Source organism: Astatotilapia calliptera, unplaced genomic scaffold, assembly GCF_900246225.1.
Source record: "Astatotilapia calliptera unplaced genomic scaffold, fAstCal1.2 U_scaffold_1, whole genome shotgun sequence".
Lineage (NCBI taxonomy): Eukaryota > Metazoa > Chordata > Actinopteri > Cichliformes > Cichlidae > Astatotilapia > Astatotilapia calliptera.
Window position 1 is genome coordinate 514457 of NW_020535618.1, and position 72089 is coordinate 586545.

General features: G+C 41.0%; 3 protein-coding genes and 1 pseudogene across 3 annotated transcripts in view; 2 read left to right on the forward strand and 2 right to left on the reverse strand.

The window, feature by feature from the left end:
* The first annotated feature begins 1857 nt into the window (after positions 1–1857).
* Positions 1858–34578, forward strand: LOC113017280 (zinc finger protein 658B-like; annotated as a pseudogene).
* Positions 34579–39679: 5101 nt separating this feature from the next.
* On the reverse strand, positions 39680–45665 carry LOC113017240 (zinc finger protein 135-like). Its single transcript, XM_026160398.1, has 3 exons — positions 45457–45665; positions 41942–42362; positions 39680–40312 (listed from the first exon to the last, which is right to left on the reverse strand). The coding sequence occupies exons 2-3, from the start codon at positions 42012–42014 to the stop codon at positions 39705–39707; spliced, it is 681 nt and encodes a 226-aa protein (XP_026016183.1). The 5' UTR covers positions 42015–42362; positions 45457–45665; the 3' UTR covers positions 39680–39704.
* A 7042-nt stretch (positions 45666–52707) lies between these two features.
* Positions 52708–54941, forward strand: LOC113017237 (tripartite motif-containing protein 16-like). The gene has a single exon (XM_026160394.1). The coding sequence runs from the start codon at positions 52800–52802 to the stop codon at positions 54492–54494; it is 1695 nt and encodes a 564-aa protein (XP_026016179.1). The 5' UTR covers positions 52708–52799; the 3' UTR covers positions 54495–54941.
* A 13801-nt stretch (positions 54942–68742) lies between these two features.
* LOC113017282 (zinc finger protein 583-like) overlaps positions 68743–72089 on the reverse strand; it is a 5230-nt gene continuing 1883 nt past the window's right edge. Inside the window, exons 2-4 of the mRNA XM_026160456.1 lie at positions 71007–71429; positions 70660–70907; positions 68743–68910 (exon numbers count right to left, since the gene is read on the reverse strand). Of these exons, the coding sequence (XP_026016241.1) occupies positions 68743–68910; positions 70660–70907; positions 71007–71429 (839 nt within the window). The remainder of the gene's footprint in view (positions 68911–70659; positions 70908–71006; positions 71430–72089) is intronic.

Consider the following 72089-nt stretch of genomic DNA (forward strand, 5'->3'; position numbering starts at 1 on the left):
ACTTAACGACGTAGCAATCTCTTCTCCAAATCTTTGTCGCTGGCATTATCGGATAAGGGCGAGCTCAACTTCCAGAAGATCTTCTGTGGATAGACCACACATTTGTGTTATCGTTACCTTTTCTTTTGTACATCTTTTACAGGTACGATTATTTGACTTAGGATGACCGTTTCCTTTTTTTTTTTTTTTACATCCTATTCCACAAAGGATTGTTTTCATTTTAAGGAACCAAGCAACAGCAACCTCGAGCCTCTTCCACTCTGAGAAGTACGCTATCAATCAACACATAGCATCAGAAAAGGCTTGTACTTTAGTAACATTTACTGTGGACTCACCTTTGACTTCAGGGTCATCTGGTTCTAAGGAGCTTTCCATTACATTGGTAGGCCAATCAGTTTTTGGCTTCTGAAGGATCTTTGGTCCTTCGATTCAGTGACTGTTATGATAAACGTTCCTGGCCTTGAACCCTCTTGTAGCATCATTTGCTGGATTTTCCGTTGAGCCAACAACTAAACAGTCACAATGGACACAATAAATGAGGCTATTTGCCACAAAGGTAAGGAAATGTTTATCTTTATTCATTATATATTTGAGTAAATTCCCAATACGTGTCCTTACATCTGCAGCAAAAGCAAGAAAACAATCACAATCAAAGCTCTGTCTCCCTTAGTTCTCAGCCTAGTATGCTGTATAACAAGTAGGCCCTGATCACATGACCTCAGGGACCAGCTAGGGATAGAAGGTCAATGATATAAAATGATGCTTGTGCATTAACAGCTTTAAAAGTCAGAACTAGAATCTTAAAATGGACTCTGAATTCAATGTAGCTGTATTAGCAATGGTGTCACATGCAAGTACTTAGAAGATTTGGTCAGGGGCCTTGCTGCAGCGTTTGAAACCACCCGCAGACATTTAGGCAAAGTTTTTGAAATCTACGAAAGCCACACTGAAACGACAAACATCAAGAATGCTTCATTTGTCCAAAGCTGTTGTGAGCTGCTTAGCCACAACCAGGGTTGGACTGGCCATCATTTTTCGTTTTTATAGGCCGATGGGGTTTAATTTCTTTTCTTTTTTTAACGGTATAAATGAATGGTGGTGGATTGGGCAGTTGGTCATGATCGATTCTGGGCTGGACCAATTACAGCCAAGGAGGTCGAACTGAGGTTTTTTTTTGCTGCTGTTTACATAAAAATGCAGCCAAGGCATTTTTTTAAATAAACATTTCAAACTATTTACAGAACAATCAGCTGTTATGCATCAAATTTGATGCCACAAAAATTATTTGTGCCACTGCAAAAAAAAAAAAAGATTCTGTCCACTATAAGATAAAGGAGAACAGCCTGATACCTGCAGGCCTGACAACAGCACATGTATCACTCCTGTAACATTCAGCAGTCGCCTCATTGTTCTGACACACACAACAAAACTATTGGCTACACTACACACTGACTACACAAGATTTGCGCTAAACGTCGCAAATCTGTCACATCTCAAAACACTGTCACCCCTAACCCCGCCCCTCACGTCCCCCTTCCTAAACAACTTAATGTCATGTTGCCATATCATTTTTTTGACTGGTCGACATTGTACATACAAAAAACCCCACCCTTCGGAAAGGGTGGGGTTTTTTGGGGTTTTGCTCACAGGCTTTCGAGCGTTTTCCTTATAAGACGCTGTTTTTCCCGTTTCTTCCCACAGTAAATATAAACAACAATAGTATTCAGGATGAAAACCAAACATTGCATATATTTTCTATCATAACTCTGGTTTTACGTGGCCTATCAACACAATTTAAAAACTGGTATAAAGTCCACACTTTTTCCGTCAGTTGTTCCGTGTCTTTCAACATGTTGCACATCTGATGCACATTTAGATGTTAACGCTGTCTCTGTGCGATATAAAATAGTTTAGAGAAATAAAATACAGAAATAGTTTTAGAGTAGACAAAGAAACTTAGCTCTTCCAAGTGACCACAGTAGAGCTGAAGTGGAGGGGGCGGGGCCGACCAGGGTTTGGCCAGCTGGTTGTGAATGGGCAGGAGAGAAGTGACGTATCAGGAAGTGAAATGCGAACAGAAGTAGATGGCGGGAGAGCGGAAATACGTTAAAACAGGCGAAAAACGACAAGCAGAGTGAAAGTAAACCTGTAAGGTGGAGGAAACGGACAGTGAGCGCAGTGTAACCGTGACAACGAGACACGAGGACGGATTTAAAGTGATCATAAAATCGTCTCCAGACGGTCGTCGATCGGTGAGTGGAACCGGATTCAGCTACAACAGCGATAAATACGCCTGTAGGGAGATGAAGAGTGCTAAAATACTGAGAAACGGCTCTCTGATGAGTGTTTGTAGGGATGTGGTTCAGCAAGATAAAGACACACGACTCAGTCAAATAAGCGTTAATGAACTCCACAGTCTGCTGCCTGACAACAAAAGAGCGTCTGTGGGGGTATGGGGAGTACCTGAAATAGAAAAAAGAAAAGAAAACAGGGAAAATAGTGCTGGTTTAAAACGCATATTACAGGGAGAAATGTAATGGCAACGGTTTGGCTGCTGTTATTAAGTTTTATGAGCAAAGTAAGATGTACAGTGGATAAATTAGCTATGAGGTTAGACCTCCCCACCACGGAGATGGTTTTGTTCTGAGATGCTGTAAGTATCAAAGCAGCTCAGATTACTTGTTTCTGTTTTATTGGATTAAATAAGAATGACAAAAGTTTCACTGTGAGGACGTGATTTAAAGATGACAGAAAATATACATTGCACATATATCACATCATATCATGAGTGAAGCACTGTGATTTTTTTATCTTGGATGCAGTAATTTGCTAGAATTGGAAGAATTTGTCAGGGAGAGCCACACAGGAAGTGTGTACCTGATTTCCCTGCTTTACTCCTGTCTGCACAGGTGACGATAATGGATCTGTTTGCCAAATGCCATTAAGCTGTGAAGAACGAGAGGTGCTGTGGGTGTGTGGCCATGGCTGCTGTTTGATGAAGTGGACTAAACTTAAAGGAGAGACACAAATTAAAGTACTGATCCCGTCACATTAGTGCGGATTTGGTACCAATACCACTGTCGGTATCGCTTCTATCAATGCTTGTATCGATCCGCCCAGCCTGAGTTGAAGCAGCAATGAGTTCAGTTCAGTATCTGAGAGAGTTCATCAAGCAGAGACTAACTGCTGTTTGTGAAGAAATCTTCTCAGAGGTTCAAAAAACCATCGTCCAGTATGAGGAGGAGATACACCGTCAGCACAGACTGCTGGATATCAGCCGGAAACCCGACAGAAACTCACACATCATAGGTATGGACATGTTTTTAACTCTGTGCTGCTCAAGCTCAGATTCTTCAGCGTGACTGATTTTACTAGAAGAAGTTAAAGTGGGTATTTAGCAGTGCTGTGGGTCAGTGTCCAGTGACGGGCTATGTTGGACTGGTGCGGGTCCATGGTCACTGCTACATCCACCAATAAGAGACATCACTGTTTCTGTTTAGGGTAGGCTGGTTCTTTTCTATGATAATCATTAATAAAAGGCTTTAAAAAGTAAAATGAAATGAAATAAAACAAGCTTAATATCAGATTCAAGATCACTTTATTTGTCACGTACATAGTTGTACCAGTTTAACACACAGTGAAATGTGACCTGATACGCTCCTCAACTGTGCAAAATAGAGAGACAAAAAACAATATATACAGTAAGTAAGTAGATATATACAAAGAGGACATTACGTGTGATAAGTGAGTGAATTATGTACATTAAGTTAGAATAAAACAATCTGGAAATTTACAGTTCAAAATTTGGGAATGTACATTGTGTGAGTGGGGTGTTAAAGTGGCTTGTGCCGCAATGAAGTCAGAAGGATCAGGCATGAAATGGGAATATGTGAGTCCTTTCTCAGTTCGTTATGGTTGATTGGGGGGGGGCTGAGTTAACACACAGATGGCCTGAGGGTAGAAGCTCCTCTTGAGCCTCTCTGTTCTTGTCCGCATGGTGCAGAACCTTCTGCCTGATTGCAGAAGCTGGAACAGTTTATTGCTGGAGCGGAACGACTCCTTCAGTATTTGAGCTGCTCTAGTCCTGCAGGGAGGGGAGAGCAGTCCTGCAGCAGCGTTCTGCTGTACGGATCACTCTCTGAAGAGCTTTTTGGTCCTTAACCTTCCTGCCTTCTTGGGACCTTTTTGTGCCACTGCTATGTGTTAAATGGCTGCCATTTCCACTGTGTTCAGTGGAATATAACCAAACTTGCCACAGGATAGTTTTTACCTGTCAATGTTAATATTCCAGTGTGAATTCCTTAAATCAGCCTAAAATGGCTGAGCAGCAGAAATCCCCACACCCATCACCCTGGGGACCATTTTCTGCCCATTGACTTCCATTATAAACGCTATTTTTCAACCCCAAATTATCATCATATGATTTTATTTTTTCTTCTTTTCTTGGACGTCAATGAAGACTCAGGGCCTTGAAGTTTTAATTTTTAAATTGCAAAAAATGCAAAAAAATAATGGCAGGTCAAAATGTATGTTGGTGCCAATCTTTGGTCCATCTAAAGGCCTACTTATAATGACAATCACATATTACTTCAACTGGTTTTTTGTGGAAATATTTAGTTTCGTTTTTTGGTTTTTGGGGCTAATAACACAGGGCGCTCATGTAATAACACTGGGATTTGAAGGGTTAAAACAACGAAAATATAATTAAAACTTTACATGAATATTTCAGGGAGAAGTAGTTTTACAAGGTTGGCTAATTTAAAGTGGAATAAAATATGGATATATGGTCTTTTTATGGCGTGGCTGAGAATGGTCCCTAGGGTGATGGGTGTGAGTTTTTTTAAAGGATGGCAGGAGGGTTAATACAGCTGTTCCCATTACCATGATGTGATGTTCTGTGTGAGGATGCTCTACGCAGCGCCTGTATAGAAAGTCCTGAGGAGCCCCGGAGAGACCCCGAACTTCCTCAGTTGTCGTAGGTGGTACAGGCGCTGCCTAGCCTTTTTGGACTTGTGATTTTTGTAGACTGTAAGTAGAGCAGGGTGATATGACCAAAAACATTTATCACGATATACATTTGAAAATTTGCGATAACGATATAACTGACGATATAATTGACACTAGACAAAATACTTTACAACTCCACAACTTTATTAGTGCAAAAAAACCCATCAATGTATTTTCACTTAAACAAGCAGCTGTTTTTATGTGCATTAAAGTTATATAAAAACGTAACAGTGGAAATGCAAATTCCTTGCTGACAGTTTAACCAAAAGGCATTTCCAGTGAAATGGGCTGACATATTATGACCATAACCATGTATAATATCCACAAAACTTAAAAAGAGGTTACACACACACACACACACACACACACACACACACACAATGCAGCACAGTACATATCACTCCGCGAGGCTCCTGCCTACGATAGCCGTAATATTCCAACAATCCATCAAGTGGTGCGGCTTCGTAGCTTAGCAAAGTCGCACTAAAACATTTGACAGATTTTCGAGTGCCGTGTACATAAAATCATTTCGAGGTCAGTAAACACAACCAGAATTCATACATAAGGCACACGGGATTATAAGGGGCACTGTCGATTTTTAGAAAAATCAAAGGATTGATTTTAAGTGTGCTGTATTTTCCAAACAACATGGTAATAACGACGGCCCGCTAGCACGCTCTACCAAAAATAGTGGTTTGTTGTGTGTCTGACGGACGAAAGCTAAACCAGTTCCACACCAGTGAAGTTGCAGCATTTTTACAAACCAGTTCTGGTTCATCCGTTTCATTCAACGATCCGCTTTCGCTCTTCTCATTTTCTTCTCATTCTGCATCGCCACCATGTACGTATGTAAACAAAGGCACTGCGCGTGCGCGTTTTACCATATTCTATCGCGATATGTCATTTTCCTATCGTTGCCCAAAATTACACCGGTATTACCGTGAACGGTATGATATAGCCCAGCCCTAACTGTAAGCATATTGTGCTCTAAAAATTTACACCAGATCATTTCAAATGTGGAAAACATTCCTGCAAAAAGCTGCAGTGCATCAAGGCATGTGAGGGTGCCACCAGGGAGCGCCTCAGCTGATGAAAATATTTTATATTTATGTAGTTTATTTAACACGATCAACATCTCACTGTGACACCAGTCACGCCACAATCTGAGCTCACTGTCTCTAAAACATTTGTGTGTAAATGATCACCATTTATTCAGGTTTTGATTCATGCTTTTGTAAAATAGTGTTGTGTGTGTGTTTTTTTTTTTGTATCAACACCTTCTCGATTATTGTTCCTGTGTTTCTTTGTTTTCTCAAGGCCTCCCACAACAGCATGACTGTGAGGAAGAGGAGGGTCTGGATGAGGAGCAGGTCTGTAACCAGCAGAGGAACTCCAGTCTGGACCAGGAGGACCCAGAGCCTCCACAGATTAAAGAGGGACAGGAGGAGCTCTGCAGCAGTCAGGAGGGAGAGCAGCTTGGACTGAAGCAGACTGAAGGCATTATCGTCTGGACTGATGAAGAGCAGCTCAGACTGCTGGGGACCATCTGGAAACCTGAGATAAACTTGCACAGAAAGGGTATGTAAAACTGTGATGGGCTTAATGACAATGAATATGACTCACGTAGGATCCTAATCAGAGCTTAAAGTTATTTTTTTTGTCTTTTTAGAGGCACAGGAAGAATTGAAGGTCCAACTGTAATAAGCAACATGAAGTCATACTACTGCTTGCTCATCATCACCTCTCTCCTTAACCTAACTTCTGCTAACGTTTCGCATGTCTGGCTTATTAACTGTAGTTACTACAACCCTGCACGCGGCCCTTGTTCCTGAAATAAATACCAGTCGATTTCTCGTTTCTACAGAAAAGCAAAGGGGCCAGTAGGAAAATAAGGAATGGGGGAGTCACATCCCTATATTTAACAATGATAATAACAAAACTTATTTGTATAGCGCCTTTCAAGAAACCCAGGGGCACGGTACAAAGGAGTTTAAATAAATCAATTTATAAACATACAAAAATGCTAGAGTTTGAAAGGCTTTGTTGAAGAGGTCAGTTTTACGTTTCTTAAGAGTCCAGTGATGAGGTTTTGCAAAACTAAGATGGGAGAGCGTTTCAGAGGGTCGGGGCTGCCACACAGAAGGCTCTGTCACTAGAGGTTAACGCGAGGGACAGAACGCAGATGCAAGGCAGAGCACCATAGTGTCTGAGACTGTGCGTTTGGCTTCAGCAGGTCGCACAGGTATTGAGGGTCGGGGCAGTGAAGGATTTTTGAGTGAGACTTTGGGGGCCACAAACAGGAGCACTGTTTTATTACTGTTTATATTGGGGGGGGTTAGATGGCACGTGATTGTGAGGGTAAGTTGTGTATCTTCAGCATAGAAATGGAAGCAGAGACCATGGTGGTGGGAAATCTGAGCAGGGGGTACATATAAGCCCCTTTTCCATTAATGCCTATTCAAATCGACTCTGCACGATACGCCACGACTCAACTCAAATTGATCGATTTTCCATTATAACCAAGTATGCGTGTGTGGTGAACCGTGCCAAGTCCAGCTGAGTAGGTGGTAATGAAGAAAGGGCATAGATGGTGAAAAGAAGAGGTCCATGCACAGACTCTTGAGGCGTGACAACTACAGCAGAGGTGGAGCAGACATCTTCCATGGTGACAAACTGTGTTGGTTTGCAGAGATGACACTGAAAGTAAAGTACCAGTGAGGTCAAGATAAGGTTAGCCTGTACTCTAACCTTCATGTTCCTGCCTTTTCTTCTCTAACAATGCCTCACCCACTCCTCTTCCTTTGTCTTTAACCAAGACACAGGCCTAAGAGTTAAGAGCAGAAGGTTACTGAGATTTAAAATGACACAGAAGTGACTACTATCAAGAGACAACGGCTCAAATCAGAATATGTTCCTCAGATGTTTGGGTTGTTGTTGTTTTTTTTCTATCATTTCTCCCAATTTGTCTCTTCAGACCTCCGACACCAACACATTTGTGAGAAGGAAGTTCTCACAGACCAGCAGGTCTGTAACCAGGAGAAGAACTCCAGTCTGGACCAGGAGGATCCAGCGCCTTCACATATTAAAGAAGAACAGGAGGAACTCCGCAGCAGTCAGGAGGGAGAGCAGGTTGAACTGAAGCAAGAGACTGATATCTTCATGGTGACTCGATCTTATGAGGAAAGTGACCACAGTGAACCAGAGTCAAACAAAGAGCAGCTCCTTTTTCACAGCTCTCCTGAAGCAGAGAGCCAAGATCATGAAGACAAGCATGTGGACTCAGAATCAAGTAAAAATGCAGAGCTGAAGAAGAGGAAACACAGTCAGAGCTTGGACAACACCACTGTGTCAGAGAGTCAAAGTAAATCTGACAAAGTGAAAAAGTATGTACAATGTGAAATCTGTGGGAAAACCTTACATACATCTAATCTGACTGCACATTTAAGAGTTCATACAGGTGAGAAACCACATTGTTGCACCACTTGTGGCAAAGGATTCATTCAGAAATCAAATTTGAAGCGTCATTTGAGAACACACACAGGTGAGAAGCCATTTACTTGTAGCACCTGTGGGAAAAGTTTCGGTCTGAAACCAGAGTTGCAACGCCATCTAAGAATTCACACAGGTGAAAGGCCACATTGTTGTAACACTTGTGGGAAAAGATTTACTGACCTGTCAGGGATCATAGCTCACAGGAGAGTCCACACAGGTGAGAAGCGGTATTCTTGTAGTACTTGTGGGAAAAGATTCATTCAGAAATCAGGAATGAAAACGCATGTAAGAAGTCACACAGGTGAGAAGCCGTATTCGTGTAGCACGTGTGGGAGAAAATTTAGTCATAAATCAACACTGCAAACTCACGTAAAACTTCACACGGGAGAGAAACCACATTCTTGTAGCATCTGTGGCAAAAGCTTTGTTCAAAAGCCACACTTAAGTAGGCACATGAAAATTCATACTACTTGAAGTTTCGTGCTTAGATAAGATAGCTGTGAGTAGTAGTAGTAGTCTGTTGGTCATAAAGCTCACACTGACCAGAAGTTTAATGACTGCAACACTTGAGTGAAGAAGTCAGTATTTTTTGTGTAGAGCAGAGCAGTAAAAATAAATGTTTTTTATTTAAGGATGATACATTAAGATTTCTGCATTTCAAAGCCTATCACAGCTGACGTAGGCTGATATGGGTATGCCCTGGACAGGTCAGCTCCTGAGCTAAAACATAGATGGTCAATTATTCACACCTATGGGCAATTTGGCAAGTAACTAATGCACCAGTTAATATAAAAAAGTATAAAATCAAACCCTTAAAAAACAGCAATAACAACAATATTCATAATAAAACAATCAGGTGTCACAATAAGATGCCTCTACAAAAACAGTTCCTGTCCACCACAAGACAGAGGGGCACATCACAGTCCTGATATTTCCGGGGTGTGTCACTCCTCTTGCTGTCCACCTCGAGACGGTGTATAAATAAGCGTTTGCCTTTAGTGCCTTTTTGGACGGCATCGTTGTCTGTGACAATGGGAACACAATCTTCTCAGCTCTTCTGCTGTGAGGAATGCCTGTCTCCATGCTGACACACCAGCTCCGCCACAAATTCTTTGTGTGCCATGGGCAGCACCTGCATGGCACTGATCGCCTCACGGTGCAAGATGAATGCTTTTCTTGTCTCAATCTCCAGGAAGTGTAAGAGCACAGTCCCGTACCTGCAGCAGTCTTGCTGTGGGTGGACTAATACTGAATGAACTGGTCTAGTATGTCAGCCCCTCTCACAGCCCAGTGTCCATCTGCATCCTCCACCTTTCTCTTCACCCTGGACATACAGGTGGATGGTGGTGCACACAGGCACCTCCCACGTGTCCATCCACTTCACAATATCAAGTGGGTCATCTCTGATCCATCTCACAGATCCTAATTCGCATTTTTTTGTTGAGAGTATTTTCCCTCCCTCCCAGGCATTCCCTGTGTAGATACTACATGCACCACATCTTGTGCTGGTCAGATCCAGGAACATTTGGGACTGGTACAAAACAACTGTCCATGTAAACATGGCATCCTGTGCTAAGCAACAGCTGAAAAAGGTTCATCACCACATCATAAGACATAAGACAGCATCACTTGCTTTTAAAGTCTTAACAGTGTATGTGATGAATCTAAAGGTTGATTCAGCCAATGTAAAACCTTTCATCCCTCATTTAGTTGGTTTGTCCGTCATGTATTGTGTCATGCCAGGCTTTGCTTTAGGTGCCACCATCCTTTCATCAACTGCCAGTTCCCTCCTCGGGTGTTAATAAGCTGGCTGCCACAGAGGATTTCATAATTTTTTACCACCTACTCAGGATCAGTGAGGTGGATGTTCCAAAATATGGCTCTGGACCTGTCTCTTGTCTATATGTCATTGATGGAAGGGGCACAGACAAGGCATGATTGTGTCTCCATGATTGTGTAGTCTTAGTCTTGGCAGCGATATGTAAATCCAGAGACCAAAAAGCTGATAGACATCTTCTGTTTCTACATCAGTCCATTTGTGTTCTTTGGCTAAAAACTGATTTTTTTTTCTATTTTTTGCAGCATTTTGGTTTGTGTCAGCACAGCTTGTGCTGAGTGTGTCAGTGGCGAAAAACAATAAAAACGGGTCTTTTAGACTACAGCATTCTCTCAGTTGTCACAGGAGTTACGTCCCGGGACCCCCGCAATAGGGGAAAAGTAGGAAATTGTGTCTTTATAGCAAAAATAATTAGAATTATAATCTAAAAAAAAAAAAGAGAGAGAATACCAGATCACAGGTTTCGGCGGCATAAAGATACTTTTTATTTTATTTTTTTAGAATAATTATTGTATATTCAAAAATGTATTAATTATTTATAATTTGCAATAATTATTATTGTTGATTAATTATTATGTTTTAATTAATTTATCGGGTTTCTGCGCCCTCATTACAGAGGCCCTCGTTCTCTCAAAAAATTAGATTTGAGTAAGAGTACAAACTCATTCTGATTTAAAAGCCAAGGAATAAAAATGGGTTTTTAGACGAGCTTTGAAAGTGTCCAATGTTGAGGAGGTCCTGATGTGGTGAATTGTTCAACCAATACTTTGTTTTTTTGCCCCCGATCACAAGGGCATGCGCCGTGCTTAGAAAACCCTCCCTATCAACACAATGTTAAAACTGGTAGTTTTTAGTCTTCACTGTCAACTCAAATTGAGACGGATTCAGTGAGACTGCATCTTGCTACTTCATAATTTTAATTCCGCGAGCTTGTTTGGAGGCACTGGTGTGTCTGTCGACTAAAGACATAACTTTACCTTTGCATTTAAAATTTAGTGACTAATATTTTTATTTTTCAGTGGCAAAGTATTCAAAATCTGTGGGTCTTTAACTCTAGCAGAGAGCAGACCAAATGTGTCTACATTTTGGTAACCTACAATTATTAATAACTCTCCTTGTGTTTACACCTTTACTGCTGAATTTCCAAATCATGTAACTGATTTAAGGCCAAGGCCATTTACACATCTAAAGTACAGTTTTAATAAGGAAAAATGTATTTAAAAAAAGCATATTATATTATATCCTTCCTAAATTTTACAGTAATGCCACTGTACTGGCTGATTCGGTTGCCACAGTGTGAAAGATATGGAAAAAGAATCATAGCATTAAATTTAACTGGGCAGCCTTTACAGGCAGATGATAATTGTACAAGTCAAACAGTTCAATCTTTGTACAATCTCTTGTTTCGGGCATTTTTCTAAAATGGGCTTCAAATTATAATTGATGAGTCCGTATTACTTCCCAGCATGTTAATTAATTAACATGTATTTTTTTCTGATCAATAATTATGGAAAAACTATCACATAATTGTCTTATGATTGATTGAGAAACACGTTGACAGTTTTTAATTTTTTTTAATTGTTCAAAGACAGGAAATTATTTTGGAGTCACTGTGAGACACGAATCATGTGCCTGTTCAGTAAACCTTCAACCTTTTGAGTTTTTGCTGTTTTTAAATGATAATAGCAAACAATCAACTTGAACACTGCTGCTAAGAATGCAGATATGACTTAAAGCAGTTATATCCTCTCAGTATTGTTTATTCAGTTTATATTATTTATTTTATTATTGTATCAGGAAAATCCTGATCCTAGATTTGATGAAGGTTAAAGTTGTTTTGCTCTGATGGTTCATTGTTTAGTTCTGTTGTTTATTAGTGTTTATGTTGTCTTAAAGTTTAAATAAAAACTTGATTCAAACATCTTTTGAGTATTTTTTTTTTCTGAGATGAAACCTCTAATATGAACGCAGCACATCTTTCTTATTTAACATAAGTTTGTTTCTGATGTTTAATATAAATATAGAAAGTGATGTTTTGACTCTTTGAATAATCATGTCTCGGGGCATTGTACTTGGTATAAGCAGCACTGACTAACCAGGAATCCAGTGGTGGGAAGGGTCAATTAAAAGCCTGGAATGAGGTTTGCTCTATTTCTAAGTAACTCCCAAGTAACTGGTATCCTGATTAAATTACCTGGAAGAAATCGACTGGATGGCTGAACCACGGAAAATAGTGGAGGCTCTCTGATGATGGTTTCACTCATGTTTACAGCGCAGCTAATTAGAACACTAGATTTAGACTTTCTGAAGAAATTTTTGTTATTTTGCAATAAGAAAGTTGCACCAATCTGAAATTATATGCAAATAACTTGGAGTGATTTAAAAGCTTTTCTTCTTTGGGAATGCGCTTGGACTCTAGAACAGGGGTGTCAAGCTCCAGTCCTCGAGGGCCGGGTTGCAGCAAGGGACAGATATAAGTTTCATGACACTGGCTTGTGCTTTCAGGTGCATGATGGATATAGGCATATCATATGGAGCTGCTATGAGCTGAAATGGTGTTTGCCCCCTTGCTGTTTTTTTTTTTCTTTTAATTTTGTCACACTTAAATGTTTCAGATCATCAACTACATTTAAATAATAAAGATAACACAAGTAAACACTAAATACAGTTTCTAAATTAATGTGTTAATTATTGCTGCTTGACCCCACCCACCATTATAACATAAATTAACCTTGGTGTACCACATCTTTGGAAAGTTTAGTTCTATTTCTCTAGCTGCATCCAGGCCTGAATACTGCCACACTTGTTCTTAATCAAGAAATCACTTAAATAGGACCTGCTTGACAAAGACAAGTAGACCGTGAGATTCTTAAAAGCCACATGTCTCGCTGTGATCCAAGGAAATTCAGGAACAAATGAGAGCAAAGTAATTGGGGTCATGCTCATAAACCTTCCAATGTGGCTTAAGCACAAGAATTCTGCAAAGATGAGTAGACCAAGATTCTTCCACAGTGCTGTAAAAGACTCATTGACAGTTATCACAAACGCTTGATTGCAGTAGATGCCTTTAAGGGTGGCCCAACCACTTATTAGGTTTAGGAGGCAATCACTTTTTTCACACAGGGCATGCAGGTTTGGATAACTAACAGGTTTGCTAACATGTCCAGAACTGAAGTGTTCTAGTTTTTATTTGAGTATGAATTTATTTCAACAGTCTGAAAGAAATTCTTTCTAAACAAAATTTGTTCCATTGAATTTAAAGTTTACCCCAATATGTAGCAATGTTTTATAATAAAGTTTTAGTGTAGCTGCCCTTTAGTGAGAAACAAGAAGATTGTGTTTGTGACGTGGTTATTGATGTGGTCTTGCTGCACAAAGGCTCTGGTTCAAACTTCACGCTCAGCTGGAGCCTCTCTGTAGAGTTTACCTTCTCCCACAGTTTAAAAAGATGTGCTAAATACCTTAACTAAAAAACGTACCACAGACATTAACATGAGGAAACAGTTCTATTGAAAACTGATCCACAGATTGTCTGAGATCCCCAAGGTAACATTTTGGTAAGAGCTATGAAGTGCTGATCACATAGAGCTGCTGTACCATTATCGAAAGCTGAGCCAAGGAAACATGTTTCTACAAAAGACTAAAGCTACAACATTTAATAACAGCTGCTGCTAATCCAACATGGTTTACAATCCTACTGTTACTGTTAATTAGACACAAAAACACCCGAGGTAACTATGATGTATTTACTACCATGCCTTTTTTTTTTTTTTTTTGCCTGTCCCGTTTGGCTCTTTTGCCATCAGAATTGTTGTCTAAAGGCAAAGAAAGATGCCCAACGGATTTACTTTACCAAACTGACCATCCCAGCCTTGCCGTAATGGTCCATTTGATTCACCTTTTATTGTTTATTTTATTTTCACTTGCTGAATACGGGACAGACTTGACTGGGGGAAAGAAGGGGAGAAAGAAAGAGGGAAAGAGAAACAGCTGAGAAGAGGGACGGGGGAGAAGGGCAAAAGACAAAAACCAACAGAATGGGCAGAAAAAAAAATGCATATATCAATCACCTGGATCACCTGCTGAGAAAGAAAAAAGAAACAAGCAGAAGAGAACAAGAGTAATAGAATAAACAACATCACAATGATATATGGGAATATGACAGTAAATACTAAATGTTAAACATTATTGTGCAGCACATAAGATCAACAGAACACAATGTGCTTTGAGGTAGGAGCCAAAAAGGGTGTAGTTTGTGGGTGTGATCACCCGTGTGTACACCTGTGAGCATGGACGCGCTTGTTTTTAAAAGGTTCCTTCATGTAATGATCTGCTAGAGGGTGTGGGGGGGCCACAGCCCCGTCCTTCAGGGCATGAAGCAGGTATGGAGGAGATCAAAACTCCAGACATCCAGAGGCCCCCAGAACACAAGAGACCAAGGAAGACCAACAGAGGGGCAGCTGCGCCACTGTCCCGGAAAGAGCTGAGGAGAGTCCCGGATGAGGGCTCACTCAGCAGCCGCGGAGCAGAAGCCAGGGGGAGTTGCAGTGACGCGCCCGTGAGCTCCGCCGGCAGCCAGCTGTGCCTGAGTGACTGAGCCCCAGGCCGAGAGGTCGGGGGCACCCCACCTCCGAAGTGGCCTGAGCGAGCCCCAGGCTCCAGGCCCCGATAAGCGGCCATCAAGGAGTGAGCCGGTGTGTACCTGGACGCCCACAAAGAACCACCAACGCACCGATGTCTGAGGGCGTCCGCCACTGGCAGGGGAAGTGGTGGTAGGGGGAGATAGGCCTCCAAACCTTGGAGGGCCTGAGATGTCCCCAGAGAGGTGACGCCTGACACCCAACCTGACATATAGACACAGAAATACAGGCACACACAGACACAAACATCCATTCCCACCCTCATGCTCTCATATGCACTTACTCCACACTCAACCAACGTGGAGACAGACATAAAGAGACGCTGTACACACGATCACACTCCCCAAGCGTACTCTACAAACCGGGTCTAGGTACCCTTGCCCCTGGAGGGGGGAACTGCACCCAGACCCAGGTGGTGTTACCCTTTTCCCTGCGGTGGGGAGAGGCAGACCGCCCCGACTCCGCAGCAGCAGGGAGGCCCCACACTCCAGACCGCAGTCGGACGGCCAACTCCTCCTCCTAGCCCCCCCGCTCCAGCAGGCCGCAGAGAATGGGGGTGAGAGAAGACTCCAAACCTCCCTCCACCCGCTCATTGTAGTGTTGATGCATGTGTGTTCTAAGGTGCATTTAAAACCCAGGAGGGCATGGAGCTACCTACCAGAGAGCAGCAGGTAAGCGCATGGTCCCTCCTGCTGGCCCTCAATGTCTACGTGTATTTAAAATTGAGAGGTGGGCAACGATGCCAGGGGTGAGGTATACACCCTGATGGTAATTTGGATTCCATGTATCGTGCCCACCCCCAAGATCCTATATGTATGTGTAATGAGAGTGTGAGTAATGTGAATGTCTAAGTTGTGGGATAAAATTGAGGCAGAGGCAGCCAGAAGGGGACCGGGGGGGTAGCCTCCTCTGCACCCTGGTGACATACCCCCACTCCAAGGCCCTGCATGTGTGGGTCCTGCACTATGATGTATTTACTACCATGCCATATGCCAGTCAGGGGTATCTGGAGCTCTCAAGTGCTTGCCGTGAAATTGAGTCTGGATTTCGTGAAAACAAGGAAATTGAATTTGATGACCCCCCCCGCTCCTCATTCCTCATCGGGTCGTCTGCTTGTCTTCACCTCTGTTTCTCCTGCTTAACCTCCCCTGCTCATCATTTAGCTCTGGGGGTTCCTTGGAGATGCCGTAAAGCTCCACCTGCTTCCCCGCCAGCAAAATTGCTTCCTAAGCTGCAAGTGTGATATCTCCATTTTTCCATGGATACACAGTCTTTAGCCTCAGTGCTGCTGTCCTGCGCGCTGAGGCACAGCTGTTTAGCTCACCAGCTTCTTCTTCCCGGAGAAAGCAGCACTAATGTTGCAGATTAGAAACTGAAACTGTCTGATGCTTTAAAGTGCAACAACTTAGAAAAACAAAGTTTTCCTTGCGACCTGTTCATGAACATCCTTTGTTGCCCAAACCCTCAAAATACTGAACAAAATCTTTTTTGTTCAAAACAGCTCCCTGATGAAATATGATTCTTAGTTGCTCAATCATGTTTAATTTCGGTACTAAGGAAATGTTAATTTCAGCATCTTAGCTTAGCTTAATTTAGTAACACAATCTTTACTTTCACATCACTGAAGAGAGGTCACAAAACAAAACTGGATTATCAATTCTTGTTCTGTTGTACAATGCCACACAGTTTGTTTTCCTTGTATACTGTCTGTGCTGCTGTGTGCTGTGCTGCACTCACGCAGAGATAAGAGTACATGTACAGTTATCCCACTGACACAGAGAGGAGAAAAATAGAAAGAACAATCTAAGCCTTGGATTAAAACAAACATAATTATGTAAATGAATAGTGTTCAAGTAAAAAATAAGACTGTTATCATATATGCTTTGATAAATGAATCACGATAGAGTTGCTTTATCGAAATGTTTTTGTTATCATACAAAGAATTTGTGGACAAATACAAAATATTCATACAACTAGAAGTATCAACTGAGGTTTTTAATGCTGCACCTAAACGTGTCCTCATAATGTTACCAAAGTCAGCAGGAGGACCTGTGATCCATACTGTATCAATAACAAGTTGAAGGAACTGTTTTTCAGCATGTTGCACATTCGTACGAACCTGTTTATCCTGTTTTCTGTGATATGAATAAAGTTTTGCAGGAGAAAAAACATTCCTCACGTGACTGGAGCAAACCACTGCAGAGCAGGGGAGGAGCCAAGAGCGGGGTGCACAGACATGGCTGCTGTTTGACGAAGCGGATCGAAATTAAAGGCGAGACACAAACCGTCACGTCAGTGTGGATCTGATCCCAACGTCTGTATCGCTTCATCGATGCTTGTATCGATCCGTCCAGCCTCAGCGGAAGCAGCGATGAGTTCAGCTCAGTATCTGAGAGAGTTCATCAAGGAGAGACTAACTGCTGTTTGTGAGGAAATCTTCTCAGAGGTTCAAAAAACCATCGTCCAGTATGAGGAGGAGATCAACCGTCAGCACAGACTGCTGGATATCAGCCGGAAACCCGACAGAAACTCACACATCACAGGTATGGACATGTTTTTATCTCTGTGCTGCTCAAGCTCAGATTCTTCAGTGTGACTGACTTTACTAGAAGAAGTTAAACTGGGTGCTCCAGGTTTACTGTTGTTTGTCAGCATTTCGACAAAACTCCGGACGAAAATTGGAGTTTAAAAAGACCCGTGTTCAGACGTAAACACTACGACATAAATAGTCAGTAAGATTAAAAAATATAATGCTAATAATCAAATAACAGGATTTCAGTTGTTGGCCAGTATAGCCACCAACTCAGCCTGTAGATTAGTGAGTTAGAACTAAGAAACTATTCGCTGTTATTTATTTATTTATTTATACTTACTGACTAAATTCAAACAGACCTGAGTTTACTTCAAAGGCTGAGCAGATGTAGGACAATTCAGTGTTTCCACAAACATGAAGAGATGTTTGTGGAAACACTGCAGGCAGACATGTGACCAAAGGCCATGATGTTACTGTAGAGACAGACTGACCCGCCTGTCAGGTCAAATGTGCAGTTAGTTTGTAGTAAAAGACTAACTATGATTAATCATTTCCCTAACAATCACTGCACCCCCACTCAAGTTTAGATAGTCAGTGCACTGGTTTACACGCTGACACACCTGAGTGACAAACCGTCTGTCAATTAAATCATCACGTTATTCATGATGAAAATGGAAACCATTCTGCTTCCCTGAGAATCTTTATTGTTGTGTTTACATTGTCAGGCTGATTGTATGCACATCACCACTTTAACATCCTGTAAATTGCATCTGTCTGTTGATTCTGTTAAATGAGTTGTGTTATTGTTGGGATCCATGTGAGCAGCTGGTGAACTGATGGAAGCACATTTTCTTATTTTATGCAATTTTATGTACCTGCCTGTCAAGCTGACTGACCAACACAGTGTAACTTACAGAAGGTGAAGGCATCCATTCAAACGGGTCAGAGGCATATCAAGAAAACCATTACATGAGAACTACATTACAGAATTACACAATTAATAGTCTGATCACCAGGGTTCATTACATATATTTACCTTTGATCAAGACATTGTTTTTGTAACACTGCATGTAGATTATATTAACACAGACATATTTTGTATGAACGGCTGTTTGCAACTTGTTGTATTGGCAAATTCAGTGAAACCACTGAAAGGCATTGCAGCTCCATTTAAAGACACTTATCAGCACCAAGTGCTCTAAACTTACTATGACAGGTATGCTGCATGCTGAAATAAAGATAATTTACATACCAGCCTACTGGGAAAAAATCATTCCACTGTGGTGCGTTTATAAACTTTTGGTCAACGTGGTTGCTGCTAAGTGTCAATCATTCCCACCTCTTGAACTACAACCATTTTCTTCTGCTTATCCAGGACCGAGTTGCAGGACAGCAGCTTAAGCAAGGAAGTCTGTACCTCCCTCTTCCCAGCTAACAACGTAGCTGAGAGATATAATCTCTTCAGCATGTCTTGAACCTGGGTATCTTTTCTGGTGACATGGTTGAAAAACCTTTTCTGGGAGCCCAGGAGTCACCTAAGAGCTTTTCAGGTGCCTGAACTTCCTCAACTGGCAATTTCAATGTGGGGCAGTATTGACTCTACTATCAGCTTCTTACCTTATCTCTAACGAGGGGTCTGGTCAGTCTAGACCCTTTTGCTTTTGGTATCTTTCAGCTTCATTCACTAGCTCAGGCTCCTTCACCACTTGATAGCTGAGGATTGTGTGTCAGACCACCGCCTGACACACATTGGCTCTAACTCATAGGCCAAAGGTGTCAAACTCCAGGCCTCGAGGGCTGCTGTCCTGCTTGTTTTCCTACTAACTGGTAAATGGCCTGTATTTGTATTTGTATAGCGCTTTTCTAGTCCTTAGAAAAGCGCTTTACACAACCAGTCATCCACCCATTCACACACACATTCACACACTGGTGATGGCAAGCTACATTGTAGTCACAGCCACCCTGGGGTGCACTGACAGAGGCGAGGCTGCTGGACACTGGCACCACCGGGCCCTCTGACCACCAGTAGGCAACGGGTGAAGTGTCTTGCCCAAGGACACAACGACCGAGACTGACCAAGCTGGGGCTCGAACCAGCAACCTTCCGATTACAAGGCGAACTCCCAACTCTTGAGCCACGATCGCCCCTTGAAGCTTCTTAATGGCAAAGCACACCTGATCCAGGTAATTGGCAGCAGGTAGGGCCAGGATATCTCAAAAACAAGCAGGATGCTGGCCCTCCAGAACTGGAGTTTGACACCCCTGCCCTAGGAGATGGGACTACAGGAGTGAGCCCATCTATCTTCTTCGGGCTCTAACTAGCTAGGGTATGGCAGGTTTGGCAAACTCCAGGCCTCGAGAGCTGATGTCCTGCAGGTTTTAGATAACACCCTGGGTCAACACACCTGAATCAAATGATTAGTTCATTACTGGGCTTCTGGAGAACTTCAAGAAATATTGGAAAGGTAGTTTAGCCGTTTAAATCAGCTGTGATGGATGAAGGACACATCTAAAACCTGCAGGACACCGGCCCTCGAGGCCTGGAATTTGCCACCCCTTTATCACGGTATATATTTGAAAATTTGCAATAACGATATAACTGACAATATAATTGATGCGAGACAAAATACAGAATACAACTTCACAACTTTACTAGCGCAAAAAAACCCATCAATTTATTTTCACTTAAACAAGCAGCTGTTTTTTTGTGTGCATTAAAGCTCACTGCACACTGGATTATAAGGTGCACTGTCGATTTTTGAGAAAATTTAAGGCTTTTACGAGCACCTTATAGTCCCATAAATATGGTAATAACAATGGCCTTTTTGCATGTTCTACCAAAAAATTGTGCTTTGGTGGCTATCTGATAGACAAACACCAAACTAGTTCCACACCACTGAAGTTGCACCATTTTTACAAACCAATTCATCCATTTCACTCAACGATCCACTTTCCCCCTTCTCATCTTCCCTTGCCGCCATGCTTTTCCGGCCATGTGCGTATGAAGTCAAAGGCGCTCCACATGCGCGTTTTACCCATATTCTATATAACATTGTACCGGTATTACTGTGAACGGTATAATATGGCCCAGCCCTACTCCCTACCCAGGTCTGGTTCCAGGGAGCATGTTTCTGCTATTGATTGTGTATACAAATGTTTTTGTTCACACTATATTTTAATATATTTAAATAATGCAAACACTTAAAAAACTCATAGGTGATAGTTTTTACCTCCCCAGTCAACTCAAACACTGTGTCTGGCATTTATGTAGTTTATCGAGTTTAGGCTATCAGGTCACTGTTTACCTCATAATGCTGATTGTGGACATTTCCAACTATTTACTTTGGAGGAGATTATAAAACTTTGTAAAAGCAGTAAATGAGTCAGGGAACACTTGGACACTTGGTGATTGAACTCTCTGTGATGTGAGAATGTAATTAAACTGTTTATTGGAGGGAAAGTTGCATGTTGAAAATTCCTAATTGCAACAATATCATAAATAAATAAGCATGTTCATGCACCTTTGTGTGTGTTATACCCTTGACTAAAGTTCAGGCGATGAGGTTTGAGGTGTAGATGAGAGACAAAAGAGACCAGTGGTGGAGGAGGCATGTGAAGAACAGAAGGAGAAAGAAATAATGGGAGATACATATGGAGTGTCCAAATTCATGGGCTGCATCCTTCTGAGGCCGCAATTGTAGGCCGTTTACGTCACAGTGACGCGACAAAGGCTGTCCAAATTTGTAGACTGTTCCGAATGCAGCCGGCAAATGCGTCCTCCTTTTCCCCGAATTTGAAGGATGGTACGGGTGTGTCCTTCGTGGCCCACCATATCCCAGAATTCATAGCGCAGCCCAGCCAAGTTTTAATATTTCTCTTAATGCTCTTTTTGGGTCACAAATAAACTTTTAACATATTTTCAGCTGTGATTGTTGCTGTGTAAACTTCAAATATCTGCTTGGTTTATCAAGATATCACATATTTGCAGAAGTGCTCCGACGTTTTCAGAGACGTCTGTTATCCACCAGCTCGATAGTTAGCCGGGAGCTTGATGGTCAATAGAGCCGGCGAGAATAGCAAATTCACGGCACATCATTTCACTACCCAGGTTAATCATGATATATATGTCACTTAGATAACCTAAAAATGTTATTGTTTGGCTTTTTTCAGTTTTATTTGTTCGTGAGTAAATCGGTTTGGCTGAGATTAAAGTTATTAGATTAGATTAGTTAAAATAAAACTTCCCTTGGGTGGGTTCCTCCTTGGTTTTCACACAGCTGAATAAATGTCTAAGCTGTATTTAGGAATTTAAAATGTTTATCAGATATGTCCTTAGAGAACTTTCAGGAATCAGGAACATTCTAATAAGAGGTTTGGTAGGGTAGAAACAGTTAAGTGTTCCACCTCCTTTAGGTTAAGATGAGCAATTGGGGGGTGCTCAGGTCATTGCATCAGCACCTCACCGTATAACCCTGACTTCAGCAAATATAAGAAAAAATTTTGGTAATTTTTTTCATCATCTCCGTAACTTTCCTCCTTGATCCTTTGCTTATACTGAGGCTACTGGCTTGTGACTGGCTCTGGCTATTTTAGCTTCAGCCACTTTCAGCAACCTTGTTACCTTCTTTAACAGGTTCATGTTTAAGTTTCTGATAAGGGTTGTTAGAAACGTTTTCATGGCAGTCAACCTGCAGTTTACTTTGACGTTTTTGTTCACAGTGAGGAGCTTTGACATTAACAAAATGTGGTAACTGTAAATTTTACCAATCGAGACATCACTGTTTCAGTTTGCGATCGTAGGTAGCTTTGTTCTTTTCCACAAAGGCTTTTTTGTTCAAACATGCTTGATATCACGTAGCACATACCATCGTTTCACAGTGTCGTAGCCTTTAGCAAGTCTACTTATATGGTCACAACATTATGCTCATAATCAAAATCCCTGAATGCGATTTTCACTTTGAGCTTCACTGTTGAGCTCTATTGTGACGGTGGTTATTAACTTTCCCTGTTCAGACAGTCTTTCTGCTTCCTGACACCAAAACCCAACATAAATGCTGCAAATATGACAAGAGCAGTGTCAGCAGAACCCTATTAAGCTTGTATATTCACAAATTTATATATTTATATACTAATATATATAAGCTATGTGCTCTTTATTTCTGATGTGACATTTACACATTTGAGCCCTGAAACTTTTAATTTTAAGCATTGAAAATATGTATATATTTTCTGCTCATCAGTACCTGTAAATCCCCCCCCCCTAGCATCTGAGGGTGCCACCGGGGTGCCTCGTGTGATGAAAATATTATACATTCATATATTTCTTGAGCATGACTGGGACCTTACTGTGGCACCAGTTATGCTGAGCTTTGTAGTTTTTGTATAATTACATGAGTGACCTTGTTTGTTTGTTTTTTTTCTGTTTGTTTTAGTTCCTGAAGACCTCCCACAACTACACGACTGTGTGGAAAATGAGAGTGTGGATGAGCAGCAGGTCTGTAACCAGGAGATGAACTCCAGTTTAATCTTTTTCCAGATTAAAGAGGAACAGGAGGACCCAGAGCCTCCACAGATTAAAGAGGAACAGGAGGAACTGTGCAGCAGTCAGGAGGGAGAGCAGCTTGGACTGAAGCAGGAGGCTGATACCTTCATGGTGACTCTAACTTATGAGCAAAGTGACCACAGTGAACCAGAACCAAACAGTGAGCAGTACCTTCCTCTCAGCTCTCCTGAAGCAGAGCTGAAGAAGAGAACAGATCATGGTAAAAGTCTAGACGACACTCTTGTGTCAGACAGTCAGAGTAAAACTCATACAAGGAAAAATTCTGTGCAATGCAACACCTGTGGAAAAATGTTTCCCTATAGATCCCATCTGATTACACATCTGAGAGTTCACACAGGTGAGAAGCTGTATTCTTGTACCGTTTGTGGGAAAAGATTTGGTCAGAAATCCGATTTGGAACGTCATGTAAGAATTCATACGGGGGAGAAACCGTATTCTTGTGCTATTTGTGGTAAAAAATTCAGAGAGAAGTCGGGTATGGAGCGACATGTGAGAATTCACACAGGTGAGAAACCGCATTGTTGTAGCACCTGTGGGAAAAGATTCATTCAGATGATACAATTAAAGAAACACATGAAAATTCACACTGGTTAAGGTTTCATGTAGGACAGCTGTGAGTCATAGCAGCGTGTTGGTGGTAGAGCTCACACTGACCAGAAGTCAAATTACTGCGACACCTGAGTGAAAAGCCATTCTCGAAGTGAAGGGAGAAGCTCACTTAAAAAACAACAACCCAGAAACATTGTAATTCTTTATCAATCAAAACACAAGAGTGATTTATTTGTTGAGACTTTTATTCGTAAAACAGAAGCAACAAAGGTTGTTGGTTATAAATTGATAATGCTGCCCATTCATACTTAGCATTAAGGCTAAAGTGTGACCCACCTGCCACTGGGACACAAGCGTCAGTAAAAGAGCAGTACGTTCTGAGTAAACTAATCATGTTCTATGTTGGTTGTAATTCACTTTTTATTTGAATAAATGTATTTTTATAAATATGCAACTTGACCTGCTCCTAAATAATGTAAAGCTGAATTTCTGTTGTTATTACTGCAGCCCACATGCAGTACCATCATGGCCCACCAGGAAGCACTGTTAAAATTGTTTCAGGGAAAACCTGACATTCTTACATTTCATGAAGGTTCTAGTTCAGTATGCTCCTGTTCTTTTATTTTATTGTTTATTGGAGTTAATTATCCTTTGTCAAAGTTTAAATAAATATTTCATCAAAACTTCTTTTGAGTATTTTTTTTCTGTGGTATCTCTAGAAAATGCTTTCCCTGCTCTGGATTTCAGATAAATACGGCCCGGTGTATTATAGTTTCTGTTTGCCTTTCCATCCTTTAACAAGATGCACGAGTTGTAGCTGCAGTAACAAATTTTTTTCTGAGTTTTCTCATTGCTTTTTGCTCATCAAATCAGTCATTATTTGTATTTTATTAGATTTTATGTCATTATGTGGTACAGAAAAATACTCAAATTCAGATTCCTGGTGCCAAAATTATATATATATATGTAAATAACCCTGAATGCCTTTCCTTGCACCTTATTTTGGCACTCATTGCTGTTTTCTACTACCAACTTCCTGTTCGGGTGTAGAAGCTTTTATTTTGATGGGACGATTTCCTGTAAAACTGTTTTGGCGCAGTTTTCAGCAGCAGTTGCGGGAGTTTTGAAATGTGATGGCTTAACGGAGCCTATGGAGATTTCTTTTGTCATTAGAAGCCCCCTTGATAGAGGCACAAGGTATGGTTATGATATAAATAAAGACACGTTTAGATGTTTTTGTGACTGTCGCTACATTTGTTAAATGTTACGTTGAAACGAACTTCATGTTATTTTTTTATTTTTATTTTTTTCTCTTTTTTGTATTTTCTCTTTTTAAGGAGAAGGATGTACATCAAAAGGTCTGCTCCACAGGGCCAATACTGAGGTCCCGCACCCACCCTCAAATCCCATGGGAAATTTTCCAGTGTTTAATTGACTCAGCTCTTAAATACAGTTTGTTTAAAAAAAAAACAAAACAAGAGTTTTTCAGAGTTTAGAAGAGCATTCATTCATTCCGTATTTCCTAATTGTGCTTGGCCAAGAATATTTTAATAAAAAAGTGTAGCTCTGTCAGGAACTTTAGACCAGCTACACAAGCTAAACGTTAACATCAATGATGATGTTAAGTCATGTAGTTATAACTAATACCACGGTTGTCATTTTTTCTATGTGCCACCAGCACATTTATCACAAGCAAAGAGTAATGCTGAGGCTAATTGGTCACAGATTTTGATAGGCACTCTTGTCACTTATCCATGGCAATCTATCTGGTAGTTGTTGAAAATTTACTCAGACTATAGGGGGGAAAGTCAGTAGATCATCAAAGTGATCATAAATTCAAACTGAACTTTTAAACCAATCCATCAAGTACTGGAAGATCATCCACTAGTGATGGAAACTCATAACAGCCGTTTCATGAGCTGAAGATATTCAGAAAAAGGTGAAATAAAGTGGACCCATGGTTTTAGAGCTGCAACATATTCTGTCAATGCATATCCTTTATTTATAATTGGCCTAATGACACATAAAACATCCAGTATAGTAACAAGAGAAAATTATTGGGTGTATCATTTTCTTATGCCCTCTGTTATATAGAACAAAATGTTGAGTCTCCTTATATATCAGTCCATGGGACAGACTAGAAACTTTGCATAAACATGCTTCTCGCTGTCATCTCGGCTTCCCACTGAGTTTCATCCTTATGTCATTTTTAAGTAATGACGCTTACTGCCTCTGCTGAAACCCTTACAACAGAGTCCTCAACTCCTTTGGTGCTTTTGGGATACCAATGGTTGAAATTACAGATGTGCAAAGATGTTAAGGTAACCTCTGTAGAAAGAGTCGACTATGTGACTATTTATGAGGTCTGGTAGTAGTAATTTGTAATTTGCCCCTCTTTGGTTATGTATGTGTGGATGAACATAATTTTATTTTGCAATTTAGGAATTTTTTTATTTTTTTTTTGCCTGTCCCGTTTGGCTCTTTTGCCATCAGAATTGTTGTCTAAAGGCAAAGAAAGATGCCCAACGGATTTACTTTACCAAACTGACCATCCCAGCCTTGCCGTAATGGTCCATTTGATTCACCTTTTATTGTTTATTTTATTTTCACTTGCTGAATACGGGACAGACTTGACTGGAGGAAAGAAGGGGAGAAAGAAAGAGGGAAAGAGAAACAGCTGAGAAGAGGGACGGGGGAGAAGGGCAAAAGACAAAAACCAACAGAACGGGCAGAGAAAAAAAATGCATATATCAATCACCTGGATCACCTGCTGAGAAAGAAAAAAGAAAACAAGCAGAAGAGAACAAGAGTAATAGAATAAACAGCATCACAATGATATATGGGAATATGACAGTAAATACTAAATGTTAAACATTATTGTGCAGCACATAAGATCAACAGAACACAGTGTGCTTTGAGGTAGGAGCCAAAAGGGGTGTAGTTTGTGGGTGTGATCACCCGTGTGTACACCTGTGAGCATGGACGCGCTTGTTTTTGTTTTTTTAAAAAGGTTCCTTCATGTAATGATCTGCTAGAGGGTGTGGGGGGGCCACAGCCCCGTCCTCCAGGACATGAAGCAGGTATGGAGGAGATCAAAACTCCAGACATCCAGAGGCCCCCAGAACACAAGAGACCAAGGAAGACCAACAGAGGGGCAGCCGCACCACTGTCCCAGAAAGAGCTGAGGAGAGTCCCAGATGAGGGCTCACTCAGCAGCCGCGGAGCAGAAGCCAGGGGGAGTTGCAGTGACGCGCCCGTGAGCTCCGCCGACAGCCAGCCGTGCCTGAGTGACCGAGCCCCAGGCTCCAGGCCCCGATAAGCGGCCGCCAAGGGGTGAGCCGGTGTGTACCTGGACGCCCATCCCCAGACACAAAGAACCACCAACGCACCGATGTCTGAGGGAGTCCGCCACTGGCAGGGGAAGTGTTATAAGGTTTACGATTGTAAGAGTGTGGATTATTTTTGCTTACACGCTGTTTCTATGTATACATCCCCAGCTCTTATGGTGAGATTGATGGTTTACTGCCATTAAACCTTCAAAACGTCATCAGTAAAGTGTCATCCTTCATTCGGGGGGGTTCGCTACAATATGTATGTGTGTGTATATATGTATATATATATATATATATATATATATATATATATATATATATATATATATATATTTATATATATATATATATATTTATTTATATTTATTTATTTATTTATTTATTTATTTATTTATTTTTAAAGTATGAAATCAATAGAAAATTAACTCCAGAATCCAAAGGTCTTGAACAATATGAAAAGAAATAGCATGACACCGAGGCAAAGACTTGACAACCAGATATGAGGAGGAGAGTTACCCTGAGGGGGAAATTTACAAATTCCAGCAGCCTGGATGAATTTGAGGACGTTCTTTTCCTTTGACTCACCTTTTTCAGACTGAAGACATGCTATTATGTTTTATCTGTTTTTATTTTTCAGTTACAGAAGAAATGCATTGAATAAAACAAAGTTTAATATTGATTAGTCTGAGCTGGATTATTATTATTATCATCATCACAGCATTCATTTAAGCAGATTTCTAAAAAGCCAGCAGGATAAAACAGAGTGAGACTTTGTGCCGATGTAGAGCTGCATGACTGTGCTTAAAGTGCCACTAAGTATACATCAAGACTAAATATAAGCACTTAATGGCATTCTGTGTTTTACAAGCTGTTTATTGAAAAAAAACAACTTTAATGTTCTGATTGAGTTAGCTTATTTTTGTAGAAAATCAGGGGCTTCCTTCATTTCCTGAGTCATCATTGCTTATATCTTCATCCTTTTTCAGTGAGTGAAGTAAGGGACTTTTCCAGCGCAGTGTTTAGAGTGCTTCATTTGGTGAAAGCTCATAATGCACATTTCAGATAACTAATAAATAATTCAGATCTAAGGATATTGATGGAATAAAAGGCACACAGTTATGTGCTCAATGTTCTGCTAAATCCTCAATACAAACATATTACGCTGCAATGTAATGAACACGGTTACACAAAGACTGTCTGCAAATATTTACTAAACCGTTCTATGTACTACAGCATGCACATAATGGTAAACATACTGGGTGCAGAATTAATTTAACTCAGCGGTCCCAGACCAGTTTATGTCCGACAATATTTTCACGGATCAATACAACAAAATAAAACCAGTACCGCTACCAGAAAATTGAAGATTTATTCATAACACACGGGAAAAGACCCAGGGAAACAGAGTTAATGATAAACACGTTAAAAACAACAACTATAAAAACCCTGAAAACCATAAATTTCACACCCGAGCCTCAGCTCTCGCGGCACCTGTCTGTGGCTAATAAATACTGGTGCTTGTCAGGCCACCTGAGTCCAAAAACTGGTGGTAACATAGCCAGAAATAAAATTTATATTTACTAAAATGTAAAGCTTAAGTCACGTAAATCACTAGTATTTCAAAACGAGTCTGTTAAATATTCCTGATTTATCTGGATGCAGCAGACACAAGATACTCCAATAATAGTCGTCTGTATATAAAATGATACTGAGCTAAAGTATTAATATTTACCACAGAAGGTAAAGAAAGCTTCTCCAGATGAAACCCAAGCCAAAATGAAGCCTGTCGGTGTAATGGTCACCCTTGAACTTTTTCACCAGTGCAAGTGCAATGCAGTAGTTGAGAAATGTGTACAGAAGAAAAGATAACTACTATGAAAAATTATTCACTTTTACACAGATTTTTTCTTCTTTTACAGTCTTGGCTTATTAATTCTGAATGAAACCTATAAAAACTTTGTGATCTGTTTTCCTGTTTTTCTTCACAGGAAACCAGACTGATAGTCACTCCGTTCTCTCCAGCTCTCTGTATTTCATCAATATAACCATTCTGACCTTTAACCCTTTCCATTTTGAAATATGATGTGTGGAGCGTAAAACCATTGTGTTTATTACTGATGATATACCAATGAAAGCACTGTAAAGTCCCCTTCAGTTTGAACTCTCAGTAAACTTGATCGAACACTGGAAAATCACATAGATCAGCACTAGATGACAATTTATTGTTGTTCTCATTTCATGCGTCACGTCTTTGAGAAGGATCGCATCTCACAACATATAGACTGTTCTGAGCATGAGTGATCAATATATAATGTCTGTTTGTTTTATTTATGGGACTTCATTAAAGCTTTTTATTCCCACATTTTCACTCTGAACATAATGGAAGATGGACTGTGCTCTGTTAATGGGAGATGTTTTTGCAAGGGAGTGAGATAATCAAGTCTTATGGCTCAGAGTAATGGTGGTAATCAGAGGGCACGAAAGTCCCTGTTTTTCTGATGAGATCATGAGGGGGATTTGACATAAAGAGTGGGTGAGTGAACCACTCTATAAAACTGAGAGCCCTTGATGTAAGGAAGTTCACTTTCGGTTGTGCTCTGGTCTGTGTCTCTACAGCTTGATCTCCTCCTTTTTGTCTGTTTTGTTTTTTTTAGTTTTCTTGGTGTATTGAAAGTTTCTTTCAGTGAACTATTTTCCATATTAATGTTTCATCTCCTGTGGAGTTTTTTTTCTTTGCATGCTTAAAAAAATGCTTGTAACATCTGGCTTGATTTTTTTTTTGTTCAACAGCTGACCACTGACAGCAAATTTTCTGGTTCCTTTGCTCTGACATATTTACCAGCTGAAGGACTGGTGTAATCTCAAAACTTCAAAGACCAGAGAGGAAAAACTCAGAATCTGAAGCTGAAACACACTTTGATTTTCTGTGGAGAAAGAGAAACCAGCATATTTACTGCTGCAAAGAGGACAACAAAGAACATCTCACTATGGATCTCTGAATTCCAGGAGAACTCGGGCTCTCGTCATGATAAGGTGATGAAGATTTTCTTTTTTACTGATCAACAGAGTATCTGTTAGGTCTGCATAATGGATAAACATAAATGCCATGAAACAGTCCAAGCTGCAGCAGAAAGGAAGAATGATGTTTTACACTCAGCAGCAGAGCCAGAGACCAGAGCTGGATTCTTAAGATATTTGCATAAAATTACACTGGATCCAAACACAGCACATAAAGAGCTCGTACTATCTGAAGGGAACCGAAAAGCAACATTAAAAGAAGGCGGACAGTTTTACTCTTGTCATCCAGAGAGATTCACTGAATATGAACAAGTGCTGAGCAAAGAGAGTCTGACTGGACGTTGTTACTGGGAGGTGGAGTGCACAGGAGGAGCAGTTTATGTAGCGGTCGCATACAAGAATTTCAGCAGAACAGGAGGTTTATATCACTGTGGATTTGGACTAAATGAGAAATCTTGGGCATTACGTTGTGACACAGACAGTTATATATTTTACTACAACAAAGTCCCAACTGTCCTCTCAGGTCCTCGGTCCTCCAGAGTAGGAGTGTACCTGGATCACAGAGCAGGTATTCTGTCTTTCTACAGCGTCTCTGAAACCATGACTCTCCTCCACAGAGTCCAGACCACATTCACTCAGCCGCTCTATGCTGGACTTGGTCTTGTGTGTTATGGAGTCACTGCTGAGTTCATTCAAGTTGAGACTGAAACACTGGGTGGACTGAACTTTTGCTGTTGTGGCCCCAAAATTAAGGAATAACTTGCCCCTCCATGTTAGGCTGGCCCCAACACTTGAGATTGTTAAATCACTTGAAAAACTTTTTTCCAAGGCATTTGATTAGTAGTACCATTCAGTTTTTGGTCACTTTTAATCTTCTTTAGTTTGTTCATTTTATTTATTGTATATTTTATTTTATTCATTTTTACTATTTTTTATTTATTTATTTTATTGTTATTGTATTTTCTTTTTCTGTGTAATGATTGGTTTTCTAACTTTTATCACTGTTTTTCACTGGAAAGTACTTTGGTCAAACATGTTGTTTTTAAAGTGCTCTATAAATAAAGTTGGATTGAAGTAAAACAAATAGGTTTATCTTGAACCCTGATTTTCAGAGTGTGCCTCAGGGAAATCCAGCCCTCCTACAAAAGAGTGCACAAAGGTATTAGTATGTGCAAACTCATTCGGGGTCGGAGTGGGTGGGCTGTCCCATCTCGCTTCCATCGCAAAAAACGAAGTTCAAAAAGACTGAAAACAAACGTGCAATAAAGTCACAAATTTAAGAAATGCCAGAGGGTTTTTTTTCTCAACGTGGCCCTAAATCTCCTTTGTAGAGAGAGCCACACACCAAACGCACAAAGCGTTTACTGAATCAGTCACGTGGTACGGCCGAACGTCAACACGAAGGTCATCAAAACGAGCCCGACACAGACGTCTGTCATTTTTTCCCTGTCCACGTTTCACTCCAGTAGGTGGCAGCAATACACCTGTAAGCTGGTTTGCCAACTGCCATCAAGCTCAGAAGAAGGAGAAGGAAGGAAGTGGAGGGGCAAGTGTGGCTGTTTGAGTGGAGCGGTGTGTGCAGACATGGCTGCTTTTTAACGAAGCGGACTGAAGTCGGAAGAGAGACACAAACTAAAGTATTGATCCCGTCACATCAGTGTGGATCTGATACCAACGTCTGTATCGCTTCTATCGATGCTTGTATCGATCCGCTCAGCCTGAGTTGAAGCAGCGATGAGTTCAGCTCAGTATCTGAGAGAGTTCATCAAGGAGAGACTAACTGCTGTTTGCGAAGAAATCTTCTCAGAGGTTCAAAAAACCATCGTCCAGTATGAGGAGGAGATCAACCGTCAGCACAGACTGCTGGATATCAGCTGGAAACCCGACAGAAACTCACACATCATAGGTATGGACATGTTTTTAACTCTGTGCTGTTCAAGCTCAGATTCTTCAGTGTTTGGTTGATTGGTGATAAATCTGAATCTTTGTTCCTCAAGACCCCCTACAACAACACAACTGTAAGGAAGAGGAGGACCCAGAGCCTCCACAGATTTACGAGGAACAGGAGGAACTCTGCAGCAGTCAGGAGGGAGAGCAGCTTGGACTGCTGGAGACCATCTGTGAACCTGATATAATGTCACACAGAATAGGTATGTAAACTGTGATGGTAGTAATAAAAATGAATTAGGCCTGCAGCTATTGATTATTCTATCAAATAATGGATTAATTGGATAAGAAGTACTTTTGTCTCATTAATGTACAATAATAAATATTATAAAGAGAAAAAACACTTTCAGAGTGAACAGAGTGAACAGAGGCTTGTTAGGTTGGACACTGAAGTATTATTATTATTAAATAAAATCTACACCATCAAAACATCTTGTTCTCTTTTCAACAGCACAAAACTGTCCTTTGATTAAAATCAGAAAGTCTTCCAAGAGGACAAAAGAATTTTTTATGCCATAGTTTAGATTGCAGATATCTATATGAAATATATTATTTGGCTTTGATCCTTGACTGTACTTGAAATTAACCTAAATACTAAGAGAAAGATCACGTGTGTCCTGCATGAGGATAGGGATTTGTGTTGGTGTGTGGGGCTGTAGCCTGTAAGTTTATATAAATCCAAAAGTAATGTAATGAACAGTGTAACGAATAACTCCTTCCAGGTGGAAATAACTGTAACAATGACCTGACACACACAGTGTTTGACGTGTTGTTTTCTTTTCTTTTGCTTGGTTTAGCAGTTCGCGTTTTTGGTTTAAGGCACTCTCGAGCCAGGAGTCAGCTCCCTCCGCAGCTCCTGCACTGCACACACTCCTGTCAGTCTCACCTGTTACTATATATATGGAGAGAGTCATTAGTCAGCACACACACCTGTCCCCTCTGCTGCCCTGACACCGCCTCAAGAGTTCACTGCACCACCCTTCCACTGCAGCGGGGCAGAGACCACACCCCTCCCATAGTAGCATACTGCATTACTTTAAAGAACGGTTATGAAATGCCTTCGACATGCACACACATGCAATTAATTTGCATGTATGTAATGCCTTTGATATGCTGCTTGGAGATAGTCGGGACTCTCAAAGTGGAGCCAGTGAGAACCTAATAACAATAAGAGAACCATTAAAAATTTGAATCGTTAAGTGATTTGAGAATGGAATTGGAACAGCTAAATCCTCATCAAATCTGATCACTACTGAGGGGTCAGATCAAATGTTTTCTCAACAGCTTGTTTTTCTGCATTTGTCTCTTCAGACCTCCAACAGCAGCATGTTGGTGAGGAAGAGGAGGGTCTGGGTGAGGAAGAGGAGGGTCTGGATGAGCAGCAGGTCTGTAACCAGGAGAGGAACTCCAGTCTGGACCAGGAGGACCCAGAGCCTCCACAGATTAAAGAGGAACAGGAGGAGCTCTGCAGCAGTCAGGAGGGAGAGCAGCTTGGACTGAAGCGGGAGGCTGATGCTTTAGCAGACAACACTGCTGCTTCAGAGAGTCAAACTGAAGCAAGGGAAAAGTCTCTACAGTGTGACACTTGTGGGAAAACGTTTCAGTATAAATGCTTACTGGCTGCACATTTGACAGTCCACACAGGAGAGAAACGGTTTCCTTGTAGCAAATGTGGCAAAAAATTCAGTCAGCTGACACGCTTGAAAAATCACATGAGAATTCACACAGGTGAGAAGTCGTATCCTTGTAGCGCCTGTGGAAAAGAATTCAGTAAAAAATCAGCTCTAAAATCTCACGCGAGAGTTCACACAGGCGAGAAGCACCATTGTTGTAGTATCTGTGGGGAAAGTTTCATCTGGAATATGCAGTTAATACGGCACAGGAGAATTCACACAGGTGAGAAGCCATATTTTTGTGGTACCTGTGAGAAGAGATTCATTCGGAAGATACAGTTAAAGGATCACATGAGAATTCACACTGGCGAGTGTCCGTACTCGTGTAACAGCTGTGGGGAAAAGTTTATTGACCTATCAGCATTGAAAGCTCACGTGAGAATTCACACAGATGAGAAGTCGTATCCTTGTAGCACCTGTGGAAAAGAATTCAGTAAAAAATCAGCTCTAAAATCTCACGCGAGAGTTCACACAGGCGAGAAGCACCATTGTTGTAGCATCTGTGGGGAAAGTTTCATCTGGAATATGCAGTTAATACGGCACAGGAGAATTCACACTGATTAACTGTTTCATGCTTAGAGAATATGGGGACAGCTGCGAGTTATAGCAGTGTGCTGGTGGTAGAGCCGACACAGAGGAGCAGCCTTTTGCAGGAGTCTGCTCCTGTTGTGTAGACTTGTTCTTTGTTTATTATCCAGGGATCGAGTTCTGTTATTGTTCTACTGAAGCCTCGTCTTTTTCTTTTTTAATCAAAGCAAGAGTAACCAAAGCTGAGTGTGTTCATTCAGGTTTTTAAGTCTCAGACAAACATCTGGTTTTAGTTTTTATATATACTTGAATATATTGTCTCACAGTCACACAGTGTAATGATTTTCAGGCATGGTACTTGGACTTTGCTGTTGTTGTTGTTGTTGTTTTTTAATATAAAAAAATCCAGCTGTGTCTGCTAAATGCAGAATAAACTAAATAAAGATTACCTTCAAACTTCTTTTGACAGAGTTTCACTTTCAGGAGGAAAATGTTTTAATAAGTCACTTATTGTGAATTACAAAGTCTGTGGCACAAGAAATCCAACAGCAAATGTCTTCTGCCTGTTGTAGCTGCTACTAGGAGTGTTTATTTGTTGTAGGGTGACATGTTATCAGAACGAGTGCATAATCAGCTCAAACCTGTCTGTCTAGAACACTTCCCTGTGGTGCAATGGACAATCATCTGACTATGGATTTAAAAAAATCCAGGTTCAACTTCTGGCTGCTTTAGTCTCTTTGCGGCCTCCCTATGAGGGCGAGAACACACTTTATGGACATGTAGATACTGGGTAAGGGAGAGATGCTGGTGCTATTAATCGTTTGGATTCAAATGAAGGTTAGAACAGCAGCTCTAATGTCTTGTGTGGATGTAACTGTATACTGAAAATATCACAGTGTCACGTCAGTGCACTCGTAGAATAAAAAAACAAGAGCTTCATTTCTTTGAATAATAATTTTATGTTGTTTCTCTTCTACTTCACGGAGAAGTCAGTAGTTCTTTATTGATCACAAAGATTTTTTTCTCACTTTGTGCATTTGTGAAGACTGTGTCATTTCATCTGCATTGATCTGTTTGTCTGCTGTTTGTGACTCAGCAAACACTGCAGGAAGTTTACTTTTCATTATTATAATCAATGAGGAGTTCATTGTATTTAATGTGAACAAACTCAGGTTCTTTTTTAAAAAGGAAAAAGGCTTGTGTTCATTCCAGGATCTGACAATGTGAAGCTAATCTGAGAGAATAAATGAAGCAGTTTTCCTCCTTGGTGCTTTTGCACTGATTTTAGTTTGTTGGCAGTAAGTTCACGAGCTCTGTGTGTCTGACTTGATTTCATATGCAAGAAAATGATTAAACACAACTGAACCTGCAGAAAACATTAAAGTGAGACTGAAAGACAACTGTCACACAGAGCTGAGGGAGACACCTGGTGGACAAACACAGACATGACAACAAAAAACACTAAAGCGCAGAGGGATGACAAACGGCTGGAAATAACTCCAGGAAAGGATTGCTGTGCATCAGAAAAGCACTCAGCACACACTAATATCTTGTTGGCTTCATTAAGGAAGTGAAACTGGCTGATAGTGTAGACACCAGGCTGTTTTTAATAACTGGTTTGTTTTTCAATCTGAGCTCCAAAGGTTGAAAACACAAATCCTTTTTCATGATTTCCTGTCCTGTCGACACATCACTGAAACAGGCATCGAAGTGAACGGTGGCTTTAAACCTGGAAGAGAGGAGAACTAGGGACAGAGCCAAGCTAACGACAAAGAACAGGACACTTTCTCTCTCTCTCTTAAGAGAGACAAATAATTTGTGTGGAATCTTATTTAATGCAGAACAAATAAATAGTCTGAAAATAGTTAATTCAAAAAAGCCGTGGCTGCATTTTTGGGTAAATAGCTGCATATAACTTTGTTGTCTGCAAAACTTATGCATAGATTTTTAATATTTACAATTTATATTTGCATTTCAAATTATGAAAATGATTCGTTAAACATGTTTGTGGTTGTAACAGTAAAAAGTATCACTTTTTTCTACTCTGATTTTATGTTTTTTGTCTGATTTAAGATCAATTGTGTTAATACAGTATGTCAAAATGAAAAAAAACTGTAAATTCACATAGGTTGTGCTGAAAATAATGATACCAAACAAGGGAAGATAAACTGTTTTTAAAGGTGAAATGTAGAGGGAAAATCAAAAGTACCGTAGTCAAAAACAGCCAACTACACCCTGGACCCCAGAGGGTTAACCCTTTAAGGCATGGCTATTCAACTATGAAGTTAGTTGGGCCAGATTTTCAAACCGAGGAATTTATCTGGGCCAGATATTTTTTTTGAAGCCAGTAAGCAGCAGATCATGATCAATTTCAAACCCACACAACTGTACTGAAAAACAAGTATTTTTTTTTATTCCTATTCCCCTGTAAATCTGGTGACCTCTCACAAATGCAAACCAAAAGGTCCATTTAAAAAAAAGGGAGCTATAACTAAACTATTTTTTGCACATTTGAAATAATAATAATAATAATAATAATAATAATAATAATAATAATAATAATAATAACAAAAAAAACATATTGATAATTCCCTTTCAAATTAAAATAAATATTTCGCTGACCACTCACTTTTCCTGCCATGGATGGAGCCCCATCCGTCACAAACAGACACGCTTCATATCCAGACCATTTCTCTGCGTTTCTGCCAGGACCACAGGCAGGGCCACTCACAGGTTGCTTCTGGGCCGCATTTGGCCCGCGGGCCGCCATTTGAATAGGCTTGCTTTAAGGCTTATCGGAGCAGGCACACTTTGTTTTGCATAACTATTTTTAAAACCTAGTAGAATTGCAACCACATAAGCTAGCAAAGGATGAAAATGATGTTTTCTATTCAAAGTAGGAAAAAATGGAGACCAGGCAAAGTCAGAGCTGAAAACTTTTTCTTTTAACTTTTTTTAATTTTCACCTTGAAAGCAGAGTTTTTACTGAGATATTTTATGAGTTGACAGCACCATGTGCTACTTTCTCTCTGCTGATATGAGTAAATGGAGCTCACCCACCTGTCTGTTTCTCTATGTCTATAAGCAGCAGCTACACCACCTACTGAAACTGAGGTGAAGTCCACCAAAACCTCTGTTAGTCGTGATCACGTGACATGGGTGTTTTGAACCACGCTTCAGAGTTGTGTTTGAAAACATCTGTGCTCCAGAAGCTTGACTCAATGTAGAAACATCTTTTTATAGCGTCCCATCCGCACTGATATCACCTCTTCACTACACTCCAGCTCCAAAGGTTAACTGTAGAGTCAAAGTGAATTCCCAAAGAAGGAAAGCTTGTAACTCTCTCCAATCTCTTCAAATCTTCATCAGTGAGCTTCCACTTTTTTTTGTGGTTCACTTGTCCAGCATATTTATTCAGGTAAATTAATCATAACAAAATTTAAACCAAAGCAAACCTTTCATTCTGAGCTTGCAAGGACCTCTCTCACCACTGACTGGTTAGTCAGTCCTACTTTTGCGCACTACTCCTGGCATCGTAGTGGGTAAAAATCAGAAACAAAGAAAAACTTCAGCTGAATAAGAGAACACTCTCATGCTGCATTCACACATTAGAGCAGGAGTGGGCAACTCCAGGCCTCGAGGGCCAGGTCCTGCAGCTGATTCAAATGGCTAAATTACCTCCTCAACATGTCTTGAAGTTCTCCAGAGATTTGGTAACAAACTAATCATGTGATTCAGGTGTGTTGATCCAGGTTGATATCTAAAACTTGCAGGACACCGGCCCTACTGAACAGGAGCATACTGAACTTTAACCTTTATAAAATGTAGGATGAGTTTGGCTGATACAATTATAAGAATAAAGCATGAAACCAAATAAACAACGTCTTGAAATACTGTCTTGAACATGAATCATCTTTTCACTCAGGTGTTGCAGTGATTCGACTTCTGGGCCCTATTTCAGGAAGCCGGTTTAGTGCAAACTCTGAGTAAGTATACCCTGAGTTAACGAAAACTCTGGGTTTTCAGTTTCACAAAGCGAGTTTAGATTCATCTTGAGTGAGTCACTATGACGACACACTCCGTGAAGCTAACCTGCCCCCTAGCAGGTTTACTACTGAGCGCGTTTCCAAGGCTACCGTCTGTCGGGCAGTCAGGGATGTTACAGTTGCACTGAAACGTCTCCTGTACTCGTCTGTGGTGTTCCCCGGTCACAGACCCACAAGATTTATCAAAGAGGGATTCCACAAAATTGCAGGTAGCAGGATGAACAAAACTTAATTTATGATGTGGTGATACTTGGACTACTACTTAAATTTTACATTTATTTTCAGGGTTCCCAGGCGTGATTGGCTGTACAGATGGCACTCACATTCCAATCATTGCTCCTTTAGTAAATGAAGGAGACTATGTGAACAGGAAGTCTTTCCACAGCATTAATGTACAGGTACATAGTTCCCTGTAGCATTTCAAACTAACAAATTATTTCATTATAGTAATGGATGCTAATTTGTGTTCTCTGCACTGTGAAGTTCATTTGTGATGCTGCCAACATTATCACAAATGTGGAAGCCAAGTGGCCAGGCTCTGTGAGTGGTGGTGGTGGAGGACCCCCACCTGTTATTTGGGCCTCCGTTTTTTTTCTAGTGGCCATAATGGGTCACATTTGAGCATACAGAGTAAGCAAATATGTACTTGTAATGTGCTCAGATAATTTCAATAAGTGCTTACAGAAAGAAAATTAATGTAGCCTCTAACTGCAATTGATTTACATGGGACAAACAGACCAAGCACTATGGCTCATAATACAATTACACCTCACCTGTTTCGACTATATTTTTATACTTCATTTTTACTTGATGCCAGGAACGTTTGGGGCCTGTTGGGTTGCACTTGTGCTCACATCATCACAAAATAAAATGTATAAAATAAAAAATAAAATATAATAAAATAACGTGTTAAATGGGTGGAAATCCCTAGATCAATGTTTAAATTAACACTCACGCATTGACTCTGTCGGCTATGTTTTGCCATGCATGCTCCCTTTCTTTTGCAGCTGAGGCTGTGTTACTTTTTTTCTGCAAGATTTGCATGTTATCGGCATATGCTGCCATCAGAATTTCGGTGTCAAGCGCTGTAAAATTACATTGACCGCGCCTTCTTTCCCTCCGTCTCCATGGTGACTCGCTTAATCTGTGCTCCACTAATCAGGGCTTTATGTATCCTCGTGTGCGCGCTTAACTTGGGGTTAAAGCAACTCCGCGTTGATTGAACTACTTGTTATCAGCGTTTCTGAAACCGAATATTCCGAGTTGGACAGTTCGGGGTTACTCAACCCTGAGTATCGTTTTTCACTCTGAGTTTTCTAAACCGGCTTCCTGAAATAGGGCCCTGGTCAGGGTGAGTTCTACCACCAACACATTGCTATGACTCAGGGGTGTATCACATTTTCAAAGTATTAAACATTTAACCAGTGTGAATTTTCATGTGTTTCTTTAAGTTCATCCTCTGACTGAATCTTTTACCACAAGTGCTGCAAGGATATGGCCTTTCACCAGTGTGCACTTGTGAGTTTTTAATGTTGATTTCTCATTGAATCTTTTCCCAACAATGTGGCTTCTCTCCTGTGTGAATTCTTGTGTGAGTTTTCAAGTGTGCCAGCTGATTGAATATTTTCCCACAGGTGTTACACAGATACGGCTTCTCACCTGTGTGAACTCTCAGATGTGTAGTAAGGTTGGATTTAAAGTTAAACGTTTTTCCACAGGTGTCACACTGTACAGACTGTTTCCTTGTGTCAGTTTTACTTTCTGACACAGGGGTGTTGTCCACTCCCTCATTGTGATGTCTCCTCTTCTTTAGCTTTGTATTGCTAGTAAATCCTGAGTCCACGTGATGGCTTTCTTCATGATCTCGGCTCTCTGCTTCAGGAGAGCTGTGAGAAAGGAGATGCTTACTGTTTAGTTTTTGTTCACTGTGGGAACTTTCCTCATAAGTCGGAGTGTCCATGAAAGTATCAGTCTCCTGCTTCATTCCAAGCTGCTCTCCCTCCTGACTGCTGCAGAGCTCCTCCTGTTCCTCTTTAACCTGTGGAGGCTCTGGCTCCTCCTGGTCTGGGCTGGAGTTCCTCTCCTGGTTACAGACCTGCTGCTTATCCAGACCCTCCTCTTCCTCACAGTCATGTTGTTGTGGGAGGTCTTGAGGAACAAATAAATACAAGAAAAAGTCAGTTATGTGATGATAAATGGTGATCAGACCAGAGAGTCTATCATTTGACTGATCGTGAGCCCGTCTGTTTCATGCATGCACAACACACGCACAGCAGCTCAGACAAACAGTTGTGCATACTCACAGCCACACACTAATATATTGACATTGAAGCTCCTCACTGCGAGCAAAGACCCAAAGTCCACCAAACTAAACTGCAAGGTGACCATTTTTGTGCAGCAAACCTGACCACACTCTTAAACACGGTCATGTTAAAGAAGCTAACAAAAGAAAAATGGCTAAACGTTCCCTAATGGTTCTACAAATGTAAACTTCAGGAAACATTGTCTGAAGGTCATGTGAAAGTTACATTTATTGAATGTGACCATCTCTTCTGTCAGTGAGAGAGCAGCAAAAGAAAGTCCTTATGTGGTACATGGCGCTCAAAAGTCTGTCAAAGAATGTTTCAGTACGACTTTGGTAAGCTATGAAGCTGCACCGCTCGATGGATTGTCTGAGCATTACAGCTACCGTAGTCAGGAGCCTCGCGCAGTAATCTGGGTCTAAAGCTCCGTCCGCTTCAGGTCCCAAAATCAAATGAACACTGTCTAAACTCTTTCATCTTTAATAAAATGATCAGTGTTGTTGCGTTAACAGGTGTAACAATTAATTTTAACATCCAGGCATCCATGAAAACAGAATGTATTAAATTTAACAGAGTTAGAAGTTAGCTCGCTAGTTTCCACCTAAACATGATATAGCATGTTCTGACTGAGAGATTTCAGAAAAAACTTAAAATGGTACAGCTCTGCTATCACTTCCAACAGAAATGAAGACAGAAACAGCAGTGACTTTTTTAGGGTCAGACTAGCTGGTATATAATGATATGCTACATGATCGCTAGCGACACAGCTATGTTAGCATAATATAAACACAGTGAAGCTGGAGTATGAACGCTAACTTTTTTCCACTTGATAAAAGTTAATGGTACAAATGTAATCGCATGGCAGGATGCTGCAAACAGATCAAACTTCAGTCAGGAGAACAACTGAGATAATCCATCCACAATACGAGGTTTGTCAATAATATACTGCAACAACAAGGGAATAGAGCAGCTGTGAGAGAATTCAACATTAATGAATCAATGGTAGGGAAGTGGACGACGCAAGAAGAATGAGTTGAGTAAAGTTTGAGTTATCTGACTGTTTTGTTTAGCTTAATGTGCCTTATGAACTGAAAAGTATGGTACTACAAAAAAACAAAAAAAAAAAACCACAAAACAGACAAATGAGAAAACACCCACAAATGTTTCCAAAAATGTAGTGTTTTGTTTTCTTTTTTGTAATCAAACTGTTTATTAGAGGGGAAGTGTGTTTTAGGACACTCGAGCCTAACATTAGCTGGCATAAAGTTAGCTCAAAACCAGCCGTTATTGTTGTTTAGCAGGCTCCTTTTGTGAGCAGTCCAGAGACCAGAGGTTCACATGTCTGATCTCTTGAAAAATCAGTAATTGCAGCAATAGCTGAAATAAAAAGGATGTTTCTGTCCATGTTCATGTGTTAGTGCTCTGACTTCAGTTCAGGAAATTAGAATGTGAACAGTTAAAAACATGTCCATACCTATGATGTGTGAGTCTGTCGGGTTTCCGGCTGATATCCAGCAGTCTGTGCTGACGGTGTATCTCCTCCTCATACTGGACGATGGTTTTTTGAACCTCTGAGAAGATTTCTTCACAAACAGCAGTTAGTCTCTCCTTGATGAACTCTCTCAGATACTGAACTGAACTCATTGCTGCTTCCGCTGAGGCTGGACAGATCGATATAAGCATCGATGACGTGAAGCCGACATTGGGATCAGATCCACAGATCGATACTTTAGTTTGTGTCTCTCTTCCGACTTCAGTCCACTTCATCAAACAGCAGCCATGTCTATTCACACTGCTCCACTTGAACAGCCACACTTGCTCTCCACCTCCTTGCTTCTCATTTTTCTGAGCTTGATAGTAGTTGGCAAACCAGCTTACAGGTGTATTACTGCCACCTATTGGAGTAAAGTGTGGACAGGAGAATAGCAGGAAAAATTTTTAATTTTTTATCATTCTCTCCCAGGTCATCCCAAAATTTGATGTTAATACGATGGGTTTTTACAGGCTTTGCCAGTGCCACTATAACTGCATGCTTTCAGACTGATGGGACCGATATAAGACAACTATCATCCCAATAACGATATAAATCACAAAAATGTAAAAATTTTCTGTAAATTCTGTGAATCTTGGGCAGCTGAAGTGTTTCCAGCTGGGCGTCGTGTACCTGGAGTCTAGTGTTTAACCGATGTGTAATGGAGACCAGGGGTTCCATTACCTGGTTGGTATTGTTAGTGATTAATTGTTGGATTAGGAATTTAAAATAGGGTAATAAAGAAAACACATTAGTTCTTATGGAGTCTTTTATTAGGTTATTTGACATACAATTAATAATTTGACAGCTGGTAACGGAAAAGAGACAGTGGGACTGGCCATCCTACCTGTGTCGGAGAAGAGCCAAAGTTAGAGCTAGTGATGAGACGTTCTGTATCGAGGCATCGAAGCTTGTGTCGAGTAATGGAGGGGGCGTTTCCGCGATGCGCGTATCCGGTTGTTCAGTGATGACGCGACGAATCCTACTTCCGGGTCTAAAGTAGTCTGCGTTTAATATGGCTTTTGTGTTGTTAACATGTTTAATGTTATGCATTTTCTTCTATTTGATCTCAAAAAGCTCCTAAAACAGTCAGCGATCACTGTTGAACTCCCTCGGCTTTTATTACCGCTAATCATTTATTTAAGCTCAGTTTTTAAAACCTTAGGATGTAACTACAGCCCAGCCCATGCAGCAGTATATGAATGACTAACCTCGTATTGTGGATGGATTATCTCAGTTGTTCTCCTGGCTGAAGTTTGGTCCTTTTACAGCATCCTGCCATGCGATTACATTTACAGTGGAAAAAAGTTAGCTTGTTTATATTATGCTAACATAGCTGTGTCTCTAGCGGTCACGTAGCACATCATATACCAGCTAGCCCAACTTCAGTAACCCTACAAACGTCACTGCTGTTTAGTTTTCTGTCTTCATTTATGCTGGAAGTGATAGCAGAGCTGTACGTTTTAATTTGTTTCCAAAACCCCGCAGTCAGGACATGCTATATTGTATTTAGATAGAAGCTAGCGAGCTAACTCCATGCTAACTTCTAACTCCGTTAAATGTCATAAATTCTGTTTTCATGGATGCCTGGAAGTTAAACTCAATTGTTACACCTGGTAGAGCAGAACGCTGATCATTTTTATTAAAGATGAAAGACTTTAGACAGTTTTTCAACTCTCAGTAATGCCATAGTGATCATTTGATATATGGACCTGCAGCGGAGTTTAGACCCAGACACGGCTAGTGATGTCAGACTGAACAACCGGATAGAGGCTTGCTTCATTTATGGGAGGAGCTGAAAATGATGACGTCCGAAGCCTCGCTGCCCGGCTGTACCACGTGACTGGTTCATGAAGTGGTTCGAATTTTGCCGCGAGATATGACAGCGATATAAACCCCTCAGACTTCATTCAAAATGTGGGTGTTTGATGGAGAGTTTGGAGACAGTTTGGAGGTTTAGGAGAGTGAGGAGAGAAAGTCAGGAGAGAATGGAGCCAGCTAAGAAGAGGAGGATGTCCTCCCCTGTGTGGGAACATTTTGATCCTATTCCTCCCAACAAGGTATGTAAATTTCTACAGAAGATGTATTTTCATAATACTGATGGTGCAATACAATTTATGTTAAGCTGTCTGTACTTTTGTACAAGGTGAAGTGTTTGCTATGTGCCAGGGAGCTGGGATATAACAACAACACCTCATCCATGCTTAGGCACTACAGAGCTTTGCATGAGAATAAGGGGAACACCGATGGAGCAAGACCAGGTGAGCCATCAAATGTAATGATAATATAGCATGCAGTAATGTTACTAAATGATATAACAATATTATACAGCTGTAATAAGTTACGTGTGTGATATTTATATTCAGGAGAACAATCTCAAATAGATGAAGACCTGGTTAGCATGGTGATTGAGGACTTCCAGCCATTTAGCATTGTGGAGGACAAAGGATTTAAAAGATTTGTTAAATCATTAAATCCTAGCTATGCTCTCCCCACTAAAAAGGCCATAAAAGCAGTGAAAATTTAGTTTTTACAGAATAAAATGTGAACAGGCAGGACTGAGGCTCAGTGTGTAGCTGTCCATACCTCAACGTTACAAAAGCACAACCACTGTCCACACCCCAACCACACCTCACGGTAAATGATCATTTTAAGCATTTCCAAATAATCATTTTCCATACTGCCACTATAAATATACACAGTATACTTCCATCACTACAATATACATGTTTTACACACTCCTTTTGTTGTTGACATTTACAGGCTGTGTGCAAAATGCCACACTCTTCAAATTCATGCCAACTAATATTTTTACGTCCAGTAGGTGTCCTACTAGAGCAAATGAAGCTTCAAGAAGCTTTGTGCTGGGGTGAACCAATTGGATGGAAAGCTTCAGTGCTTCATGAAGCTTCATCTAGTGATGGGACGTTCTGTATCGAGGCTTCGGAGCGTGTGTCGAGTAATGGAGGGGGCGTTTCCGCGAAGCGCGTATCGAGGCTTGCTTCATTTATGGGAGGAGCTGAAAATGATGACGTCCGAAGCCTCGCTGCCCAGCTGTACCACGTGACTGGTTCATGAAGCGGTTCGAACTTTGCCGCAAATAATCATTTTCCATACTGCCAGCATAAATATACACAGTATACTGCCATCACTACACTATAGGTGTTTTACACACTCCTTTTGTTGTTGACATTTACAGGCTGTGTGCAAAATGCCACACTCTTCAAATTCATGCCAGCTATTATTTTTACGTCCAGTAGGTGTCCTGCTAGAGCAAATGAAGCTTCATGAAGCTTCGCGTTGGGGTGAACCAATTGGATGAAAAGCTTCAGTGCTTCATGGGGCTTCATCTGCCCATCACTAGCTTCATCTGCCCATCACTAGTTAGAGCTGCTTGCAGTTAATCACTTATCAATAACCTAAACATATGTGAAATGAGAACTTTTAAAGGTACTCACCTGTCCTGGTTGCTTCTTGCAGGATGTGGAGCAAAAGAGTGAAAGCAGCTCAATCACCTGTTTAAGAGCTCTTGGAGCAGACCAGTGTGCCGGGTTAGGGAGTATGGATAAAGAGGGTTTTAATTTAGATAGAAATGGGTGAAGCTTATGTTATTGGTTTGTTTATAGTACGTGTTGGAAATATGTATATGTTTGTGATGTGCTTTAATGTTATTGTATGTTTGTTTGTGTGGAGGGTTATGTGTTTCATTTTGATTAGTTAACCCCATACTTGGGCTATTCCGGATGCTCACCTGAAAAGGTAGAGTATAAAGGGAAGCCATTTTGTTTAGTTGTAGTTAGTGTTTGTGCTGTTATCATGCTCCTTCTTTAATAAAGTGCCAATCCATGGCTGTCTTTTACTCCAGTCTCATGTCATATTCTCTTTTTTTGCTTCTCTTTTTTTTTTTTTTTTGTCCCGTTTGGATCTATAGCCATCAGAATTGTTGTCTTGAGGCCAAGAAAGATGCCAAGCGGATTTATTTTACCAAGTGGATCATCATGGCCTTGCCATATTGGTCCATTTGATTGACCTTTATTATAATTATGGATTTATTTTATTTTCAGTTGCTACAAACGGGACAGACATGACTGGGGGATAGGACAGGGGGAAAGAATGAAAGAAAGAGAGGGAGAGAAAGAAAACCAAAGGGGAGAAGAGACGGTGAGAAGGGGGGGAAGAGAGAAAAAAACACAAACAAACAAAAAAAAAAAACAACTCCTGGATCACCTGTATGGAGAAAAAAAAACAGAAGAGAAAGCAAACAACAAAGAGCAACATAATAAGAAAAAAAAGCACCATCACAATAAACTAGCTAGCAGTAGATATCAATAGTTACTAAATAATAAACGATATTGTGCAGCACGCAAGATAGACAGCGCACAATGTGCTTTGAGGCAGCAGCCAAGAAAGGCCTGGCTTGCAGTCTCCACTCTAATTCATCTCAAAGGCGTTCTACCGAGTTGAGGTCAGACTCTGCTAGTCAGTCAAGTTCTTCCTCACCGAACTCCCTCATCCACATCTTTATGGAGCTTGCTTAGTGCACTGGTGTGCAGTCATGTTGGAAGAGGAAGGGTCCATCTGAAAACTGTTCCCACAAAGTTGGGAGCATGAAATTGTCCAAAATGTCTTGGTACGCTGACGCATTAACCCTCTGGGCTCTATCCTGGGACTTTTCTTTTTTCAACCATTTTCATTCTGTTAATACAAATGGAATGAAATTTCCCAAAGGTTTATATTTATTCAGATGTTTTAATTTTCAACATCAGCTCCTTAATAATATCAATAATATTCACTATACACCAAAGTGTTCCTCTTGACTCTATCGTGGCCATTTTTGACCAATTGAAACCCATTATAACCACTTTTTTTGATTCCTTTTTATTGACAGTAGTAAATCATGCAATTTAGGTAAAAATGCTTTCATTTTAAACTCAACACATGAAAATTGTAGTTTTTAATATTTTTTTTTTTTTTACAAAATTGCACCAATTACCCATTTTTGGTTAAACAAGCAATTTTATTTAATATTCTGAGTTTCTAGTAGCAGCCTTTGATGGCTGACCACACTCCAATGGACCAAAATAATGAAACAATTTTGACAAAGGTTTGATCTTAAGGATCTAATAGTTTGTGTTTGTGCATGACATTGGAGCACAAACATATATTTGCAAGATAGACTGGAATAAATTATGACGCATCAAATATTACATAGGCTGCAGTGAATTTCTGTGGCTGCTATTGAGCTTTGAGGTTCCCAGTCAAACTCAGCTTTGCAGCACATGTTAAAAGCACTTTTACTCTTGTATTTTTCATAAAAAGATATCATACCCAAAATATTAAGTCTAGAAACAAAAACAAAAAAACACCAATCACAGGACATTTTGCAGAATTCAAAGAAACAAACAAAGAAACAAACAAAGAAACAAACAACAACAAACACTAAACGTGTCCTGGAGTTTATGCAGGTGCAGACGTTGCTACTGCTGTAAGTAAGCCTAACAGCTTCCACATCATTTATTCTGGCTATATGGCAAGAAGGTCATCACTGCTTCAAGCACTGCCTATATGATCTGATCAGAGAGCAAGGACAGCAAGCAGTTCTCTGCCATTGAAGAAAAGACATCAGCCCAAGATGAAGAAACTTCCTCTCCAGAAGATGAGGGGACAATCTTCAAAGAGGCTGACTGCAACATCACAGATGATGAGTACTAGCCAGTGCTTGAATCCTCAGGATTGGGGTCGGGGGGCATGGAGGTGGAGGCCGAGCAGCTGATGGAAAACAACATAGGAGCATTTTCTGAGACCGAGGAGCCGGTGACTGAGTGGATCCCTCGTGAAAGGAAAACCATGTGGGTCCCACTACTGAAGAGAGACTGCTCTACAATCCAATACCCACTGGTATCAAACCAGGGGTCACCCTGTATGTAGTTTCCTGCATTAGCAGCCTGAGATCTACTTTTGACTTTTTTATAACAAAGGAGACCTTTTAGCTCTTGTGCACCCTTACAAACCTGCACGGGAGGCGAAGGTGTGAGGATTAAAGGACTACAGATAAGGTAGAGATTAGCCTACACCAGAATAAAGCAATACATAGCACGTTGGATGACAACACTGGAAGTTCTCAGGAAGCAAAAAAGCTCAAGGGGTTCAGACTCCAACTGACGGAGGAGCTCCGAGGACAGCGTCTTTCCTTCGGTCACCTTGGTAGAGGAACTCCTCAGATGAAAACGGGCGCAGGGGAAACAACCTAGAGCTTCCTCTCCAGCTCCTCCAGTTGCAACAGAGAAAGATTTTGTTGTCTGTCTGTCTGTCTTCACCAAAACTACCACGGCGATGTCCCACATGCCAAAGCAACGGAGGAATGTTCTTCTTTTGAGCACAACACACAGTGAACCAGCAGTCAGTGATGGGGAATAAAGGATGTGTGAAAGCAAGAAGCAATCCTGGACTACAATAGGCACAAATACAGCTTGGATAATTTAGAGAGGATGTTGGCACCTCGAGTTGAACGGAAACTAACTGATGGCTCTTTTCTCCAATCTCCTGGATGTCTTGGGAAACGATGTCTTTGTCCCGTTGGAAACACCTTCACTGAAGTGGGGGAGTCCTCTACAACCTACAAATGAAGAGTGATGCTGGGAGAGCTGGGGCACATGCTGGTGACCTCAACAACTGCAAGACACCCTTGTCCCTGATTCTCAGCCACTTCTGCCATTGATCTCAAGATGCAGTAGTCTGAACCAGAGTGTGACCCACACCCCACCAACAAAATGAGAAGAAGGTGCAAAAGGCGCACCACCAAGATTGGAACAGCAGCCCCTTGCACCAGGTGTAGAAAGTGCGCCTACAAAAAACCACTCTAATGTGGTTAGTACATCTTGCTGCTAATGAGGATGCACACAGAAGCTCACACACACTGGAATATAAATTTTGATCATTTCAGTGGTTATTTGGTCATTAAATGGCTTTTCTGGCCACTAAAACACCATGTGTGATTTTCTTTTTTTGGCCATTCATTCCCCCCAAAAAATGATACTAACCTACAATGATGATTAAAAATATATTAGGTTTCATCATACATATGCTGAATTTATTTGCTATTCTCCCCCAAAATGTAGTAATAATACATAATCTGACTGGTATTCAAAGCGTATAATTTCTGAATTTGAATTACATTTTGGTTTTCATTACTAGGAGCGGTGCTAATTTTAAAAAATTAAGTCAATGAAAGTGGAAAAATGTTTTAATATATATGAATTTTATAGCATTTTGTAAACATAAACAGGGGGTGGCCAAAATAATACTTGAACTCCCAGTCCTATATTGTGTTCATGAAGGAACTGAGGCTCAGAGTCTGTCCAGAATCAGGACTGATGACTCTTGTCTGTACCTGTGTGAGGTGGATCAATGTCATGGCTTTGGCAGATTTATCTTAGTGACACTGGTAACTGGATCAGGTCATTAAGTAAAAATTTAAACTCCTTCAGTTCTACATGACTTTCTTTTCAGATGAATAATAATCTGCTTGGAAATGTGTGTGAAAATAATTTTAGTGGTTATTAGTGATTTTAAAAACTTGTTTAAGATGTGTTTGTGTCTCTGCAGCAGGGAGAGAAAACCTGAGACATCAAACACAGAGAGTGGAGGAAGGATCGGCCTCTACTGTGGACTGACAGCAGCTCTGCTGCAGATGGTCGATATCACTTTAAATAGAACACGTGTTTGAATAGAGGCATTAAAAACACAATCACAATAGCACATGAAATATAGCCAACCCAAATCCACTCAGTTGTGTGGATATGCAGAAAAGAAATTAAGAACAATTAGAGAAAGAATAGAGAGCCTTCAGAGCCTCTTCTTCTCCATGCACCTTGAAACTATAAGTGAAGTTGTGGTAGAAGTTTTTTTTTTCTGATTTGTTTCTGTTGCCGTGTTTCCATTTATAAAGCTGTTGGTTTATTATTACTTATATTGCAGTAATATTTCTGCTGTCTGCCAGTTTTTGACTCCTCTGATGAAGCTGCAGTGTTTGTGTTCTGCTTTGATCCACAGTGATCTGCTTCTTTATTGTCTGATCTCATAAAAACTGTCAGACTGCAGCTGTGAGTTCAGACCTTCAGGATTCATTTACAGCTTTAATTCTTACACACTATAGCTTAATCTTGTTATTGTTAATCTGAAACTCTGCTGCATTCACTGATTTTAATCCTGTGTCTAACGGCGCGCTGACATTTTCTGTCTGATAATAATTGCTATCCTGTAAATGTGAATCAGCCTGAAATGAAATCAGTGAGTTGTTAACACTGGTGTTGTTTTATTGCACTTTTTCTATAATGAAATCTTCACCTGGCTGCAGGTTTACAGCTGTGTGTGTTTCTGCACCAACGGGATCTTTATGAAATGACCCAAAGACCTCTGACTGGTTCCAGTAACCTGATAGATTTTTGGTTTGTGTTTATTTCTACTTTTGTGTTTCTGATTGAGTCCAGACTAAACTCCAACATTCACTCATGTTTTTAATAATGTGCAGCTATGAATAAATTCAAATGTTTCCTGTTTGCTCTGCATCTTTTTAAACAAACATTTAGTTTTTTCTTCATTTGTGTTTCCACCTTCAGCCTCTTTGTTCTTTCTTCCAGCTGAGATGGATTTAAGGTGGAAATGAGACAATCGGTTCATGAGCTGCCAGGACGTCAGATATCAGTGGACTGCTGTGCAGTTTATTTATTGTGTTTGACTTTATCGCCTCCATGTGGACATTTATGGGAATCAGTCAAGTGGTGAAGTTGAATGATTGTTAAATAAATGGCAGCTTTAATAATGGACAGCAGGGTGATTGCCAGTCAGCTGCCAGTCACACATGCAGAGCCTTGTAATTAATATCAATGCAATATGTAAATGTAATCAACGCTTTTCACATTTAACCTCATTCCAACTGGATAACCAGACAATGTTACCGTCCAAAGCAACTTAAATAGTCAGTTGACCCATTGTAGTGTCTAAGAATATTGGAGCCTTCAGGTATCAAACCTGAGGCTCAGTCATTAAAGATGTTAAAGAACCATTTGTGACAAAGCAGAAAAGATGAAACATTATTTCACTCTGTTAATCACACAGAGGTAGTCCAACAAATCCTGCAGCACTTAAAGGATTTTATTCAGCACAGATGCTGGAAAATCACCCTCCACTCCATCAACCTGTACACGAAGCCACTGGTAACAGAGATGTTTTATATGAAAATTTCTAATTCATACAAATCCTCCTTTATTATGCAGACTCAGCACAGAGTCATGAGGGGAGAATAGATTTGTAGTCTATCACATCAATGTAGTGTCACCATCCTGTTCAACCATGTTTACAATGAATCCTCTAAAATGCTGCCATTCATATCAGTGCGCTCTGTTTATCCACTGGTGGGCCCATTTTACATGCGCTCTTTAAATGACTGTAACTCCGTCATTGTGTATGTTAGAGATATAATATGAACGATTTTGAAAAGAAGAAAAGCTGCACGTTACGGAGATATTTGGTGTATTATGGTAGCACAAACTGTCCACAAGCTACTGTTGTCTGAAAAAAGAAAAGTCAATTCCTCTTAGGTGTTACCATGGGTGATTTGTACCACTGTAGCTCCTCGACCAGTTGGGCAAGAGAGACATTTCAGACGGTTACTGGAAGATGAGAAGATGTGCTTTACGAAACTTTACGGAGCATCATTAGAAAGCACAAGTAACGATGGTCCAATCACAAGTAAGAATTGATGACGCACGGAGCAGAGACGCAGGTGTGGAGAAGTGGAAATGCCCCCCAAAAAGGCCTGGAGATTTAAAAACCTGAGTGTCCCAGGCTCAAAAACTTTTTTGTACATATTTATTATAATTCATATTTAACGTTGATGTTGTGTTACATTTTCTTCCTGCTGAATATCAGTTTCTACTTAACTAAATATCTGAAAAAACAGAGTCCGTTTGTTTCCACTTTATGCTGTTGTTCCATTGTAATAACAATACAATAATTTAAAATGACTGTCAGATATTGAAGGTGGAGTTTATTCTGACAAAAGGGGCAAAAAACATTCACTTATAGTATGATTTCTGAACCTTTTATAGCCAAAATAACCAAAAAAGGCAGTCTGTATAATACTTGGTCAGTAAAGGGTTAATATTGATGGGTTCTCACATACCAGTATTTAGCCACGTCCCTGATCAAGATGATTGTTGTGATCATCTTGACTGCAATAACAGAAAAATACTTTTAAAGAAGGATCAGAGTTTCTTTTTATTTCTGTCAAACATTTATCACATTTTTGTGGAGCTGAATGTGTTTGAAAAACCTTTAATTTGCTTACTGACTCATATACCAACTACTACACCTGCTGCACCCTCTCACCTCTGATGGTGTTTGAGAGACAGAAACAACTGAAATGAACATAAACTTAAATGCAACATAAGCATCATGTCAGTGGCTGCCTTATCTGTATGTTTAGGATCATTATCCTCCTGCATTGACTGAAACTGAAGGACTGTTTGTTAACTTCAGTGAGAACTCTGACATTTCTAAACTGAAGTTTATTTATATAGAAGAAGGTGTTAACAAGCTTAAAAGTTGATGTGAGCACAAAAAAAAAAAACAGGTCAAACAGACTTCGCTCTCAAACCGCTCCTCTTTCTGGAATGAGACACACCCTGATAAACAAGACAGGCTCCATTCACTGCAGAAACATGTTGCTGAGATCAGAGCTCAGACTAGTTTCAGTTATAAGGAAGAGAAACTCACACAGTCACTGACACTGAGAGGAGAAATGGCACAGAAAGGAGTTCAGCTGGACCGAGAAACCTTCTCTTGTTCCATCTGTTTGGATCTACTGAAGGATCCGGTGACTACAACCTGTGGACACAGCTACTGCATGAACTGTATTAAAGCCCACTTTGATGAAGAGGACAGGAAGGGAATCCACAGCTGCCCTCAGTGCAGGAAGACTTTCACACCGAGGCCTGTCCTGGAGAAAAACATCATGTTTGCAGCTTTAGTTGAGCAGCTGAAGAAGACTGGACTCCAAGCTGCTCCAGCTGATCACTGCTATGCTGGACCTGAAGATGTGGCCTGTGATGTCTGTACTGGGAGGAAGCTGAAAGCTATCAAGTCCTGTTTAGTCTGTTTAATTTCTTACTGTGAGAAACACCTCCAACCTCACTATGATGTAGTTCAGTTTAAGAAACACAAGCTGGTGGCCCCCTCCAAGAAGCTCCAGGAGAACATCTGCTCTCGTCATGATGAGGTGATGAAGATTTTCTGTCGTACTGATCAGCAGAGTATCTGTTATCTCTGCTTGATGGATGAACATAAAGGCCATGAAACAGTCCCAGCTGCAGCAGAAAGGACTGAGAAGCAGAAGGAGCTCGAGGTGAGACGACTAAACATCCAGCAGAGAATCCAGGAGCGAGAGAAAGATGTGAAGCTGCTTCAACAGGAGGTGGAGGCCATCAATGGCTCTGCTGATAAAGCAGTGGAGGACAGTGAGAAGATGTTCACTGAGCTGATCCGTCTCCTCCAGAAAAGAAGCTCTGATGTGAAGCAGCAGGTCAGATCCCAGCAGGAAACTGAAGTGAGTCGAGTCAAAGAGCTTCAGGAGAAGCTGGAGCAGGAGATCGCTGAGCTGAAGAGGAAAGACGGCGAGCTGGAGCAGCTCTCACACACAGAGGATCACAACCAGTTTCTACACAACTACCCCTCACTGTCAGCACTCAGTGAGTCTACACACTCATCCAGCATCAATATTCGTCCTCTGAGCTACTTTGAGGATGTGACAGCAGCTGTGTCAGAGACCAGAGATAAACTACAGGACATTCTGAGAGAGGAATGGACAAACATCTCACTGACAGTCACTGAAGAGGATGTTTCACTGTCACCACCAGAGCCAAAAACCAGAGCTGGATTCTTAAAATATTCATGTGAAATCACACTGGATCCAAACACAGCAAACACACGTCTGTTATTATCTGAGGGGAACAGAAAAGTAACATTTATGAAACAAGAACAGTCTTATTCTGATCATCCAGACAGATTCACTGTATGTTTTCAGGTCCTGAGTAGAGAGAGTCTGACTGGACGTTGTTACTGGGAGGTGGAGTGGAGAGGGGGAGAAGTTGGTCTCGCAGTCGCATACAAGAATATCAGCAGAGCAAGGGGGTTTGGCTATGAATGTTTATTTGGATTCAATAACAAATCTTGGGCATTATATTGTGACACAAACAGTTTTCAATTTTGGCACAACAATGTCCAAACTGTCCTCTCAGGTAGGAGTGTAGGAGTGTACCTGGATCACAGAGCAGGTATTCTGTCTTTCTACAGCGTCTCTGAAACCATGACTCTCCTCCACAGAGTCCAGACCACATTCACTCAGCCGCTCTATGCTGGACTTTATCTTTATGGACTTGGATCCACTGCAGAGTTGATTAAAGTCAAACAGAGAAGACAGGTTCATGTTGATCCCTGACCATTATATGTACTTGTGTAGTTTCTAAATGAGGCTTTACATTTTAGAAGCTGAGAAGTTCAGTGGTCCATTGATGTGTGAAAATAATATTGCACTGATTCAAACTGTACTTACATTTATATACCTTACATCAATATAAATCTGAATTTGTTCTTATGGCTGATAATCATGTGAGTTTAAATGATACTACTCTTCATATTCAGCATGTTTGAAATCTGTCATCAGTCTGGTTAGTGGTTTTATTCTGTAGTTGCTGTAGTGGGTTGTCAAATGCAACAATATGTTGGAGCTGCAGTGATTCATCAGTTAGTCAATGATTAGAGAATTGATTGTTTTATCATTATTTTAGTCACATTTAAAGCTGGTTCCAGTTTCTGAAATGTGAAGATTGTTTATTTTCTTGATCATATATGACTGTAAACTTAATGTCTTTGAGCTTTGAACTTTTAAAATGTAACAAAAATTAAATAGTTAATGTTTGACATTTAATATTTTTTTTCATATGAAAACTTTGATCACACTCGATCATTTATACATTTAAATACAGACACTAAATGATACAGGCCTGTATATTGTGGAGGATAGACATGTTGCTTTGCCCTGAGCTGTGTCTGGCAGGCAGAGCGTCTCCACAAATCTGATGCTTCTGATTTGGAGAAAATGATCTGAGGGAGACACCTGGAATCTCAGCCTGGACACAAAGGGAATAAAATCAGCAGAGTTATAAACAAGTGGTGATGTTGAATGATTGGCAAATAAACATCAGTTTTAATAATGGACAAAACTGGATGAAATCGTTTCTTCAAAGCTTCTTTAGAAAATGTTTGTTTGTTTGTTTGTTCATTAGACATCTATTTTATTCAAACTGCTTCACCCAAAGCTTTTCTTCTTCTCTCATACATAAAATATAGTCATTAATCTTACTAACATGAAAAACGATTTTGTTGTCTTGTTTTAAATGTGTTCTCTAAATGTGCCTTATCCAGTCTGTATCCTGGACCCTTAGCAAATACAAGAATGAACACCAGGCTGAAATAGTCACAGCAGGGACTCAGCAACTCAGAGTCAGCATACAGTCAAAGACAAATCAAGGACGCGGTTCAAAAGTCCATAAATTATAATGACGACCAGCCTGAACTTTTCAGTGTCTGAATGTCAGGTCATGCTGTGGAGTTTCATCTGGTGGAGACGATGTTGTTATTGTTGCAGGTTTTCTGTATAAATTCCACACAGGCGAGTCATAAAAATGTCATTTATATCAACATGGTTAAACAGTACAAGTGCATTTTTCCTTTACAACGGTGTCCTGCATGTTGAAGAAGAATCATGAGTGAAGCACAATTTAAAGTCTTTCACTCATCACACGTCATTTTGAGTTGACAGCTGGTTGCTATAATGAGCGGCCGAGGCTCTGTTTGAACAGGACATCGTATAGCTTACATTAACACACATCCTAACAGAGTTTGTTTTGCATATTTCAGAGAAAAAACAACACAGAGAAAAAACATGTTGACATAAAGCCACAGCCACATGCTGGTCAGGCTTCACTCAACAGTACACAGCTCCTCCTCACACTGGAAACAAAACGAGCACCTGGTGCTTATTTTACAATTTTATCTGTCTGTAGGAGCTTAATTTATACCACTGTTTTACATAAACTATAAACTGGTAGAACGAACATGTTTTTTTAAACATCGGTTGGACAGATGGACAAACAGAAGCAGAGCAGAGCATTTGTTTGGGTAGAAGTGGAGGGCAAATGCCGTTTTGTTCATGCTTTGCCTGAAAAGTCTGCAGAGGTTTTAGTGTCTCATGAAGAATGTAAAGTTTTTCTTCACCTCATTATCTCTGTAAATAAATAGGCAGTTTAAAAATCTCAGAGTTCTCACTGAAGTTAACAAACAGTCCTTCAGTTTCAGTCAATGCAGGAGGATAATGATCCTAAACATACAGATAAGGCAGCCACTGACATGATGCTTATGTTGCATTTAAGTTTAAGTTTTCAGGTTGTTTTCAAACACATATTACTGTGTATCATGTGTCAGCAGGCATGTGTTAACAGGGACTATAAGACACTTTAGTGGCTTTAATGCATATTTATATGTTTAACACAGTCAGGTGCACAGGTCCTTTAGACTAAAAATGAGGGAGGAGATGTGCTTCCAAGATTTATTATCCAGACAGAGAAAGCAACTTCACATTCAACCATACAGGGAGGAGGAGTTCAGGACTGAGGCTTACCAGCAGGTGAGAATGGTCAACACAAGGGGAAGGCGGATCCATCAAATAAATAAGTAAAAATAGGTCAACAGTAACACTGTTTCGTCTTCCGTGGACTCTGTATCGCCTGAATCAGATAACTCCGCTACTGTGTGTTTGAACTCTAAAGACATTATTCAGAGCGACCCCTCTGTGTCAAGTTGAAACTGTCTTTGGCACCATTAACCTAGTTTGCCCAGTTACTGTTTCTGCTCCTGAGCTCCGCTCTCCACTTCCAGTTCCTGTTCCCAGGGCAGCTCGGGCCCAGCTTCCCCTTGCACCCTTACAGTGCTAACAGAGACACTGACTCCTGCACCCGTTTCAGTTCCCTGGGTGGGAGCAGCAGTTTCTAGCTCTATTACTTGTTCAGGCTTTAGCTCTGTTTCCAGGTCCCTCTCTAGCCCAGCCCTGTTCACTTGCTGCCATCCTCTGCTGAAAGCTCTGGTGAGCTCATTCAGTCAGCTGAGGACTGCATCTTTCTGACAAAGCTCAGACAGACTGTTAGCTCTGTACGTGCCCTGTGCAGCTACAGTTAGCTTCGCCTCAGCCGGACTTTTCTGCACCTGCTGGCTCTGCATTTGACTCTGCTGGGGGTTCAGGAGAACTGCTCCGGCACCTCCTCGTCTCCGCTGGCGGCTCTGGTGAGCCCGTTCATCCACCACCTGCTCAACCATCAGCTCTATCGCCTGCGGCTGCCACGTTGCCATCTGGTCCAGTCTCGTCGGCTGTGGTTACCACACCATCGTCTGGTTCTGCACCCACCAAGCCTCCACCAGTACGCCCGGTGCCCGAGAATCATCGCCCACTTCCAGAAAACAACATGGATGTGCAGTTTTTCACTAAAACATGTTTTTATCTCAGATGTAAATTCATCCAGTGAATCGTTAAAGTGTCAGAAATGAGCTTGTTTGTGTTTTGTGACATAAACACTCAGTGTTCACAACACTCATGTGTGGAAATGTGCTGATAATGTGTGTTGGGAGCTAATAACAAGTTAAGACAGCCAGCAAATGTGTGCCCTCGATAGTTGTTCTTTTAACAATGCTGGTTAATTCTGTCGTGTTCATGTTGATTCTTAGTAGCCGTGTGTGGTCAGTGTGGTTTGTGCTCGGCTGCAGGGGAGGAGTGGAGCAGTGGGTTCAGGGTGTGGTGTCAGGGGATACTGGTTGTTACAACCAGCAAGCATCATCTAAACACACCTTCCCTCCTTTAAACAGCGAAACAAATGAGATTCATGGTACGATCCAGAGGATTTCTGAAACAGGTTTCCAGCCTTACATTTCCAGTTTGAATTAACGACACATTAGTGAATGCTCTTTATCAGCTTCCAGGCTCAAGCTGAATAAAGTGCACTTTGTTCTGCGTAACGCAACTGATGATGTGGTGCACAATTCCCTGGATCACAGCAAGTCTGTTGCACAAGAGGAGAAACTGCTGATGTGGGAAGCATAAAACAGGCGCGCACTGCTGAGTGTTTTTGTGTGATGGGGATGAAATAAGATGTGTTAACACTCACAGTCTGACCACTTGTGTCTCATAGCAATTGTGGAAAACACATGACATAAATGATATCATGACCCTGCTCACTCGGTGGGTTTGGGCAGTGTGAATAACAAAGCTGCAGGGGAATAAGCAGGTGTAATGTTGTCACTACTGGAGGTGAAACATTGTCATTGTTTAAAGAGGGAGGATACTTACACACTTCATAAACCAGCAAGAAGACTTTTTCCCAGAAACAGAGTTTTGATTGGTGGAATCGACAAACAGTTTGAGGCTGATTTGGCTGATATGGGTGAATATTGAGCAGATAATGATAATGTGAGACACTTACTGACATGTACAGATGGATTTTCTAAGTATGCATGCAGGTGTCTTCAAACCAAGGCAGCAGCATCTGTTGCATCTGCTTTTGAGGATGAGTGAGGGACGTGTACCTGTTAAACTTCCAACAGATGAAGGCGAGGAGTTTAATAATAAACATTTGCATCAGCTGATGGTTCAGTTTAACATCACACATTTCTCTGCATAAAGCCAGATTGAACCAAGTGTTGTGGAGCATTTTAACAAAAGCTTTAAGGGCCGTATGTGAAAATACTTCATATCTGTTAACTTATGAAGACATGTAAACGTGGACCAGGACCTGTCAAGGCCAAGTGCTGCAGAGAGGGGGTTTCTCCAGGTGTGTGGTGGAGTGAGGAGAAGAACAACATGTCTAACCTTTCCTTTCCTTTTTCAGAGCAGAGGTGCAGACAGGAGGGCAGGCGGGTGAGTTTTCAGACTTACTCCGGGAAGCTGAGAGGAAGAGCAGCAGCAGCGAGCAGGTAAGTTTCCAGCAGGCAGTGAACAGACAAAGAGGACCAGCATCATCTAAGCATCATGAGCTTAACTTCAAATTCATCTCTGCTACACTTGATGTAACCAAACTGAGCATGAAGCCACAGCCACTGTGCAGCAGTCACACACTGTTCTGTTAAGTTCATCACAGTGCAGCAAACTAACCTGTTTATCCTGCACTAACCTGTAACTTTCAAATAAACCAGTGAGTCTGAAAGGAACTTTTAAAGAACACCGATCACATGACCTGTTTAATTTTGCCTCATTTATTTTCTGGTGAGAAACGCCCCCTGTTGGCTAATGCTCAACTTATCTGTGAGCTCTGATGAAATGAAAATCTGTTACACTGATATTTAGTTTTTATCTTGCAGGTCAGTGAGTGAAATGCACCGGGTAAAATCAACAGGAAATACTTCACATGTTCTTCCAGGTTCGTAGAGAGGAGCTCATGGTTCGTAGAGACAGCTGCCAGAGACGAAGAAACACAAGGACGGGTACAGATAAACTCAGCCTGCAAACATCTAAACATGTTTCTGGAGTAACACAACAACACACTTCACTCTGATGTCAACAGACAATTTTACATCTTGTAGCTGAAAGTGTGCACAGAACAATGATCATGATTTGGATCATAGACGAACATTAACTTTTTTTTTTTTTTTTTTTTTTTTTTGTCCCGTTTGGATCTTTAGCCATCAGAATTGTTGTCTTGAGGCCAAGAAAGATGCCAAGCGGATTTATTTTACCAAGTAGATCATCATGGCCTTGCCATATTGGTCCATTTGATTGACCTTTATTATAATTATGAATTTATTTTATTTTCAGTTGCAAACGGGACAGACATAACTGTGGGATAGGACAGGGGGGAAGAATGAAAGAAAGAGGGGGAGAGAAAGAAAGAAAACCAAAGGGGAGAAGAGACGGTGAGAAGGGGGGAAAGAGAGAAAAAACAAACAAACAAAAAGAAAAAAAAAAAACAAAAAACTCCTGGGTCACCTGTATGGAGAAAAAAAAAACAGAGGAGAAAGCAAACAACAAAGAGCAACATAATAATAGAAAAAAAAAGCACCATCACAATAAACTAGCTAGTCATAGATATCAATAGTTACTAAATAATAAACGATATTGTGCAGCACGCAGGATAGACAGCGCACAGTGTGCTTTGAGGCAGCAGCCAAGAAAGCTGTAGTCCGCGTCTGTGCATACCTGTGTGCATACCTGTGTGCATACCTGTGTGGATCAGCATGCTTGCATTCCAAAGGTTTCTCCATGTAATGATCTGCTAGGGAGTGTGGGGAGCCACAGCCCTGTCCTCTATGGTATCAAGCAGGTATGGAGGAGATCAAAACTCCAGACATCCAGAGGCCCCCAGAACACAAGAGACCAAGGAAGACCCACAGAGGGGCAGCCGTGCCACTGTCCCAGTGTCTTTTTTGCTTCTCATCCGTAAATACTCTGCATACTTTGTCACGTGTTTCATTTTATTTTGAAAAGTCTCAACAGGATCTTGAGCTTTATTGTGAAAGGTTTATGTGAAAAATAAACAAGCGGACATGCGAAGGTTTTACTAGTGATGGGATTTCCGGCTCTTTTTAGAGAACCGGCTCTTTCGGCTCCCAACCGGCTCTTCAGGTTGTTTTGCACAAAAGGAATTACTAATGTAAAAAAAAAAAGTGTTTTTATTTATATATGTTTATATATAAATACATATGGTGGCCCCTAGAGACAAAGCACGTACAAACTTCAAAAAGCACGTACAAACTCCAAAACACATTTCTAGCGTTAACAGAACTTCCAAAACAGAGCTACCTAGATCACTTAAATTACACAATTGAAAGCATGTGTGTATTGTTTGTGTATTTATACACAAGCACTCATATATATTCAAATGATTCAAAAAAAAATTTCATTTACCTGCTACTACCACACACCAAATCCAGTCATTGGTACTTCCTGGCTTGTGTAGCCACTAGATAATAATAGATAATAACAATGTGCCTAGCATTCTGGAGCACTTCTGTTTGGTTTTGTACGTGCTTCGGAGTTTGTACATGCCGTAAATATACTTTAAATATACTTTTATTTATTCTGATTCTGTTTTGTTCTGTTTTAACTGTATTAGGCACAGGCGTATAGATGAGTTTGTTCTGAAAAAAGGGCTGATGCACCTCTCAAATGGCTGAAGTCATGACAGGGAGAATGTTTAGTATGGTTATCAGCTGCAGCTGGAAACATCATGTAAAAGGATAAGATTACTGATTACTAAGTTACTGAAATAATCGCTGACTAATCAAAGGAATATTGGCAGATTAGTCAACTGCTGATATAATCTTTAGTTGCAGACCTAACCTCCACCTCTCTCAGTCTCCCCATAATTCTTGATGGCTGTACACCCATATACAAGGAAATCCCACTGTGGTTTCAACCATATTTTATAAAATATATCTCACGAAGCTTGTCCAACAAATTTGAGATGTTTGTTTATTTTTGTTTACCACTGGCTACAAGGTTTCTTGGTTTGCACGTTAAAAAGGCAAATATCACGAAGATCCACCAGACATGACTAAAAATGGGAGTTTCTCCCTTTAACGTTTCTTCCACTGTTTCACCATGTAGTCCTTTAACATTTCTCAGCTGATTTCACAATAATCATTTTCCTGTCTGTGCTGAGCTCTTTATCCCTTCGACCATAAACAATATGAATTATTTCTTGCTCACAGTCAGAAGATCTTCCTGTATCACCATTTTGCCAGTTTCCACCACATCTGTTGTTATTGTCTGTGCTCTCTGACTCGGGTTCAACCTGCTGCTTGGACACTTTCCCCACACTACACCTCCCTTACACTTATTTAATTCAGTCCTGTGTACCTTGATGAACCACATCCCTACAAGTGCTCATCAGAGATCCGTATCTCAGTATTATAGCACTCTTCATCTCCCTACAGGCGTATTTATCGCTGTTGTAGCTGAATCTGGTTCCACTCACCAAACGACGACCGTCTGGAGACGATTTTATGATCACTTTAAATCCGTCCTCGTGTGTCGTTGTCACGGTTACACTGCGCTCACTGTCCGTTTCCTCCACATTACAGGTTTACTTTCGCTTTTGCTGTTTTCGCCTATTTTTCCACCTTATTTCCGCTCTGTCATGAACATCTTCATCTCTCCCGCCATCTACTTCCTTTCATTACACTTCCTGATACGTCACTTTCTGTCCTCTCTTCTCTCTCTTCTGTGGTTTGATCGAAAATGTGACGTCATTCACGGGTAAAAGCGCAAAGGATTGTGGGTACGAGTGGCAAGCGATACTAGCGCACGGAGGCTTTCACATGAAAACAGTCACACAGCCATAAAAAGAAACACAAAGAATGGCAAGAAGCTGTTGTATTATTAACTGTCGCATGACAGCCTCGGGAAGCCGACGGGTAAAGAGATCGTTTTTTATCGGATTACGTCGTTGAAGAGAAATTGTTTAAGCCATGTTTCCGAAGTAAGAAAAAAGACAAATAGATTGCGTTGGCCTGTACAGGAGATAAAGGAAAAAAATTAACAACAGCTGTGAAATGGAATAGTCCAAATCACCAAAGTAAACTGGACCTGGGCTTGTTGCAGGGGTCTGAAGTTACTAAACATTTTGTGAGTGTACGCACTAAAACTTAGGACCATATAATAAATAATAAATATGTGCGTGATGAAAGTTGGGCAGCACGCTAACGTCCTTACTCCACTCTGTATGCTCGTATGGGTCTGACCCTTTCAATCCTTTGATTTTTTCCTCGTAACTTTTTTTTTTGCCTTTTCGTCAAGTCTGTCTTCATACGGACCTGCCAAGTTCTCCGTTGTTTTGTACATTACTGTTTTGGGGCCAAATAAAATGCAAGTAGGGATTAAAACCACAGAATTAATGATTACCGGTGCTGGAAATGCTTGCACTTGATGCAGTGTTTTGATTTTGTTGCCACTCGTACCCACAATGCAATGCGCGAAAGTCACGTGGTCTGTCAATCTCTATTAAAAAAAAATCTAGCACGACTGACTGGGCTGAACAGGTAGTTGTTGTTGTTTTTTTTTAAAATATAATTTATTTTTTTTGTAATGTGATTTATTCTTCTCAAGTTATTTCTACTTCAGTGCAAATAAAGGACTGTTAGAGTGTGTGCTGTGTGTTTTTCTGAAGCATGACAATCCTTTCCAACAACTATTTCCAGCTGTTTGTCACCTCTCTGCACTTTAGTCTTTCTTCCTGTTATGTCTGTGTTTGTCCACCAGGTGTCTCCGTCGGTTCACTTTCTCTGGGTGACACCTTTCCTTCCGTCCCTCTGCTCACTTTATTATTTCCTTTAAGTTCAGTTGTATGTAATCATTTTCTTACATTCAAAGTTAAATTGAATTTAATTGAATTGAAATTGAAAGAATTTATTGTCATTATACCCAGTATAACGAGATTAAAAACAGCTCCATAAAAGTGTGTATGTACTTAGCAAATTATAAAAAAAATCCATGCAATACTATAACTATACAAATAATATAAATACACAGTACAGGAGTGACATAGACTGACAGTCAGAGAATGACGGCACAGACAGTTTCAGCACCGACAATTTAAGCACAGACATGAGTTCAAGTCTCCCAGGAGCAATGGAATGAGCATAAACAGTAGGGGTAGTTTATTTCTAGAGGAAATGGGATCAGTGGTCAGTGCAGATATTTCACTACATATGTCAGCAGGCTCTCGATGGTGGAGCTGTAGAAGGTCACCAGCAGCTGGGTGTTTAGTTATTCCTTCCCGAGCACCCTTAGGAAGTGTAGCCGCTGCTGGGCCTTCTTGACTAGTGCCGTGGTGTTGACTGACCAGCAGAGGTCTGCGGAGATGTGGACGCAGAGACATTTGATGGACTCCACTCGGTCTACACATTCACTGCAGGGGGACAGTGCTGTTCTGCCTGAAGTCGAGGTGATGTTAAGTCTAAGGTTGTTTAATGCACACCATTCCCCCAGTTTCATGGCCTCATCTCTGTAGGCCGCCTAATTTTCCCCTTGTAATCAGCCCCACCACTGTTGTGTCATCGGCAATTTGACTATGATGTTCTCTGGGTGGGCGGGGCTGCAGTCAGATGTGTAGAGGGAGTAGATCAGTGGGCTTAGTACACAGCCCTGGGGAGAGCTGGTGCTGAGAGCGTGAGGGGAAGAGTAGTAGGGGCCTAGTTTCACCCTCTGGGGTCTGTTGACCAGAAGATCCCTTATCCAAGAGCAAGTGGATGGCGGGAGCCGCAGGTTGGCTAACTTGATGATTAAAATGTCCAGTATTATTGTGTTAAAGGGTGAGTTGAAGTCAACAAAGAGCATTCTGACATAGCTCCCCTGTTTCTCCAGGTGACTCAGTGCTGCATGGAGAGCAAAGGCTATGGCGTCTTTGGTGGATCAGCTCAGCCTGAGCTTCCTGATAATAAAAACTAAGTGCAAAAGCACCAAAGAGGAAAAGTGCTTCACTTATTCATTAAAACATGGTCGAAGTCTTAATGAAGCATCAATAATTTCAGGAATTCTTATATTTTTATAACTGTATTTCTTTTTAATACAGTTTATTTTACAAAATCAGAATTAAGTCACTTACAGCATGTAATGCAACTCCATCCATTCATTTGACTGAATGAGTGGCTGCTGAAGTATAGAGACCTGTATCATTTAGTTTTTATATTTAGATATATAAATGATCAAGTCATCAAAAGTTTAATTTAAAAAATGACATTAAATCACATTACTCTAGATATAATAATGTATTATTAGTATGAATATTAAATAATAGTTTAAATTTTTTTTCATTATATTTTGAAAATGGTCAAGGAATCAAAATTGTGTTTTAAAAGTTCAAACTTCAAAGACTGTAAATTTATGATAGAGAAAATCAATATTTAATATTGTTCAGATTTCTGAGACAGGAACCAGTTTTTCCTTCATGTAAGTACAGTTTGAATCAGTGCAATATTATTTTCACACATCAATGGACCACCAGCTTTTAAAATGTAAAGCCTCATTTAGAAACTACACATGATTTGGAAAACTACTGAATGAGTCAAGTTGTATGTAGTGCTTTGTGTTATCAAGTAGAGCAGAAAAGTGTTCTATAACAGCCAAACTATTTGCATATAAATGTCAGAGAACGAGTCTATTTGACTTTAATCAACTCTGCAGTGGCTCCATAATCTAAAAGCCAAAGTCCAGCATAGAGCGGCTGAGTGAATGTGGTCTGGACTCTGTGGAGGAGAGTCATGGTTTCAGAGACGCTGTAGAAAGACAGAATACCTGCTCTGTGATCCAGGTACACTCCTACTCTGGAGGACCGAGGACCTGAGAGGACAGTTTGGACATTGTTCTGCCAGAATTTAAAACTGGTTGTGTCACAACGCAATGCCCAAGATTTGTTATTATATCCAAACAGACTTTCATATAGGCTCCCTGCTCTGGTGATATTGTTGTATGCAACTGCTACTTCAACTCCTCTCCCTCTTCACTCCACCTCCCAGTAACAACGTCCAGTCAGACTCTCTCTACTCAGGACCTGACATATTTTACTGAATCTGTCTGGATGATCAGAATAAGACTGTTGTTGGTTCATCAATGTTACTTTTCTGTTCCCCTCAGATAATAACAGATGTGTGTTTGCTGTGTTTGGATCCAGTGTGATTTCACTTGAATATTTTAAGAATCCAGCTCTGGTCTTTGTCTCTGCTGGTGACAGTAAAACATCCACTTCAGTGACTGTCAGTGAGATGTTTGTCCATTCCTCTCTCAGAATGTCCTGTAGTTGTGGAGTGTGGAGTAAGTGTATATGAGAGCATGAGGGTGGGAATGGATGTTTGTGTCTGTGTGTGCCTGTATGTCTGTGTCTATATGTCAGGTTGGGTATCAGACGCCACCTCTCTGGGGACACCTCAGGCCCTCCAAGGTTTGGAGGCCTATCTCCACCCACCACCACTTCCCCTGCCGGTGGCGGACTCCCTCAGGTGTCGGTGTGTTGGTGGTTCTTTGTGTCTGGGGGTGGGCGTCCGGGTACACACCGGCTCACTCCTTGGCGGCCGCTTGTCGGGGCCTGGGGCTCGCTCGGGCCCCTTTGGAGGTGGGGTGCCCCCGGCCTCTCGGCCTGGGGCTCGGTCACTCAGGCACAGCTGGGGGCCGGCGGAGCTCACGGGCGCGTCACTGCAACTCCCCCTGACTTCTGCTCCGCGGCTGCTGGGCGAGCCCTCATCTGGGACTCTCCTCAGCTCTTACTGGAACAGTGGCGCGGCTGCCCCTCTGTTGGTCTTCCATGGTCTCTTGTGTTCTGGGGGCCTCTGGATGTCTGGAGTTTTGATCTCCTCCATACCCGCTTCACACCCTGGAGGACGGGGCTGTGGCCCCCCCACACTCCCTAGCAGATCATTACATGGAGAAACCTTTGGAATGCAAGCACGCTGATCCACACAGGTATGCACACATGGGTATTCACAGACGCGGACTACAGCTTTCTTGGCTGCTGCCTCAAAGCACACTGTGCGCTGTCTATCTTGCGTGCTGCACAATATCGTTTATTATTTAGTAAATATTGATATCTATGACTAGCTAGTTTATTGTGATGGTGCTTTGTTTTCTCTATTATTATGTTGCTCTTTGTTGTTTGCTGTCTCCTCTGTTTGTTTTTTTTGTTTGTTTTTTTTTTTTCTCCATACAGGTGACCCAGGAGTTTTTTTTTTTTTTCTCTCTCTTCCCCCCCCTTCTCACCGTCTCTTCTCCCCTTTGGTTTTCTTTCTTTCTCTCCCCCTCTTTCTCTCATTCATTCCCCCTGTCCTATTTATTAAAAAAAAAAAAAAAAAAAAAGACAAAGGATGAACTGAAGCTCTGCCATCACGTAATGTCGCATACTGCTGTTTCTGATGTCATTTAAAAAAAAAAAAAAAAAAAAAAAAAAAAAGAATGTCCTGTAGTTTATCTCTGGTCTCTGACACAGCTGCTGTCACATCCTCAAAGTAGCTCAGAGGATGAATATTGATGCTGGATGAGTGTGTAGACTCACGTGTAGACTTTTTTCAACAAAGTAACTGTATTCTCAATATCATCTTTTTAAACAGTAACTGTAACAGAATACAGTTACTCATATTCTGTATTTTAAATACGTGACGGTGTTACATGTATTCCGTTACTCCCCAACACTGTCAAAAAGTCCACTGCTTTCTCACCTAAGCATCTCCATTCCTCCACAGATGTGTCATGCCAAAAAGACAAAGCAGAACCCTCTGTCATGCTGCTTACACAGAGATTATATTAGAGATTACACCTCAGGAAAAAAAACAAACACTCAAAAGATTTTGAATAAAATCTTTATTTGAACCATAATTCAATTCGATTTTGATTTATAGAGCGCCAAAATAACAACAACAATCACAACTGCAAGGTAGACCCTGCAATAATACTTTAAGAACACATAATAAATAAAATAACTAAACAATGAACCAAGCATGCAGAATGTTAACCTTCATGAAATGTAAGACCAGAGTTTGCCTGATACAATTATAGGAATGAGGGGGAAAGGCCTAATAAATAATGGTGAGAGTTCTTCACTATTCTGCACAGAAAATACTGACTTTAAAATGGATCATCTTTTCATTCAAGCATTGCAGCGATTAATTTCTGCTCAGTGTGAGCTCACACACAGCTGTCCCACACTTTGAAAGTCTGAAAGTTTAACGTGTGTGAATTCTCATGTGCTTCTTTAAGCTGGTCCTCTGAATGAATATTTTCCCACAAATGTTGCAACCATGCGGTTTGTCACCTGTGTGAATTCGTACATGACGGGCCATATCCGATTTCTGACTGAATCTTTTCCCACATGTGCTACAAGGATACGGTTTCTCGCCTGTGTGAAATCTCATGTGTTTTATCACTCCCGAGATGTCAGAAAATCTTTTTCCACAGATACTACAACAACGTGGCTTCTCACCTGTGTGAATTCTTATATGTGTTCTCAATGATGATTTCTCAGTAAACTGTTTTCCACAAGTACTACAGGAATACGGCTTCTCACCGGTGTGAACTCTTATATGAGTTTTCAATGTTGAGTTCAGACGGAATTCTCTCCCACAAGTGCCACATGAATACGGCTTCTCGCCTGTGTGTGTTCTTACATGACGTTCCAAATCTGATTTGTGAATGAATTTTTTCCCACAGGTGATACAAGCATATGGCCTCTCACCAGTGTGAAGTCTTGTGTGGGTTTTCAATGTTGAGTTCAGACTGAAACTCTTCCCACATGTACTGCAAGAATATGGTTTCTCCCCTGTGTGAATTCGCAGATGTGTCGTCAGGTGGTTTTTTTTGCGAAAAGTTTTTCCACAGGTGTCACACTTTAAAGACTTTTTTATTATGTCAGTTTTACTTTGACTCCCTGACACAGCAGTGTTGTCTGCTCTCTTATTGTAACTTCTCTTTCTGTAATGTCTCCTCTCCTTTAGCTCTGCATTTTTAGTAGATATTGAGTCCACATGCTGGCTTTCTTCCTGATCCCGGCTCTCTTCTTCAGGTGAGTTGTGAAAAAGGAGTTGCTTACTGTTTGGTTCTGGTTCCCTGTGGTCACTTTCCTCATAAGTCGGAGTCACCATGAATGAAGTATCAGCCTCCTGCTTCAGTCCAAGCTGCTCTCCCTCCTGCCTGCTGCACACTTCCTCCTGTTCCTCTTTAATCTGTGGAAGCTCTGGGTCCTCCTGGCCCAGACTGTAGTTCCTCTCCTGATTAAAGACCTGCTGGGTTGTGAGAACCTCCTCGTCCTTAAAGACATGCTGCTGGTGGAGGTCTGGAGAGACAAATGAATAAAAGAAAAGACAACATATGTGAAATATAAATTACCGTCAATGTAGACAGCAACAGATATAGGATTTTTGAGGATTTATCACAGTTAATTGTTGTATTATCAGACACAGACTGGATGTAATTTCCAACTTGACCTCATTCAGCTGCAGACTGATATCAGACTGACTCAGACTTATGGCACTATTTACGGGAGGTTTTAGTGACAGTGTTGGTGTGCTCATTTTGCAGAACAAAATTCAGTTAGCGTTGACTTATTGAATAAAACAAGCTGACAAAATTTAACTCCAAGGGCCATAATTTGCAGCTGAAAAAAGATGACAAATCACAATATACTCAGTATACTCAGTATATTGCAAAATGCTAAATATCACTATATCAAATCATGAGTGTCGTATTGTGATAGTATCATATTTTGGGGTGTCTGGTGATTCCCACCTCCCACCATTTTTTACTCTGAAAAAAGTTGGATGTTAATTTGATGTCTTCATTGACAGGAGACCAAAGCCACTTAGAAATTTGATTATTTGCCTCTGTTTCATTAGTCAATAATCTTAGCAATTGCTAGTAAATAACAGTTAGCTCATGTGGTCCATGAGGTCAGCAGTGCTTTACTCACACTATACAGACTGCAGGTAGAGCTTCCGCCACTGCCCGGGCCACTTTCTGCTTGGCCTATCGGTACCTATCAACTGCTTCCGAAGTCCCACAGGCTAACAATGCCCGACAGGACTCCTTCTTTAGCTTGGTGGCTCCCTTCACCTCTGGTGTCCACCATTTGGTTCGGGGGTTACCACAACAACACACACCTTGTGCCTTGTGGCCACAGCTCAGTGCAGTGGCTTCTGCAATGGATGTACTGCACATGATCCATTTGGACTCAATGTCCCCAGTCTCCCTCAGAATGCTGTTGAAGCTCTGCTGGACGTGTGCATTGAAGATCTCGCGGACCAGGGCCTCTATCAGGAATTCCCAGCGCACCCTCACTATACGTTTAGGTGTGCCAAGTTTGTCCAACATCCCCCGCCACCTGATCCAACTGACCACCAGGTGGTGATCAGTTGACAACTCAGCCCCTCTCTTCTTGTCTCCAGAACATATGACCTTAGGACTGGTTATACGATAATAAAATTGATTATCGACCTGTGGCCTAAGGTGTCCTGGTGCCACGTACCTTTATAGACACCCTTATTCTTGAACATGGTGTTCATTATGGACAAACTGTGGCTTCCTCCAAAGGGTGGCTTGCTTCTCCCTTAGAGATAAGATGAGGAGTTTGGCCATCCGGGAGGAGCTCAGAGTAGAGCCGCAGCTCCAACGAGCCAGTTGAGGTGGTTCAGGCATCTGACAGGGATGCTTCCTGGGCTCCTCCTGGGTGAGGTGCTCTGGGCATATCCCACAGGAGGAGGCCTCGGGACAGACCCAGGGCACACTGGAGGGATTATATCTCGCGGCTGGCCTAGAAACACCTTGGTGTTCCCCTGGACAAGCTAGAGGAGGTGGCTGGGGAGAGAGAGGTCTGGGCTTCTCTGCTTAGACTGCTGCCTCATTGATCCGGCCCCGGATGAGCGGAAGAAGATGAATGGATGTAGAAAAAGATGCATTCATGCTGCTTATTGCAGTTTGACCTTTAATTCCTGTGCTTCTAAAACTAAATGTAACTTTGAGCTCTGGTTAGGATCCTACATTACTCATATTCATTGTTATTAAGTCCATCACAGTTTTACATACCTACTCTTTGCAACTTTATCACAGGTTTCCAGATGGTCTTTAGCAGTCTGAGTCGCTCTTCCCCAGTCCAGACGATAATGCCTTCAGCCTCCTGCTTCAGTCCAAGCTGATCTCCCTCCTGACTGCTGCAGAGCTCCTCCTGTTCCTCTTTAATCTGTGGAGGCTCTGGGTCCTCCTGGTCCAGACTGGAGTTCTTCTCTTGGTTAAAGACCTGCTGCCCATCCAGACCCTCCTCTTCCTCATGTTGGAGGTCTTGAGGAACAAAGAACCACAAAAGGGGTTATTAATCTTATAATATAAAAACACACAAAAACTGTTTACCATGGGTCCTACAAGGATAGAGTTTCTCACCTGTGTGAACTCTCTGGTGTTTAGTAAAGTTATATTTTTCGTGAAAAGTTTTTCCACAGACGTCACATTGAAAAGACTTTCCCCTTGTGCCAGTTTGACTCAGACTCATTGACACAGCAGTGTTGTCTACTCTCTTATTGCAACTTCTCTTTCTGTAACGTCTCCTGTTCTTCAGCTCTACATTTCTAGTTGATCCTGAGTCCACATGTTGGCTTTCTTCACTTTCCTCATAAGCAGGCGTCACCATGAAAGTATCAGTCTCCTGTTTCAGTCCAAGCTGCTCTCCCTCCTGAATGCTGCAGAGCTCCTCCTGTTCCTCTTTAATCTGTGGAGGCTCTGGGTCCTCCTGGTCCACACTGGAGTTCATCTCCTGCTGCTCATCCAGACCATCCTCCTCCTCACAGTCATTTTGTTGTGGGAGGTCTTGAGGAACAAATAAAAAGAAGGAAATGATCATTACTGTGATTACACAAAACTATTTTTACAAAAGCATGTGTTAAAACCTGAAAATAGTTTTAGGTATTGGAGAGACGGCAACCACAGACTGCAATATGAGTGGTGTGCAGTGAGGTGTTGATCGTGTCAAATAAGGTGCTCCCTGGTGGCACACTTAGGTGCCATGAGATACTGCAGTAGTTTGGGGTATAATTTAAATGTATCAATGATGCAGAAATTTTCAGGTATTGATGATGCAGAAAATACATGAATATATTTTTCCATATTTGAAAAAGCCAAGTTCAAAGTTTCAGATCTTAAATGTGCAATTCTCAAAAACAAGCAGCAACAACAAACCTGATCAGACACTTAAACATGGAAAAAAAAATGCTAACAAAAGAAAAGTGGCTAAAGCTAAAGTTTCCAGAACTCAGAGCCAACCATAAGCTAGCAGCCTCAGTGTAAGCAAAGCCTCAAAACAGTTAGGAGTGAAATTATAGAAACAAGGGGAAAAGAGAAAAGGCTGGATGTTGGATTTATACTGGTAATGACACCAGCATGTACCTGACATTTGTTTGTTCTGTAAATGTGCTACACCTACTTTTGTTTGCTAAGGAAGAATATGTCAGGTAAAGGTGGGTATACAGA

What these genes read in the sequence shown, in the direction of transcription:
- LOC113017240 (XM_026160398.1), bottom strand. Translation starts at nt 42,014, where the DNA reads ATGAGGAGGAGATACACCGTCAGCACAGACTGCTGGATATCAGCCGGA. An exon ending in GACAGACTCACACATCATAG is followed by an intron (nt 40,313 to 41,941) that starts GTATGGACATGT and finishes TTGTTCCTCAAG; the next exon opens with ACCTCCCACAACAACATGAC.
- LOC113017237 (XM_026160394.1), top strand. Translation starts at nt 52,800, where the DNA reads ATGGCACAGAAAGGAGTTCAGCTGGACCGAGAAACCTTCTCTTGTTCC.